A 72,089-nucleotide genomic window follows, 5' to 3' on the forward strand; every position below is an offset into this window, starting at 1 on the left:
AGTAACTATGTTCCGCATTCATTCTCTTCTGGTTTTTCTTTGTTAGGTTATAGGTCAATAAAAATTGCACAATATTCAGCAAATGCTTTATACGTGACACCCTCAATATAAAGATTTTAACTTCCCTATCACTACGTAAGAAAAAGTATGGGCTTAAAAAGTTCTTCCCAAGAAATGTCATTGTTAACCTGGTTTCAGATCAAAGTAAGAACTAAAACAGTTTCTATTCACTGAAGATATAAACACAAATGAATATTAAGAGTGTATGAAGTTTTCCAATTTTTTCATATTTGCTTGGGACAAAAGTTTTGGAAAATGTTTTTCAAATCAACTCATTTTTCTCAAAATTAAGGAAAATGATTTCCCTTCAAAAATTAAGGAAACATTTTCCAAAACTCTCCTCCAATTTCAAATTACATTTTTTTTGGAAAAAACATCAATTTTAAAAAATATTTTCAATTTCAAAATTTTATTTTTTCACCATATCCCTACCTCCCTCATCCACCCACCCACCAACCCCACCCCCTCCCCAAAATATAATTTTACTTTTAAAAAATATTTTTAACTTCAAAATTTTATTTTTAAAACTCCTACCCCCGTCTCCCTCCATCCCCCAACCCCCAAAAAATTAATTTTATTTTTTTAAAATACTATCAACTTCAAATTTTTAGTTTTTCACTCCTCCCCTGCCACCACCCACTACCCCCCAACCCACCCCAAAAGAATAATAATTCTAATTTTAAAAAATATTTTTAATTTCATAAATTATTTTACTCTAGTAAAAATAAAAGTTGTCTCTAAAAAAACATTTTTCATTCATAAATCAAACACTAAAAATTATTTTCGAAAAATATTTTTTAGTCACCAACCAAACATGAGAAAATAAGTCAAAAATCTACTTATTTTTCAGGAAATTTTTTTTCTAGGAAAACACATTTTCCATGAAAAACATTTTTCTCCATACCAGACACACCCTAAAGGATAAAAAAAAAGTTAAAGAATACTATACAAATGATGGATATACCGAAGAATGGTGAGTTCATCCATCTCATATGTAGTACATATACATATACATGCTAAAGATAGAAGCATTTTGTTTGTAGTTGGTTTCTTGTTGGGAAGTAGACTCCTAACCACCTCTTACATTCTTGGTTCAATTAGTTTATCTATCTGACTTTTTTTTTTTTAATGAGTTTTAAGTGAAATCCTCTTTACCTATATAATTTGACTTCATATATAGGATCAGAAATATTTTTTAAAGTTTTATTTTAGTTAAAAAATGCCCCTAAATCTAATGATAAACTAGATGATACTCATATGAAATATCAAGTGACTTCACTTTGTTTGGAGGATGATTGTTACATATTATTTCATAACAGAAATACAATCATTCAATGTAACCTTTATATTGGCCATTCTACACATACACACAAAAGTCCAAAGAGTAGAGTATATTGGGCTGAAAAGTAAACAATCCTCATGAAGAAATAAAGTAGGAAAGTTAGAACTAGTTTTACCCAACTCTGTTTTAAGAAAAAATGTTCATGTTCTGCAAATTAAAGTATTTTATAACTTTCTTATAACTCACAAGTCAATAATTCAAAACTAATAGAGTACATCTTCAAAACAAAAAACCTAAAAGGAGCTATTTTCTCTGGATAAATTATTAGAATCAAGATATTCAATGCACTGGAAACATGCAATCACAATAACATAAAAGGGTATAATATTTCAAAAAGGAAACTTTTAGCATACACAAAGAAAGAAAAAATTAAACACGATTGTGAAGACCGAAAGCCACAAAATACAAAAAAATAAAAGAAGAAGAAATAGGGATAAACAAGAGTTATACCTTCAAAACATCGAAACTTCTAATTGTTGGGAAAAAATTCATAACAAAAATAATATTTGCAGGCAATAAATGCGGAACACAACAATACGGTTAATCAACGAGAATAAGAGAAATAATGACACCAAGATTTTACGTGGAAACCTTCCAAAATAAGGAAAAATTCACGACCCAAAAGGAGCAACGGATATCACTATAGTAAGGATTTTACACTTGTATATCTGAGCAAACCTCCAAAGATCACTACACACTCAAAAGAAATAACTCTCTTTTGATTTTTCCACCTCACTATAATATCGCTCACACTCTCTATTTTTCCTCACAGATTATTTTTCTTCTGCTATGCCTTACTCTTCTTTTCTCTCCTTTTTAATTTTATTTTGGTGCACCTACAATGAAGAATTGTCCTCTCTTTTATTAAAAACAAATGCACTATCCTCCAAATGTGCTACAAAAGAAAAACAATTTTTTCTTCTTCATAGCTTACCTACTATTGAAAATTAAGTAACACTGAAAAATAATTCAGCACCAAATCTGCCAAACTTTGAAATTGGCAGAGAGCTATTCAAAGTTTGGTACATGGGGATGGACCCCACAATCTCCCCCCCCCCACCCCAGACCCATTCACCCTGAAGGAGGTAGCTCTAGGTTTTTAGCTTGAGTACATGCCGACAAGTTCTTTGCATAGCTCGAACTTGTCTTTTGATACCACCTTGGTCAACATATCTGAAGGATTTTCACTAGTAGGGATCTTCATGACCTGCATAGATCCGTTCTCTATCTTTTCACGAATCCAATGTTATCTCACATTGATATGCTTCGTCCTTGCATGATACGTACTATTCTTGCTCAAGTCTATGACACTCTGACTGTCACAATAGACGACATACTCCTTCTGATGCAATCCAAGTTCTTGAAGAAATCATTTCAGCCATACCATCTCTTTGCTAGCTTTAGTAGCTGCAATATATTCCGCCTCAGTTGTAGAGAGTGCGACACACTTCTGCAACTTTGGCTGCCATGATGTAGCTCCCCCTGAAAATGTAAACAAATATCCAGTAGTGGATTTTCTATTATCAAGGTCACCTGCCATATCAGTATCAGTATAACCCTTCAAGATTGGATCAGATCCTTCAAAACACAAGCAATCTTTTGTGGTACCTCTTAGGTACCTGAATATCCACTTAACTGCCCCCCAGTGTTCTTTTCCAGGATTTTCAAGAAATATGTTAACAAAACCAACTGCATGAGCAATATCAGGTCTTGTACACACCATTGCATACATAAAACTCTCCACTAGTGAAGAATAAGGAACTTTAGCCATTCCCTTTTTCTCTTTTTTTTGTTGTAGGACACATCTGTTGGTTCAACTTCGGATGACTCGCAAGAGGCGTGCTAACAGGTTTAGCATTCTTCATGTTGAAGTGTTCTAGTACACGTTCAATGTACTTCTCTTGAGATAGCCACAACTTTCTTTTTGTTCGTTCTCAAACAATATTCATCCCTAGAATTTGTTGTGCTGGCCCAAGTCTTTGTGGACAAATATTTCTTCAACTTTGCAATCAACTCTTTGTCTTGTCCTACAATTAACATGTCATCCACATAACAAAATAATAAAATTGTCGTCAGAAAATCTTTTGAAGTATACACATGGATCAGAATAGGTTTTTGTGTACGTTTGACTTTTCATGAAAGAGTCAAACTTTTTGTACCATTGCCTTGGGGCCTGTTTCAACCCATAAAGACTCTTATTCAATTTGCACACCATGTGTTTCTTTCCAGATACTTCAAATCTCTCTGGTTGCTCCATATAAATCTCTTCTTTCAAATCTCCGTGAAGAAATGTAGTTTTCACGTCCAATTGCTCCACTTCAAGAATTAGACTAGCTGCTATGCTCAAAATAGATCGAATAGAAGTCATTTTGACAACATGTGAAAAAATTTCATCAAAATCAATACCTTTCTTTTGTTCGAAGCTTTTTACAACCAATCGAGCTTTGTACATGACCAACTTGCAATTGCCATCTTTCTTGAGTTTAAATACCCACTTGCACTTAAGAGGTCTTTTGCCTTTTGGAAGTTTAACTAGGTGGTATGTGCCATTTTTCTATAGAGATCCCATCTCTTCGTGCATGGATTTCATCTATTGGCTCTTTTCTGGATGAGACAACACCTCCTTTAGACTTTCTGGATCACCTTCATCATTGATGAGGACATACTCTGAGGAAGGGTATTTGGTTGATTCTACCCTTTGTCTTTTTGATCTCCTTAGAGGTTGAGATTATTCTTCTTCTTCTGGGTACTCCATTTGCTCGGTATTGTCACCAAGTTGATCCCCCTGCTTAACAATCTCATCAGGTTGCTCTTCATGTTCAACAACTTCAACTGATCGTACTTTCTACACTTATAGGATGGTTAAAATAAGAGATAATGGTTACAAGATTAGGGACTATACCATTCTTTTTATTGTCCTTCTCGGATAGATCATCAGCAGTTCCAACTTCACTTTCTTAAAAGATTATATCTCTGCTTCTAATGACCTTCTTCATTACAAGATCCCATAGTCTGTACCCGAACTCTTCATCTCCATATCCGATTAATATGTAGGGAACTGATTTATCATCTAACTTGGTTCCCTGCTCCTTCGGTACATGTGCAAAAGATTTGCAATCGAATACCTTTAGGTGCGAGAAAGACATCTCCTAATTGGTCCAAACTCTCTCCGGAATGTCAAACTCCAAAGGAACTGATGGACTATGATTGATAAGATAACACGCTGTTCGAACTGCTTCCCCCCAGAATGTCTTAGGTAATTTAGCCATTCTGAGCATGCTTCTCACCTTCTCAACAATGGTGCGATTCATTCTTTCAGCCACACCATTGTGTTGTGGGGTTTCACGATGTGTCTTTTCATGTCTAATTCCATGGTTTGAACAATATTTTTCAAATTCTCTTGAAGTGTACTCACCTCTATTATCGGTTCGGAGAAATTTTAGCTTTCGACCTGTCTCTCTTTCTATCAGAGCATGAAACTTTTGAAATACTTGAAATACCTGATCTTTGGTTCTCAAGATATAAACCCACAATTTTCGAGAAGCTTCATCAATAAAGGTAACAAAGTATTTATTACCTCCTATCGATTTTATCTCCATTGGACCACAAACATCAGAATATACCAAATCAAGTATATTCGACTTTCTTTCAGATGATGTCTGAAATGAGACTCTATGTTGTTTACCAAATAAGCCGTAGTTACAAGGTTTTATCGTTGTACCTTTGGCAAAAGAGATGAGTGATTTTTTGGAAAGAATTTGCAGTCCTTTCTCGCTCATATGACCCATTCTTTTATGCTATAAATCTGCAGAATTATCTTCGTGAGCCGCATTTAATTCACCTTGGCATATTTATACATTTGTTAGTACAATGTGCCACGAGCAACTTCTTTTGCAATCACCAATGCCCCTTTGGTGAGTATCCATTTTTGATTTGCAAAGTAGTTCTCTTATCCATCTTGGTCCAAAGCAACTCTCGAGATCAAGTTCATCCGCAAATCAGGTATGTGGCACACATATTTCAACACTAACGTGCATCCAACATTTGTTTTTAAGCAAATATCTCCGATCCCCGCAATCTTTGAATAACTTGTGTTATCCATTTTCACATTTCCAAAATCACCGGCTACATATCTGCAAAAAAGATCTCTTACTGGTGTGGCATGGTAAGATGCTGCTGTGTCGACCACCCATTCTGACTCTACACCTGCTAAGTGCATGCATTTTTCTTACTTATTTATGAGGAGAACAACATTGTCATTATTTTGCACCATGGCAGTTGTATTGTCATCATTCTTCTGGCCGCTGTTTTCCCCTTTGCCCTTTTTTAGATTTGGACAATCTCTTTTGAAATGTCCTGGTTGATCACAATTGTAGTAATTTCTGGCCTTCAATTTTGATCGGACCTTGGACTTTCCACGAGCCCCGAATCTACCATAGTTACTTGAACTCTTTTGGTAACTTCTGCCTCTACTTTTCGTAACGAGAGCCTGTCCGTGATTTTCAGGTCTTTTTCTCATATTCTCGTTAAGCAAAAGGGCTGATGTGACATCATTCAACTCAATAGAGTCCTTACCATGTAAAATGGTTGTTGCTAAAGTATTGTAGGAAGATGGTAACAAGTTTAGGAGCACTACGGATTTATCTTCATCCTCAATCTTTACTTCGAGGTTTGCTAGTTGCGTGATTAGTCCATAAAGTACATCTAAATGAGACAAAAAAATTTGTACCTTCACCCATATGTAGCGCATATAACTGCTTCTTTAGGTACAACTTATTTGTCAGCGTTTTAGACATATGTAGATTTTCTAACTATGTCCAAATCTCACATGCACTCTTTTCATCGATGATGTTATTAACTACATCATCTGTTAAGTGCAATCTAATTGCACTAGCAACCTTTTCATTTATTTCTTCCCAATCCCAAGTTTCATGGATTCAGACTTTTTGGATTTGCCTCCTATTGCCTTGTGCAAACCCTGTTGGATGAGCAAGTCTTTCATCCTTCTCTGCCACGTTGAGAAATTGCTATCACTGTTGAATTTTGCTACCTCGTATTTTACTCCAGACATTTTTTTTCCAACTAAGTATAGTACAATAAGTTGCAAAAAATATTTCTGTAAATGTGCATAACCTGTGCTCTGATATCAATTGTTGGAAATAAATCCGTAACAGAAATAATATTTGCGGTAATAAAGGCAATAAATGCGGAACACAACAATACAGTTAAACAACGAGAATAAAAGAGAAATAATAACACCAAGATTTTACGTGGAAACCCTCTTAAATAAAAGAAAAACTACGACCCGAGAGGAGCAATGAATATCACTAGAGTAAGGATTTTACTCTTGTATGTCTGAGCAAAACTCCAAAGATCACTACACACTCAAAAAAAATAACCCTCTTTTGATTTTTTTTCACCTCACTATAATATCGCTCACACTCTCTATTTTTCCTCACAGATTATTTTCTTCTGTGATGCCTCACTCTTCTTTTCTCCCCTTTTAATTTTTTTTGGTGCACCTAGAATGAAGAATTGTCCTCTCTTTTATATAAAACAAATGCACTACCCTCCAAATGTGCTACAGAAGAAAAAATATTTTTTTCTTCTTCATAGCTTACCTACTATTGAAAATTAAGTAAAGCTGAAAAATAATTCATCACCAATTTTTCAAACATTGAAATTGGCAGAAGCTATTCAAAGTTTGGTACATGGGGATGGACCCCACACTAACCTCTTCAAACCCTCCCAGTGATTTTCAACACTAAACTTGAAATCTGAAAAAAAAAATTATATATTACTGAAAATATTTTAACAACTTCAAAACCTTCAATTTCTATATATTTTTGAGTGGGATAGAGAATGGAAAGTGAAAGCTATATACTTATACCAATTTGAAATGAATTTGAGCTTGAAAAATATATCTGATGGATTCCAATTTTTAATTAGGGCTTCTGGGTCTCTAAAATATGACTCGCGTTTGAAGAAGTTTAAACCCACGCAAGATCTACGGGATTGCTTCAATTCGGAGATTTAAAGTTGACGAAACCTTGAGAGAAGTGATAAAATATTTCTAGAGAGATGGAGAAATTAGAAGAAAAACTATTGATAAGCTTCTATTTTTTTTGTTTTGCTTTGTTTTAAAATTAAATTAATAGACTAATAGGGGACAAAAGAGATTTACTAGCGACCATTTACATATCACCGGTAACACGTTTGAGCCAAATTTTTTAGTTATTGTGGGAATTGGTAATTGAGAATTAGTGACTTTTATTAGAAGCGACCTAACACAAAATGCCACTAAATGATTATATTTTGTAGCGGCTTCATATGTTGCCACTGAACATATAACTTTGGTAGCAACACATAGAGTTGCTGCTAAATGTCGTCACAATACATCTGGATTCTCGTAGTATACCATATAAAAGAAATGTAATTTTTACATAAAATTCGTGAAAAAGATAGAGAGCTTTACGTCATCGTATCAAATGTCACTGTTACAAATACATGTACAATTATCATTCACGTTTAAATCATTTGCGCATCCCTGTTCGATGCATTGCTTTTTATTATACTTTATTATGTCCCTCGATTTGTGTGGTCAATATCTTATTTTCATAGAAAGGAGTTGCAATTGAAATAACTAAGGTTGTTGTTCGTTCTCTATATGGAAAACTTTCAACTACCATTGAGAATGCCCTGATAGCCCCTCCTGAGGTAAGCCATATTATTATGTACTTAGTTTTCTCTTTTAGGTTTCCACCCATACGAAGGAAGTTCACAACAGCAGAACTCACTTTTTTTGTGTGTGTGCGTGAGTGTGTGCGTGTGCGTGTGTGCGCGTGTGTGCGTGCGTGCGCGTGTGCGTGTGCATGCGTGTGCGTGCAAGTGCGTGTGCGTGTGCTTGTGCGTGCGTGCGTGCGTTTGTGTGTGTGTGAGTGATATTTTCATCACACTCATTTTTTTTCTTAGGTAGAATTTGAATTGACAAAAAAAAGAGATTAAAGTTCTCCATTAAGTTTTTGTTTTGTATTTGTTAGCACTTATATAAAATTAGTCTATATATTTTATTGTTGGATTCAATTTTCACAATACATATAACTCTTTTAATTTAATGAAATTTTTTTGAAATCCTAAAAATAGAAAAATAGTTATACATAGAGAAAATTGATATTTGTTTAATTAAATTGATTATGAAAATAAAAAGATGATTTTAGACTCTTCACTAATTAATTTGTTTGATAATTAAATTTTTTATAATATTTATTACATCTAATAAATTACAAAAACATTCCTCTATTCACATTTTCTACTTAAATGACATATCTCTTCAACTCCTTTCTATTATTCTCTACATTACCTCTATATTTAGAGCCTGTTTGGCTCAGCTTAAAAGCTGGTCAAACTGACTTAAGCTGGTTTTTGACTTATTTAACTGTTTGGCAATACCCAAAACAGCTTATTTAAGTTTAAAAAAACTTATTTTAAGCCAAAAGTTAAAAGCTGGGGTAGGGGTGTTTTTTTTTTTTAGCTTATAAGCTGTTTTAAGTTGACCATATTTTTATGTTTTTTCCCTTAATATTTTTATACAATATCCAAATTATCCATATAACCCTAACATCTCTTTCTTCTATTTTTCCCTTTTCACGTTTGGCATAACAACTTCAGCACTTTTATCCAAACGCATAACTGCTTATTTTAAAAATAAGTTTCAGCACTTTCAAAAGTACTTTTTTAAAGCTATTTTTATTAAGCCCATCCAAACGGGCCCTTAGTTTTCTCAAAACATAATGACTTTAAATTTTTGTCTATAATTTGCACATCAGATATTCAAGATTTACATGTAGAACATTTTCACTAATGGATATGTTTTTCTCTATTTGTGGTTGTTAGCTTTTGATAACAAAATATACTTTAATTTTAATTTTTAAAAATAAATAGGGAAATAGTACTATGTTTCGTTGTTCTTTTTATTAGTTGGTTGGTTCATCTCATGACTTACAAAAATCCTTATCTATTTATATTTTTACTTAACTAACATTATTTGTATAATAATTCTTTGATAATTAATAAGAAAATTTTATCTTATAAATTAAAAAATTATGATAAACATGTTAAAGTTTTTACCTAAGTATTAATCATATTTCTTCTTCTTTAGTATGTGCTACTTTATAATAAAAATTTATCACTAAAATAGTTGTTATGATCGCAAGAGGCACAAACATGTTAACTAATTTGTATGTATGGGAGGATATTTTAGTCATTAAAAAGATAAGCTTTTACTTGTACTTTTGTTTGTTTTGAGAAGAAGGAATTTCTTTACTTCTACTTTTGTTTGTTTTGAGAAGCAGAGATTTCTAGTTTCTTTCAAACACCAGAAAAATTGCTTCTGCTTTCATTAAAAAACAATTAAGTATTTGTCAAACACTTCATTTTTTAAGTTCACGAGTTGGAGATAAGCGGACTCGAACTATTGACATTTGCCGTAGAAAAAAACACCACTTCTTAGATCTCCCGACTCCAACAACATCTAGGATTTCTTAAACAATGTGATATCTCACACCGGACAAATTAACCCTTCCCCCTCTTACTAAGATTATTTAATGTTTTTCAAAGTACTGTTTTTTCTATTAATTTTTTTTTGACCTCCTAGCAACAATGTTAAACTTGCTCTTGATATTTTAAAAGGTTACTTAACTATGCGAAATTATCTAATAAAACGAATAAATATTTTTTGTATCACTAAAATCACTCAACTTAATATTTTTATCTTCTAACATCATTAAACTACATTTATCATTTGACATGACAAATAAAATTATTATTTTTTATCATAAAATCATAAACCCCACAAATAAATAACAGTTATTTATATTAATATTATGTAATCATGAATCCTACTAATAAATAAAATTATAAAATTTATTCATTTTTATGCCCTCTCCTCTTTTTTATATCCATTAGCAACATAAATTCTCAAGGGAAATGGTAGGTTATAACTATTTGAGTATATATGATTAATCACGATTTCTTTTCGTTAACTATGTTAAAACTCATATATGAAGAGAGGATATATAAATGATGTGTACGACCTCTTCTTTCCTTTTGTTGTATTTAGGATCAAATTAATCCAATATCATAATATTTATTTCATATAAAAATAAAAAATAATTTATTTTGTATTATTAGATTTTTTTAAGGATCATTTTGTGAAACATTATATTATTAGAATTTATTTATTACCTATCTTACAAGCATAATAATCTCTTCCTTACTAGGAAACTTGAAGAGACCAAAAGCTTTGTTCAGATGGCTCCGTCCCCTTCAATCCCTAATCTGCAAGGTATTGAATCTTTACTATGCAAAGGAACATATATTGAATCTTTTAGATCATCAAGATTCAAGAAGAGTTCGTGTTATGTGATTTTTCTGGGGTTTCTAATATTTTACTGAATTTGATCGTTTTTAAATTGGATTTTCTGAGAATAGAATTTTGGGTTTTTTCCATTGTTGTATTTGCTCCGTTTCATATATATATATATATATATATATATATAAACCACTCGGTTTCAGTTCACACTATCAAGTTTTAGTATTGTATGGTGAAAATCGTAGCACCCAATTTGATTTCTATCGATGATAGTACTATGTTTCAATTCAAATGTTACCATACTGCAAAAGCTAGCTACTAATGTAGGAGAGCCCAACATTATATAAGCTCCCCATTAATCATGGTTTTGATTCTTCAGGAAAAGAATTTATTTTTATTGTATGATTGGCTGAAATTTTGCATTGTATAGTTGTCATACAACCCCAAAAAAGAAAGAGAAATATCTAGGTGGCCCTTTTTACACGGACAACGGTTGAATCAAATATGAAATGCCTAAAGAAATTTCTCTCCGCTTATGTTTAGATGACCTTATGGTAATTGGATAGGCCATTGTGACTTGATAGTTCTTATTAATGTAGGTTCCAATCATTTTTAGTCATAAGGAAGAAAATATCAACACTATATGTGAGACAAGGCAATAAAAAGGAAGTCTGTTGTCTCGAATGACAAAAGGTGGAGGATTTGTGACTTAGGTCGCAGGTTCCAGCCCCACATTAAGCAAAGTGAAGCCCGGTATCTAAATGGAGAAGGATAGAGGGGCGGGCCCATTAGCCACCGAGTTTAGAAGGGGCTGTGGTTGGTCCAAAGGGTGGTGGGTCACAGGCGGATTTCTCGGTTATAAAAAAAAGAAGTCTTTTGCTATTTGATAATGTATTTAAGTTTCACATTAGACTATATTTAGGCATAACACGATAATGATCTAACTGTAGACCTTTTTTTAAAAAAGAAAACGTAATATTTAAGTCTTATACAGTAGTTCAATAGCAGTTAATGGATGTCAATCAATGATACTGTAGTTTTGATGACCTTTCAACTTTCTATGATGCTGTAGTATTGTGATTTGTGCATGAGTTTTTATAACAGTTAATGAATGTGAATCACGGATGCTGTAGTTTAGTTATCCTTGCAATTATCTATGTCCCATTGACTGTGTTGGATGATACCGATCTTTTGTTTTTATCACCCTCCCTTTTTTCTTTTTCTTCCATAGAAATTCGGCGTAAGTGTGTGACAGTACATAACAGTCATGGTGAGAAACTGGTGGGCGTGCTACATGAAACAAATTCCCTGGAGCTTGTAATTATCTGCCACGGTTTCAAATCATCGAAGGTTTGTCACAATAATTTGAACACGTAGGAATTACAGCTCCTAATTATGTGGCTTATTCATATAATCATTTGTTTGATTTTTGCTGCATGTTGTTCTTGGTCGATGTATAATTTTTTTTATGAGAAGTAGATATTCTTATATAAAATATGGTTTATTGCTTTTTCTATGCAGCAACATGCAAGCTTAGCTTGAATTTGGTATTAAATTCTTTTAGCAACTTCTTTTTGCTATAACTGAGTGTAGCGGAATTTGTATTGAGAGATACATTCTCTTGCTTCTATATCCATCCTCCCCTCCTCCCAACCCAACTACCATACCCCAAGAAAAAACATAGGAAGGTTTTTTTACTTTTTTTGCACTACCTGTAAGCATTTTGAATAAGAATTAAATCGCTGTTTTAAATGTCTGAGTACTCTCATCATAACTTCCATCCTTCATTGAAGAACAAATGAATTGCACCCTGAGAAATATGTGGTGCATTAGTGCATCTACTTGTCCTTGTATATGCTACTACTCCTATTGTTTGCTATATTATGTTTTACTATTGTTGAATCTAGTCTGCTGACATGCTTCCTTCCTATCTAGAAAGATATTATTATTGCTTATTTACTAAGATAAAATTCATTTAGGGATTCTTCTAGAGACTGGACATACGGGGCAAAGGCCTAAATGGACTGAATATTTTGCTTTCTACTACATTATGTGATTCAGTCCAGCAACATCCAACTCAGTGGCTGTTCAACTGTTTTTTTGTCGTTTTATTGTGCAATTTATGGACATTGATTGTGATTGACTAATAATCTTCTTTATCAATTTTGATTTAACTTCAGGATCGGATTCCCATGGTGAATCTTGCTGCTGCTTATGAGAAAGAAGGAATCAGTGCCTTCCGCTTTGACTTTGCAGGAAATGGGTATGTTCAAACACAAAAGCCAATATAGAAACCTCTAGATTAGCAAATAAATGGAAAGGGAGTGCTGCTCCCAGTGAACTTTGTTCTTCTCGTATTCTTGATCTGTGAACTTAGATTTACTCAAATGAATGGTTATTGAATTTTCTCCTTTTTGGGAAGGTGAGGAATATCTACTTGGAGTATTATAAACTTGCAAATTCTTTAGGTTATTGGGAGAACTAAATATATATGTATCTGGATTGCTGCTGCATATGCGTATGGACCAAAATTACATTTATTTAACTTCGATACTTTGTTTTGTTCTCTTCTTAACTTTTTCCTTTTCACTTGCAAGTATTAGGAGCTCCTCGCATACTTGTCTAGTGTTGTTTCATATACACTATATTGGCCTTAAAGTAGCTCTAGTTGATTCTTTTGACTTCAATGAACAATTTACTGCTTCCAGCTTGTTGAATTGGAATCTTACAGATAGGGTTCTGTCAGATGGATCTCCTCTTCAAGTTTTCTCAGGATTAAACCTGACTTACATTATGCATAGCATTATATTCTCTATATGGAGATGATAAATTTCTAATTTCTAAATATTATGAACACAGTAAAAATAATTGAAATGAACTACTGAAAACTCACTTTGTTTTTGGTGTCAGTGAAAGCGAAGGTTCCTTTCAGTATGGTAACTACCGCAGAGAAGCTGATGATCTTCGTGCCATAGTCGAGCACTTCCATAAGGAGGAGCGTTTCATAGCAGCAATAGTTGGTCATAGCAAAGGTTTAGCCTTTGAAAGCTAACTTATGTCTGATCTTGGGAAGATACGCCGTGTTTCTCTTTTCCTTTCCCCATTCCTAGTTCTCTTGCTAGGGGTGTGAATGGTGGTGTTTGGAGGATTACAGTACCACTATACTGGAACAGTACATGCAGTCTAACTGATGTTTCGACCAGTAGCAATGCCACTTTTCGCTGCTGTTTGATTCGAGTCATTGATAGATAGAAGCTTTCTTGTCATTACTGCTTATCATACTTGATGCGTTCACGTAGGAATTTTACATTTTGTCCTTGCAATTTATGTTAAATCTGCTGAGTAAGTTATGTTTGAGTGCATAAATGAATACCCTTTCTTTGTTAGTAGGTAAGTTTTTCTCATTAGGTCATCAATATTTTCCTGGATTGGGATTCGTAAATATGTTAATAGATTCTTGATCTGTATCTTCCATTTTTGGGTGTGTGTGTTATGTCTTTGTTGGGGGTTCTTGTTTTGGTTCAGTACTTCAGGGATTATTAACAGTACTTTTTGCAAGAATATGTGTGGGTTGAAAATTGTGTGTTCATACTCGAACTTTTGAGTGTTCTTATTTCATTATGAGCTTTTTAAACATTGAAGAAGGTTTTCCTTTTCAAGTAAATAGTTCTTTGTTAAAATCAAATTATGATTGCTGATTTAGCAATTTTTGGTTTACTGTTATGTTCATTTTAAATTTAACTTTAAAAGGTAGCAGTAAATGTTGACAACCTTCATGTTTTACCCCAGCATTATATGGTCCTGCTAACTGCTGATGTTTATGATGGTATTTTCTCTTGTCCATATTCTACTTAATTTCTTATCAGTAAGAGTTGCACAAGTACTTTGAATTGTCATGATAGTGATGTATTGATCTCACAGGAGTCGGGACACAGTCAAATTTACAAGGAAAGATAGTATCTTCTTGTGCTATAGTTTGCATTGTATCCTCTCTTCACATAATCAACACATACTGCACCTCAAATTAAGTTATAGTAACTATCTCCAGCTTATTTTTCTGCATGCATATCGTATGACCTCTAATGTCCCCGCTGAAGTGTATTTTTTTGTGATAAATTACCTACAGGAGGAAATGTTGTACTCTTGTATGCTTCGAACTACAAGGATGTACAAACTGTCATCAATATTTCTGGGCGCTTCAATCTTGAGAGAGGGATAGAGCATCGCTTGGGCAGAGACTTCAAAGAGAAGATAAAGCATAACGGTTTTATTGATGTTAGAAATAGAAAAGGTATGCTTAATGGACTTCTTTTCCTTTTGTGTTCTTAGTAATCGTCATATTTCTGTCCCATTTTCTGTTGGATGTTCTTTGGTATGGATCATTGGATGTTTCACACTTCTAAAACTTCTAAAAAGCTGCTAAAAAATGACTGACCAAAAAGCGAGGGACAACGTCGCTCCAAAACATGATGCCATTTGCAACGTTATCCGTCATTTTTATTATTTTCTTAGTTTTTTGTACAAATGATGGACAATGACTCTATGTCCGTCGCTTTTTTTTTTGGGCGGATTTTTGCGCCAAATATACATATAATTAATAATTATTTATTTAATATACGTAGAGACGCCATCTATTGCTTTTAATTTAATATAATTATTTTTAAATTAGTAAATAACTACGTCATCCGTCATACGTAAAACGATGGATGACGTGGTTATTTAATTAAAAACGACGGACGATGTCTCTTCGTATATGAAATAAATAATTACTAATTATATATACATATAAATATATATGGCTCAAAAAAGCGATAGACATAGATTCACTGTCCGTCACTTTTTGTAAAAAATAAGAAAAACGACGTACAGCGTTGCAAATGGTGTCGTTTTTTGGAGCAACACCGCCTGTCACTTTTTGGTCTGTAGATTTTTAGCAGGTTTTTAGTAGTGTCAGTGGATGATAGTAAATTAAACCACTTAGGGAGGTAGATGACATTGTTAGATGACTTGGTGTGGCTGGTTTAGCTAATGGAAATCATTTCGTACAGTTGATTAGACAAGATATGGACTGTAAATGTGAGGTACAGCACAAGTTTGGTTGATGAAAATGACATAATATTATGCTTCAATAGATAAGTTCTGATGATTACAAGTCTGGAACTAAAGACTTGGTAAATATGGAATGTGGCATTCTTTTCTAAATAAACTAAAGCAGAATGTGAGACACATAAATTGAAACGGGGGAACACATCAATATAAAAATTTAAAAATGTAACAAATATGAAGGGGCAAAACCTTAGTATAATGAAGAATCACACTCCATTCACTGAGTGAGTTGCTTCGAAATAGTGTTATTATACTTCAAGCCCATGCCCAGCACATATTTCAGACGTTGCTCTGCATCAACTATCGTGAATATGTCGCTTCATTCTTATTCATAATTATTTGATCCTATATTTAAATGATACCCGATGATCTTTCGCTTCCGTTCCCAAGAAATATAAACATTCTTGCAGCAACTCCTTGCTTCTTTTTTTTTTGTATGTTAAATGAAGTTTATGCGTTCTCAATTAACTCGAGTTTTAACTTTGTAATTCACTTCAAATTTTTTGTTGTAATTTATATTTATTACTAGTCTCCACAAAATAACGTAAAAGGGAGTGTGTTTTGGTGGAAAAAAGGAAAAACTTATTTTGAGGCTTTTATTATGAAATAAAAAGAGCAACAGTAAAACCCCTTTGTCATGTCTGGTTTTGTCCAATTCGCCCCTTCCCATGCTAGTGGGTTTGCCTCAGTTCTGCCTTAGAGTCTAGGCGAATCTATGTGCAAAATTCTGGGTACATCATTGCACCAAAAGAGGCATAACAAAGATGAATTCTAGGTAAACCTTGTGCTGTTGATCCTATGCATTCTCTAATTTGTGGTTGTCTCCTCCACCGTTCTTAGGTTGAGAGTGATCAGTTCTATTTTCTATTCTGATATCCTTATCAAATATCCTAGACTTGACTGCATGTAGGACACCTGTGGGAGAAAAACAACGAGAAAGTCTAATTTAACATACCCACGAATGATATGGTAACCCAATTCCTTTTGTCTTGATAGATTTTGAGATTGCCTTTAGTTGTTAGTCCTACATACTGCCATCTCTTGCTATTTGCAGGAAGGTTCAAGTATCGTGTCACTGAGGAAAGTTTGATGGACCGTCTAACAACTGATACTCGTGGATCATGTCAAAGTATCACCAATAACTGCAGGTCAGGAATTGATATTTTGATTATTACTAAGTGATTCTTAAGTTTTCACATCATATCTACTGTATGAATACAACCTTTTCAACAGTAGGGCACTAATTTGTTTTCTGTGCCTATTGTGTGCACGTCTCAGTATGAGTCCACTTTTGCTTGTGAATGGTTATTTGTTCATCAACTGTGTATTAAACCTGCTGGGTTAATATAATAGGGTATTGACGGTCCATGGTTCAATGGATGAAATGGTGCCAGTTGAAGATGCTATGGAATTTGCCAAGAATGTGTCAAATCATAAATTACAAATTATTGAAGGAGCTGATCATGAATTCACTTTGCATCAAGATGAGTTGTCTTCCGTTGTGGTTGCTTTTGTGAAAGCAGGTTTAGGTGGAAGAAACTACATGGCTATGCCATCTGAGTCATGCAAAAGAACAAGTGGATGTATACATTCACGATTTTGATCCAGTATCCTTATGTTGTGTACAAGTTAATTATTTACCAACAACAAGAAACAGACACCAAAACAGCTTGTAACTTTGTAAATGAGCATAGCCACTGTTGTAATCTCACCGCTAATTAAATGAAGTATTTGAAGGACCAAATACCAAAACTCGGGGCATCACATGAAATTTATAGGTACTGCAGAAGATGGGGAAGAAAACAAGAAAAGGATATTAATGTAGTAATGGCGGTTGTTTTCTTTCCTATTTTTGCTGGAAAGAACCATCATTCAACATTCTTTGAACTTCTGTACAATTTTATATCAAACATTGATTTATACAAGTAGTGAAATGTTGAAATTGCTTTTGGTTCATTTTCTGGGATGTTTCTAAAGTCTCATAGCTGCACAGATTGTGCTTGAGGTTCTGCCGTACTACTTTGATATATTGTGCAAAAATCGAATCGATAATGATAAATAATCGATAACCCAATAAGAAGGTTGTGGATCTCCAATATAAGCAAAAATTCATCTGTCCAATGAGGAAGATATCCGGGAACACTTCTGTGTAGCCAAAACTAAATTGACAAGTAAATCACACAAGTTTCAGGCTTGAGACAGGTCACGACTACCTCGAGTATTTTCTCAAACAAAAACTACATCCACAACCTTCACAAGCTTCGGAATACAACAAATACTTCCCAAAGTTACAACATAAAATTGTGCAAGGCATTGTAAAATACTATAGCTCCTATATAAAAATGACATACAAGAACTCCCAGTCTCAAGTCTCTATAGCTTGTCTAAGTGATTTATGCTGCAACAGTCTTTGGCTTCGCGCCAATTTTTTTCCAGGAAACACTAGGCATTATCTGCTTTGTGTCGACACGATCCTTATATTGAACAGCAAAGTTCAATAGAGAGTCGAGAAGAGAATCAGAAAGAAGGTGAGGTTGTAGTCCCAGCTCAATAAGTTTAGTATGTTTGGCATTGTAGTAGTGTTCCTCTGCTTCTACTCTTGGATTGGGCACTGATATGGCCTTCACCTCAAGGCCAAGTTTTTGCCCTGCCTTGGTGACAAGGGCTGCAAGCTCATTTACTGAAAACTGCTCTGTGAATTGGTTGAAAACCCGGAACTCTCCTGGTTTTGCTGGATTGGCAATTGCAATTTCAACACATTGAACTGTATCTCTGATATCCAAATATCCCCTGGTCTGTACAACACAAAAAAAACACGTTAGAAAAGCAAAGAATGCTGTTAAATGAAAAAAGACTTATTGTCAAGGGATTGTTGGTCAGGGTGCTCATAACTTAATATTAACAGTAAGCGGGAGTGAACAAAAATCAAGCCCCACCAAAGGAAGGAAGCCATTCAAATTCACCTTTTATTATTTTCTAAAGACCGTACTGGCCCCCATCTCACCACTTATCTTGCTTTCTGGACAATCGTGTTAGATGCACTATATGAGGTGAAATCATCCAAATCTCAATACCTTCCATGTCCAGAAACAATCTCCAATAGTACTAAAAATTTACTTTCGTGGGTGTTACTAATTCTAGTGCAATGAATTACAAACACATAAAGGGAAGAAATATCAGCTTATATTCAGCAGTTGGGGAGAATGTATGCAGATTACGTCTACAGTCCAGTGATTTTAGCATTTCCTATATAGAAGGTTTCTCAGTCCCTTCCTGATAAAAATATAAGTTTTTTCCGATTTCTGTCTCCGCATTGAATGGTTACAGTCATGGCAATGGAAGAATGAGTTCATTTTAACTCTCTTTTGATGAGCGCAGTTATGGATCATGTCACTGATTATTGAAGTTCACCCTGTTTATGGTCCCAAGAACAATTTTTTTGATATGTTCGTTCGCAAGAACAAATAACAAAAACGTCAGAGATGGACTCAATGTATATCTTATGCACTGTATAAAAGCTAGGAAAGAAGTTTCACTTGAGGACCTATGGATAGAGCTCAAGATTTCTTCAATAGAATTGGTTGTTTATTCATTAAAATGCAGTACCACATGGAACAAGAGGAAATTCGTACCTGCCCTCCTTTACCATACACCGTTAGTGGATGTCCAACAGCAGCCTGAACACAGAAACGATTTAGTGCAGTTCCAAATACACCATCATAATCAAGTCTGTTAACCAGATCCTCATGTATTGCAGTTTCATCAGTCCTCACCCCATATACAACTCCCTGATTCAGGTCGGTAGCTCTGATTCCCCACGCCTTGCAAGTGAAGGCTATGTTGTGGGAATCATGGACTTTACTCAAATGATAGAAGGAGCTTGCTTGTTTGGGATAAGGAAGAGTATCTGTTCTTCCGTTATGAGTAATAGTTATATAACCTTCTTCAATATCTATATTAGGGGTTCCATATTCCCCCATGGTCCCGAGTTTGACCAAATGACACTCTTCCCTAAACTCCTTTATGGCAAATAGTACATTAAGTGTCCCTATCACATTATTATGTTGGGTATAAATAGCTCTTGACCTATCAATCATAGAATAAGGGGCAGACCTCTGCTCTCCAAAATGGACTACAGCATCAGGTTCAAAGGATTTGAAGGCTTCTGCCAAGAACTCAAACTCACATATATCACCAACAAACAGTTGAATATCTTTTCCTGTGAGAGATTTCCAACGCCTTATGCGGTTATGAATAGATGAGATGGGTGTTAGAGAATCTAGACCAAGCTGGTCGTCAAATAATCGACGGATAAGGTTGTCAACAATGGCAACTTCATATCCCTTGTTGGATAGGTGGAGAGCAGTAGCCCAGCCACAATAGCCATCACCACCAATGACCATGACCTTCTTCCTAGTGGATGCTCCATCAGTGGTCTGTTGAGAACCAGAGTCATTCTGTGTTCTGGCTTCTTGGCTCATGGAAACAGCTGAAGCTCTGATCACATATTTTGCAGACCTTTTGCTTTGCAAACTTAGCTTCAAGGGTGAGAAAGAAATTCCCATATTAAAACATGTTGGATTAGGAGTAGAGCATTGGTTAATTGACTTGAAATGCAGCTTTTTGCTGGAAGAGACATCTAAAGAACATGTAGTAGAAAGTAAATGTGCCATGATAGCCGCCTCGATATGAGCCTACCAATTTTCTTAAACCTGCAAAACTAAGAAAGTATGAATCAGAGCAGAATGCAGACTCTTATTCTATCTAGGAAATACAAATAGGAAAGCTAGTTACAAGAAAACTGAAAACCAATACAAAAAAAATAAAAACTAAATTAGCAAGTGTCAGGAAACTGAAAACCAAAAACTAATAAAGATAAACAGCAAGTGTCCTCTTAGAGTAAAAAATTATTCTGTTGCTAGATTTTAAATTTCTCCTTCTGTTAATCAATATAAATTTCAATCACAAAATAGAATCAAGGATATGATGGCTAATACACTTTACCACATTCTTCTAAAAAGAACTGGCCAAAGTTTAAGAATAAAATTATTTTTTGATGATTGATAGATTGCCTGTGAGTTAGCTAGGCCAAACCCTAACTGTGCATTTGAAACTGGAGGGAATATGGACCCACCCTTCTCCCACTTACTTCGAACCAGTGGTATGTGCGCCAAATTCACACACACCGCTGTATCCTTATCACTGAACCAAAATGCTTGGGGCAGTAAAAAAATCACGAGAACACAAACTTTTGGCGAAGCAAATATGCTTGGCAATGAACATATAATCATCCTTGGGGAAGGTGTTTTTTTCACAGAATCAAAGCTGAAACAGGATACACCACAATCAAATTGTAAGTATTGTTGGAAGGAATGATACAGATGGGCAAAGTGTCCAATTGGCATGAGAAGCAGGTGGATCGGAAGATCTGAAAGGGCTTTCCTGCCAGTATGCGCAAAATATGAAGGTTTAAATGGTTCTGGAAATGTGGTCACATAATTGTAAGATTGATAGTAGCAAACAAAAAAGTTGATTTATCCACTACACATTTCAAAGCAACAATAACCATATCTCTTCAGATGGGAGATCATCTCCATCCTAGTCCTTGCCTATTGCAGGCATCGCAAGAGATGCAAACAGCGAATGTCATCTGGAAACTTGGGCTGATGAAATATCAGTCTGGATCACTACTGAATAAGGTAAAAGTTGCTTAATTGAAAGGATAACTAACACAAATATTTGTTCTACACTTCCACTACTAATTGATAATTTTACTAGTAACAACTTTCTCCATCCTCAACATGAATGTGCAATTAGGACGAAGCAACGCATCTTGATGTAATAAACTTCCTAGTGCAAATAGACCGTAAACATGAGTTGTTTTTACAACATTATAGCATAACCAGTGTTCCAAAGAGATGGTTGAACAACATTCTTTCAACAGTTGAAATTAGGATAAGGTCAGTAACAATGGAATAGTTTCACTTAGAACAAAGCCCAAAAAATGGCAGTACAATGGATTTCATGTTACGAAATGCTCAAAAACCTAAGACATTTTCAATACAGACATAAATTTCTCTCCCCCAGTTAGTCTACTCCAGAACAACAAAACACATATTGATAATATTTAGTCAAAACCATAAAGAACAAACTTAGAACAGAAAATAGTCAACTGACTACATAAACCAAACACTTTTTACTAAATATTGCAACAAAAAAAAAGGAACATTAAAAACTGAACCAAGCAGTAGAATTAAGATTGTAAAGAATTAATTTTTTGTAATTAAAATTTTTTAAAAAGCAAATTCTAGAAGCTAAAAGGGTCACCTGGTGATGCTTGTTAGACATAAAATCCTTACAAGAGAGTGAGAAAGGTTTTCATTTATCTGATATTAAAATTTTTGCCCAAGAGATCTCTTTGCCCAAACGGATATTCTCTACATCCCAACCTTGTTGACGACAAAATTACAACTTTCTCCCTCCTTAACCCTTGTCAACTTCAATCTTGTGCCTTCGTGGTGTTACCTTATAACAATTGTCCTTTTATTAAAAATAAAATTATTTATATATTTCAATTTTACTTTTAGAATTAATTCATTTTTGTTATAAAATCAAGTTCACAAGAGATATAATCATAAAGAGAAGAAGACAAGAGATGTAGATAGAAGAAGAGGAATTTTCTTCTTATTCAAGTGTATTCAAGTCTCATATGTATATATTACAATAGTGAATAAACAACTCTATTTATAGAGTGAGAAATCACTCCAAAGGTCATCATATTAAGTCTCATAATAAATAAATATATTCTTATCCAAAAAGGTTCATATAACCTAGTGAATATGAATGGTTGTTCATGTACCAACCTTATGGACTATCCACTCATTATATGAATTTATAACACTCCCCCTTGGATGTCCATAGATAATGTGCCTCGTTAAAACCTTACTACAAAAAACCCTGTGGGAAAAAATTCTAGTGAAGGAAAAAGAGTACACATATCTTTTGATACACACCATTTGTTGCCTCATTAAAAACCTTGCCAGGAAAACCCAGTGGGAAAAAACCTCGATCAAGGGAAAAAGAGTGCAACGCGTATTGTACTCCCCCTGATTAAAACATCACTTAATTTCTTGTGATGATGTCTCCAATCTTCGTACATTGTGGTTGGTATATTCCTTTTTAAAAGAAAAACCACACATTTCTTGAATATGGTGTGTCATTTATTTCAACCAGACGCACTTTTGACTTGCTTCATGGAGGACTTTTATTTCTGCAGAGCAACATTTACTTCATTGATCCCCAAGATATTATTGTGTCTCCACATGCAAACACATAGCGTGATTGAGATAGAACTTTATGCAGATCAGATAAATATTCAGCATCTGCGTAACCAATCAATTTTGTCTTGGATTCTTCGGGATAGAATAAGCCCATAACTACGGTCCTTCGAGGATATTCAATCATGTGTTCAACACCATTTCAATGTCCTTTTATCGGGGAGAAACTGAATCTTGCCAGTAAATTTACTGCAAAACAAATATCTAGTCAAATATTGTTAGTAAGATGCACTAGTGCCCTGATTGCACCAAGATAGAGTTTCATCACCAAGAAACTCATCATCCTTCGTTTGAGATCAAACTGAATCATCATTTATGAAGTGATCTCATAATCATTGGGGTACTCAATGAATGCGATTTATCCATATAAAATTGCATCAAAACTTTTCAGTGTATGTGCACTGTTAGACAAACATTTCATTTGTCAAATTATCAATCTGTAGGTCAAGAGAAAATTCTGTCTTACCAAGACATTTTCATAAAATACAAAGACAATTAGGGTCATTCTTTTGTACCCTTTTCTTTCTTGACTATTGCAATCCATATAAGGATTATTGAGGCTTTATATATTAAAAAAGTTTCTGTCAAACTCTTATATGCTTCAGACACCTCGATTGTTTCAAGGATTTTCATATAACCTTCATTGTCTAGCTAGACATTACAATTATTCATTACATGTATTCAAGTTTTTCATATGTTGCCAGATCAAAACGAACCTCATTGCATCCACCAAAGGAGAAAACATCTCCAATAATGTCAGGATTTTTGCGATAACCTTTATGCCCCAAGGCACAAATCGTATTTGATATCTTACGATTATACTATCGCATAATAATTTATTTGTACCCCACTGACATTATACCTTGATTTATGGACTACCAGTCCAAAATGTCACTTTTCTAAGTGAAACAAAATATACTTGAATTGTGCATTTTACTTGGCCAACCATTTATCTGTCCACACTATATGACAAATTTGAATTCAAGATCCTCGTCACAATTTATATCATTGAGCGCTACCTCATATCAAAGATACCGTCGACGGTTATTTGATATCGATTCCAACAAGACATAACTTATCGAGATCTTTTCATTTTTTATTATTTTAGGTACCTGAACCTTTTTCAAGATTTTATGAAGTGTTATGTCAATGTGCGCTTTTATAGCACTTGCCTCATTATCATGACCATATTGATCATTTGCTCCTTTCTTCTTTAAGAAATTTTATATTTGGAATCAATTGGTCTATTATGCTTTTGGCGTATCATAGACTCTGTCCTTCAAGGACTTCACATTGGAGCATTCGCAGTTGAATTATATCATAGAGTCAGTGCATTCATCAGGCAACTGATTTGCAACATTATGCAACTGAATTATCCCTTGAACTTTAAGTTCACATATTTATTTAACGAGGATCTAGATAATTCATAATTAACCTCACACATAATTTTCAGCTGTCAATCATCTCTCCCCCTAATGTTAGAAAATCTAACATTTATTCCAACCTTATTTGGAAGTTCATCTTTGTGCGTGGTGGAGCAATTAAAATCATGACCGCACATTCAACAATTTAGATGAAAATTATATGGTTCCCGACCCTGAACCAATTTTAATGGGGAAACCTTGTTGGTTTGATGCATACATGTGTTGCTACATGTTAAATAAAATTATCTCATACCAAATCTTATTTGGGAGTTTTGTCTCATAACCATGATTTAGCTATAATTGGAGGCATACAATTTCTGCTAAATCAACCAGCATTATCAATATAATTTCATAGTTTGGAACTGTGCTCTTAATTTTAACAATTCGAGCAAACAACCTTACAAAAACCAATTTGTAAGTTGACAACAAAATACATGTAACCATCACATAGATGCATTAATCATATAGTTGCAAATGATCCATATGACAGGTGAACGAGCCCATATTCACCCTTTTATATGTTCCAAAAATTTAGGGGATTACAGTCCTAACCTTAGCTGGTACAATGATCATTTTATAAAGAGAACAAGCAACACAAGAGAATCATTGAAGAATCTTTATTTCTTCATCATATAAATCACCTGAATTCTCAATCACGTTTGCATCACATTTAATCGAAATGGTCAACCAGTCATGCCAACTGATCTTTATTTTAGTACACTTATAATTTACTTTTACATGTGATTTCATCAGCATGTACATGTTTGTATAGAACAAACAAGAGGAAAAGTGGGGTAATCTTTTACATAAACATTTATAACCATCTTCGGTTGTAGTGATTTATAGTCTCAATATTTATTTTCAATTCATCCGAAACTTAAAAAGTTTCTTTTGAGACTTACTACAACCCCAATATTATTCCTCTGGTAATAGCACAACTCCTTAGAGCTTGCAATTAATTTTATGTACTATTACATATTGCATGACACCATCCCTATGGTGAGCATCTCCTTCAAGGAGGAAATTATATTATTATTGTCATGGTCAAAATCATTACGAGCAAGACGTCTTTCTTGCTTTACTTTTGTTGTACCATAGGTACACAACCAATGACAAATTTGTATTGCCACACAATAATGACCACAATCCTTATAGGCAAGAACTATTTCTTTCTTTTGCCCTTTCGATAGTTCATACCATAGTGACGTATAAAACGTACAATACATTAGCCATTTCTGCCAAATAAAATTTATTTCCTCTCAAATCTCCCGTAGAGATGAGAAGTGACATGTATCATTTTTTCTCAAACCTTCAATAGAGGTGAGTTGTGACATATATCCAACCCATAATGATTTTATCATATCTGGACCCATTCTCTTATAGAATGGTCGAGCATTCACCATACTCATCACAAGTCACATTCTCTTCAAGGAATGGACTAATTATTTCTTTGTATTTCATAAATTTGCATTATAAGCACATTGTCATGGCTTTAAAATTCATCATATTTCTATGACACACCTCAACATCACTTTGAAAGATTAATTGTACCATCAGTTTATCCTCTTGTATCATGATAGAGGATTTATAAACTTGTCAAATTATTGGGTCGACAACATTCACAAGTCCAATGTCCTTTCATACCATTTTGATAATGAAAACTGCCTTCACATTTCGAAGGTTTATTTGGAAAACCCATAGTGTTCTTCCTTTTATAATTACCACAATAATGACTATTATAATTCCGTCCCTTCATGCTCTTTTTCATATTGTTAATCATTTGTCATCTTTCAGACTAACTATTTACTGCTACCACATTTATATGATTGAACGGAGCAAGTGAACATGCGATTTTAAAATTATCATATGTTGCTACCACATTCTTTTCAAGGAATGGAGCAAATTCAATAGGACAAATTTCAAGACTTTTCATCAAAGCCTTAGTCATCATTATATCATCACTATGGTGCATTGACTCAAACTCAATGTCTTATCCATATAAGGCGTGTTATGCCATAATTCTATAGGACTTGAACCCAATCACGGTGCGATAGAACTTCAATCTATCGTCTTATCCTCAAATATTTTATTATGATGCATCCGGACTTTAACCTGATGTCTTACCCTTTTGGTGCGATGAAACTTGAATCCATCGTCTTATCCTTAACCAACGGTATAATAAACCGAAGTACAACATGACTTATCCTTTGAGTCTTTCAAAACATTCAAATTCATGCTATTAAAATTTTATACCTTCTTCTATTTAAGAAATTTTGTATAGCATGTCATATTCAACCAATAGTAGTATATGTCTTCGGTTCCTGATAATTGTTAGTGACTGAATACTATTTTTATTCTAAATCATAAAAATATTCTAGAAAATACATACCTTAATTTATGCATATAATACCTTGATTCTCATAACGAGATCAACCAAAACATGAGTTAAAGAAAAACTAAAACTCAATCTTAATTGGCTAGAGACTCGTGCTGATAACGTGTAATAAAATCAAGTTCATAAGAGAAGACAAGATATGTAGATAGAAGAAGAGGAATTTTCTTCTTATTCAAGTGTATTCAAGTCTCATATGTATATATTACAATAGTGAATAAACAACTCTATTTATAGAGTGAGAAATCACTCCAAAGATCATCATATTAAGTATCATAATAAATAAATACATTCTTATCCAAAAAGGTTCATGTAACCTAGTGAATATGAATGGTTGTTCATGTACCAACCTTATGGACTATCCACTCATTCAATGAATTTATAACAATTTTAAAATTAGTCATAAGTTTTTGAAAAAATTAGTAAAATCACTCCTCCTTATTTATGATTTTTCAAAAGTGTAAAGAGAAAAGTTTGACAACTAATGTAGAATGGGCGAATAACAAATTAACTAAATAAATATTACATATTTGATCATGGAATTAAACGGGGCATGTTGTTGTTTGACTATGTTTTACTTTTGGCAACCAAAACTAACAAATTCATACTCTCTCGTTTCCTATTTACTCGTGGATTTTAACAAATCAAGAAATGATAATAATTTTATTTCTAATATGCTTTTATTTAATTCTAAAAAAATTCTAGTACTATTAGTAATGTATGATTTTTAGAATCAGATAATACATTTATTATACTTGGATAGTTGCATAATCTTTTAAGTTAAGGATAAAATTGTAACTAACCTATGATAATCATTGATGCCTTAATATCTGTGTTACTTTTAAAGTGGACAACTAAATAGGGACGGAGGAAGTACGATATTTGATCATAAGGTAACCTAAGTACCATTATTCATAAGATGATATGTATTATAACATGTGTACTTGTATCGTAAAAAGTAAGAAATGGATCTCAGTACGCTTTATTTGTTTTCATTAAAATTAAAACGTTTGAATCTAGAGACTCATCTAAACGACTAAGATGTTATATCTAGATCTTAACATTGAATGATTAAACTATTTGTTTTTCATGCATAAGTTATTACTTCCTGTGTTTCACAAAGAATGACCTAGTTTGATTTGGCACGGAGTTTAAGAGTATAAAGAAGACTTTTGAATCTTGTTGTTTTAAATTAAAGTTAGGTCAAATGTACAAAATTGTCCTTTGATCTTGTAGCCTTAAACATGTCACGCGGAAAGTTGTTACCAAAAAAAAAGAAGTCATTCTTTTTTAAACAAACTAAAAAGGAAGGAGATCATTCTTTTTTAAACGGAGGGAGTAATATTTAAACATCACACATATATAATTTAAATAATATGAAACGTACTTACTGATGGTAGAATATCTACTTTGAGTGATCTGCTTTCTCTTTATTGTAATAATGATTCTAACTTATGACGCTAGTTTAATTTACATGTAATACCATAAATAATGTTTAATGAAGAATAGATTCCATCCGTACATCGGTTACTTGATTGACGTACCAAATTAGGCTATTACCTCTATAAATTGATCATTCCTCCACCCATTAGGTTAATCACATATTTTCGATATTATTACCTCTATAAATTGATCATTCCTCCACCCATTAGGTTAATCACATATTTTCGATATTATTTTAATCGTGGACAGTTGTGGTAATGCAAAATTAATGCAAGGAGGTAAAAATCAATTGTACGACTAATGTTTTCGCTTCTCTCTAAATTTGAACACGGAATGATTAACACAATTTGTTTTTTAATGTTTAAATATATATAATTTATATGTACATAATAAATATATAATTTAAATAAAAATTAATTAAATACTAGAAAAACTTAATTAAATTAAATCATTATTTAGTTAAAAAATTGAAACATTTATACTTGCTAGTGTGGACAATGGAGAGAGTTTATAGTGGTGGTGATAATGATAATCATTGTTATTAGTGGATAATAATGATGTTGGTGATAGTTGTGATGGTGGAAATGATTGGTGTTGTGATAACTATCATAATGAAGCCCAATCAATAATTTTGATTAGTTACTTATCTTCAAATAATTTCGATTAGTTACTTACCTTTAAATAATTTCTTTAAATATATAGCAGGTAACTTTAGTTAAATTAACGGTTAATTGTGGACATTTCTAAAGTACTTAAAAATATTTTTCGAAATGCCATTAGAAGTCTTACTTGAATATTTGAGTATTAAAGAATTATCCTGTTATTATTTGAATATACAAATTATTATTTTTTTCTTTAAAAAATTAAGTGAGTTTTAAGTATTTTTGCTAACTTGTGAAAATATTTGAGACTTTTAAGAGGATTTTTCTAAAGTCAAAACCCATCATAATAATGTTTACTTTCTAGAAAAATTACTCTTGAAAGATAAAATGGAAAGAATATATTCAATTTATTATGAAATCATATAAATTTAGAAGAAGAATAAAGTAGAAAGAAGAGAAAAGACTTCCTATTCATCTTGAAGTATATATTCAAGATTCATAGATATTCTTTACAACGAAGGAAAACACCTTTATTTATAGGGGAAACCTAACTTTGTCCCTAGGATTCCTAACCATTTCCTAAAAGGACTCCACATAATTAGACATTCACTATAATACAAATATGTTTATAACAGTCCTCTTTGAATATCGGTAGATTATGTGCCTCGTTAAAATCTTACTAGATAAAACCCAGTGAGAAAAAATCTAGTGAAGGAAAAAATACACATTATGGATGCCTCGTTGAAAACCTCACAAGGAAAATCCAATGGGACAAAACCTTGCGAGGAAAAAAGAGTACATCACGTATTAACTCCCCCTAATGACAACATCAATTCAGAAATATGAATCTTCGTTTTCCAAGCTTGTGCATTATCTTCTTGAAAGTTGTAGTTGATAGAGACTTGGTGAATAAATCAACTAATAATATTACTTGAACAAACATGTTGCATGTTGATATCACCATTCTTGGGGAGCTCATGAGTGTAGAAAAGTTTTGACGAAATATGATTCCTTCTATCTCCTTTTATGAATCATACCTTTAAGATCAAAGATTTTTGCAAGTTCCTTCAATTTATTTAAGCAAAGAGTTTCAATTCTAGCCATCAACTTGCACAACAATACTTGTATATGCTTTATGCATTTTGAATATATCTAATTCTTATGGAGATGATAAACAAGTTTTCCAAAAACTTATATATACTTTAGAATTTGAATCCATCGAATATTTTCATATCAATTTTGTCAAGTGACAAGCTTCAATATTAAATGTATGACATCTTCAAGTGTCTAGATTGCAAATCAAATAAGTTTTATGCTTACCAAGATGCATAATTTCACTTTTCACTTGATAATTATTTATATATCAACATGCTTTAATAGACATAGAATTCATATCATCATAATCTTTTACAATATTGCACTATATTGTATCAAAGATATCGTCGACGAACTATCACTTTGTATTGGTTCACAATACTGCATAACTTATTGAGATCTTATCACTTCATTATTTTTAGGTAGATACTCTTCTTTGATCCTCCCTTTTTTTCAAGATTATTTTATTTAGAATTGACTAGTCTATCATGCTTCATGGATGCAGTAGACTATATCCTTAAGAGACATTCAATAGGAGTATTTTACAACTCTCCCCTTATGTTAGACAAACTAACATATATCTCAATCTTTTGGAGAATCTATCTTTGTGCATCATTGTATATTCATTGATTATATACTACATATCAAAATAATCAGATGAAAAATATTTGGTCCCTAACCATAAATCAATTAAAAGAAAACAAGTCATTATTAATTGTTCTAATGCGTACAACTATTTTTGTAGTGGAATATCGTATTTCAGATCAAGACATTCATAAGCAATGATTTTACTATTTGAGACATTTAATGTTACATTATCTTGAAGATTTATCAATATTATCAAGATGAATTATCTTGTTTTTCATATTCTGAAAGTTGTACTCTTAACTTATTATCTTGTACAAACAATTTTGGATTGTCAAACTACTTATTGACAACAAATGTAAATGTGATTATCTTATAGATGCATCTCTTTATCATATCACATTATAGGTGAATGGGGCCATATTCACCTTTAATACTTATCAGTATTTAGGAACTTAGTCTCAACATTAGTTAATCCAATCAACTTATCACGAGAACAAGCGACGTAAAAAATTCTTAAAGAATCTTCTAGTTCTTCAATGTATGTCTATTACTGTGTATGCACATCTTTGGAATGACCAAATTATTAATACTTGTAAACTCCAAGTATGCCATGTGTCTTTTGCTTTAGTAAATTTCCAATTTATTATTATTATATGAGCAAATTTCAACTTTAATACTCCAAGAGTAAATTTCAGATTTTATTTTTTCTCAATTACTCTTATCTCTTCTAAACGTGAGCCGTGATCCCATCACTGAATAGACTAATCTGATTATCAGAAAATTGTGTCTGAAAATCATAGTATTTGCGCCAAAATTTTTTGCAATCTCCACATTGCGAGATGAAAATAGGCACATATGAGACATCTATTAGTATCATGAAGTATATAAACAACCCACTAGGAAAGTGAATATGTCCACAAATATCCTTATGTATGTGTTCCAAGAACACAGGGTATTCAATTTCAACTTTTGATTGGTGATGGTCTCACAATCAACTTTCCTTGATAACAAATAATACAAACAAATTCATAACTTAGAAGAATCTTTAGCTTCTTTAATAGATGTCTATTTTAGTTATCTATAATTCGTCTTATCAATATAGACTCATGATGTCCTACACGATATACTCGCATGATGTCCTAGACGATCATGCCAAAGTATGAAAGTGTTAGAAGTAGGAAACTTTTGATTCACTATAGTATGTGTTACCAATACTTGTCCAATACATATAAAATAATAACACATGTCTGCCCAGAGACATTCTTAGTGATACCACATCTACAACCAAAGATTGCGATCTTTTCCACGCCTAGCATGGTGACTTACACATCATTCACTTTAGAGAATGAATTTGTACATATTTTTAATAAAAAGTTCTTATTCTTCATGAATGGAACACAATCATCTGAGGGTATCATCTTATGATAACTTTATTACCTCATTCTATGTTCATGTGCATTATTTAATAACTTGTCTTCTTTCAAATATATACTACCATATTCACTTTAAGTAATGGAGCAAATTGAATAAATTTCATGATTTCTAATAAAAAACACATCAGTTTTTCTTTAGTAATCATTACATATCAATATAGTGCATTAAGACTCAAATCTAATGTCTTATACATAAAAAAGTGTCTTAGGCCATAAATCGATGAGTCTTGAACCCTGGTGCACAAGGATTTTAACCTTATGTCTTACCCTCTTGATAAGATTGGACATAAATCACCATCTTATTCTTTTGGTGCGATAAAAATTAAATCCACCGTTTTATTCACAATTGAGGCTCAACCTCAAACCTTCAAAATAATTATAATTTATCACTTTTGATGATTATTAATATGATCGTACATTATAATCATACACAAAATTGAGATTATTGATTTATTATAATCAACATTAGTAGTTAATTCATATAGCTTAATAGATCTTATACCTCATATAAAGGTTGGAAACATATATTTCACTAAATTTTGCTCATTTAATTATCAAAATAAACTAAGGAATTCTCTTCTCAATTGGTTAAAATTAAACATATGAAAAGTCGGCAAGTCTTTTTAAATACTTACTCTAGATGGTAACTCTAGATCTGTTATATAAATAATTATAACGTAAAGATAAATCATACCTTACAGATATGAGAATCTTATTACGTAACTTATGCAAGATCTATTTTGCACTTTTTCCATTTTGTATCATAATTCTTTAAGAATAAATCACTCGTGCTGATAACATATTATGAGACTATGTAAATTTAGAAGAAGAATAAAGTAGGGAGAAAGAATGACTTCTTATTCATCTTGAGTATATTCAGGATTCATAGATCTTCTGTATAATGAAGGAAAACCCTTTTATTTATAGGAGAAACCTGACTTTGTCCCAAGTATAATTAGATATTTACTATAATACAAATATATTTATAACACAATTCAATTTTTTGAAAATGGAAAAGAGTCAAAAATAGTTTCAAATTATTCGAAATAGCTTATATTTACTTTAAATTATATTTTGGCTCAATACTATCCTTTCTGTCAAACTATTGGGTCAAAAGTATCTTTTTTTATGAACGAAAGTTGTTAAATATCACGTGGATGTCAAATTGCACACCAATAGATTTTATTGCCACATAGACTAAATCAAATCTTTGACGTTTACCCATGTGCTTATCCTCCTCCTCAATCTTCAGTATGTATCTATATTTTCTCTTCTGTGCAATTTGTAAGTCTTTGGGATTACAAGTGTTGACTTCAATGACGACTACAATGGGAAGCAAAGGGCGGTCGAAATTAGCTGGTTGAGCCATCATGCTCCAAGTGAAAGAATAGATATCTCTTATTACTAGTACAAGGATTGTTGTTCAAGTTGATGGTGTTGGGAATGATAAAATCGTTTGTCCAAAAGTGGAACTCATATTGTCACGACCCAAAATCACAAGTAGTGATGACATCTATGTTCCCAACCAATAGGTAAGTCAACCCAATAAGTTTACCAATTAAACTTATGCGTGAAAAGGTAAGTAACAAACTAATGCCTAACATACCAAGTCTTTGAAATAAATGCGGAAAATAGAAATACCACCCCAAGATTTAGTGTCATAAGTACAAGAGCTTCTAAACTACGATACAAGTTTAGAATTAAATGACAAACCTAGACAAGAGAAATATCTTGTCTAAATACTAAAATAAAATGATAACGGCTAAAGACATAGAAGGAGGCGTGGCCACAGAACAATCAAGTAGCTCATTACAACTCTACAATAATTCAAAACTTAGCTCTGAAAGATCCACGATATGCACTCGAAATTGAAATCCAATCTGCACCACAAAAAAGTGCAACAACTATAGTATGAGTACGAAATCATGTGTACCCAGTATATCTCTAAGACCGACAACGAAGAAATAGTGACAGGAGTTTATGTAAGAAAATTAGTTCTTTACGTATACAAGTCTATATTATATTTACTAGTCAAGTTTCATCAAATAGGCAAAATCAAATATCACGTACTATTCAACCATCAATAAAACCAATAGTCAACAAAAATGAAAGATATAATGAGATGCAATGCAATGTGACACCATGAAATGTCTATGCAGGCGATCTCAACACACTATTATAAAATCAACAACTTCCACACGAACGACTCCCCGTGTCCAAGTTATAATCTCAATGTCTCACCATCCCTAGCATCGACGTTCTCCACATTCCCAGCTCATACTCAATCTCTTACCAATGCATGTGCACAATATGATATCAAAGAAAAAAGGATGATGATGCATCTCAATCAAATATCAATATGATATGTAATCACCTCACTTATCACAATTTATGTGTTAAATAAGGAACACGACGAAACGAAAAGAAATCAAGTCATTAAATACATCAGTTAATGTCCATATGTTTTGGCATTCTCAAATTACAATCTGAAATATTATAGCAATAATTTTTCCCTTTAACAACATCGGTACTCACAGCAATGCCCGTCAAAGCATTGGTACGAGAACCATCTTTCTTCCTTACTCATTATCCATTGAATGCCGAACACGTGTCGTGAATCCTCAAGATTTTGCCTTATTCTTTCATAAAACTTCATAATGTTCTCAGTCTATCAAACATGCATTATTCGTAAGTAAGCAAATTTATTGACACTCATATTGTTATATCTCTAGCCTAGACCCAACACTCATCTCAACCTACAATAAAAATTATAATTATTGGTGCCTACTAATATGTCAAGTTTCATATTCTTAAATTTTTAAGTTTAAATTGAAGTCTTACTTCCTTTAAATATCATAAACTTAATTGTATCCTATAATATGATACAATAAATAATTAATTACATATCTCAATAAAAAACTAAATTTATGATAAAAAACAAATAATAGAGTTTGAAACTAGAGATACTAATTTTGAAACCAAGGCGACAACCATTTAACCCGAAATTGTTGACCACCAAATTTTAAACAATTGTGCATCAACGTAACAATTACACCAAATTTTCTTCTTTAAGGGTTTAACCCAAAATTTCCTATCCTTCTAAATTATTAAGAAATCATTAATTCCCTATTATGTTGCCATTATTGAGTAGCTACTTGATTTTTTTTATTTTTTTTTTGCAGAAAAAGATAACTCCAATTGTTTCTATTCCACTAGTATAATATTAATATTATTTGATAACCTACCTCTAGTAGTTAATGAGTAAAAAAATATGCTCCCTCAAATCTTTCCACCCTTAAAGAAGTGACACCACATAGTGGCTGATTATTAGTGGACAAGGGTAATGGTGTTAATTAATTTTCTTCACCAACAAATATAAAAATACCACATTGACAAAAACATGTATTAAACCATAAATCAATCTGATCATGAAAGACTTAGCCAAAAAAACAATCTTACCTGAAGGCAGAGTGATCACATATTTCTTTTGCATTTTGTGATTTGACGCTGCAGAGGATTGTGATTTACATCGATTAATTTTACATCCCATTTAACTCTAACATTAATTTATACATGGGCCAAGGGCTTCTCCCGAAAGTAGATTTAGGATAACTTATCCACCTACAAGTAATTTTAGTTTATATGAAATATGTACACTTGGTCAATATATCCATTATAACCCATATAACATCAAACTTTCACAAGATACGTGGCAACCCTACCACAAAATCCATAAAAATATATTCCCACTTTAACTTTAGTATAAGCATCATTTAAGTCATATCTTCATGCTTTTGGTGCTCATAATTTACTTGATAACAATTCAAACACGAGATACAAATTCAAGCCCTTCATATGATTCTATCCATACTATTGCTTCAAGTTAAAATACACCTCAATAGGATTTGAATGAATAAAATATCTGAACTATCGACTTCTTTCATAATTAATCAAGTCAACTCACATAATGGAAGAATATAATAAAATCCTTTATCCTTTATACTCCCTCATCATCATGAATTTCCTCCTTGGATTTTATGTATAACATCTTGTCTCAAATCTTATACAATTTTTCTTCACCAAGTTGTTGAACCCGGATCTGATCCAAAAAGAACTACCTCACCTCCCTGTAAGTGAAAATTAAACAAAATTTTAAAATATCAAGTTTCACAAAGTTGTTGTCTAAGGATTTTGACATCTATAGCCACTGGCCACTCTCCTACTGTGCCAAATGTAGACTACCTATACTCACTGTTTTTCAACCTAAGGCATACTATCACATTCACTTTGCGAAAATGATAAACGATAGTCATTCCATCGTCCTTGAGAAATTCTAACCATCTCCATTGTCTTAAATTTAGGTTCTTGTTATTAAAAAATATAATAAAACACCCCGCAATACACAGTATAAATATAATGCCTCTTTAGTTTTAATGCAAGCACCACCACTGCCAAGTTTAACATATACTTAATACTGTTCTTCTCATGAACTTTCAATTATCTTGAAGAATAAGCTATCACTTTCCTTTCTACATTAATACCTAACCACTACTAATTCAAGATGCATTCAGTAAAATCCTTTCCTTACACAGATAAAGTCAAAATAGTAATAGATGAAGTCTGGAGTGTTGTGACGAAAAAGATGAAAACGAAAATCTAAAATAAAAAAACACCAAGCTTAATGTGGAAAAACCCTTCAACACGAAGGTAACCACCATGTGATCGACAAGATTCGAATTGATTTAATATAAAAATAAGAGGGTTTACAAATATTATTCTAATGGCTACCCACAAGTGCCAAAAGAGAACAAACTATAGCTACACCAAAAATATAGAAAGAAACACCACCAAACGCAGTTGTTGTTCAGGACCTAAAACAGAATCTTGTTGACATCGTAATTAGATCTCCACCATTTAAAATCAACCACAAAGATGCCAGGAACACTCAATCTAAATTTTAGCCCGATCCAACGATTAGTTATTTAGGAAACACAGTCTGAAGGTTGTTGATCGGAGAAAAAGACTGCAACAAAAGAAACCTTTTTCTTCTCTCTTATCTCTTGTTGAAATCTCTCTCAAAAATCTCTCTTATGTCTTAATGTCTTTCAAAGACAATACTACTGAGTAATTGGATTATTCTCTCAAGACTATATAAATAGATTTGTGGTTTTCCTTACAAAGCTAAAACCAACTATAAATAGGATTATAATTCCAATCCTTTTCCTAATAGAATTGGAAACTAAATAAAGAGAATAGTTCTAAATCTTTTTTTAAGTAGGATTAAGGCATGAGCCCTTTGGCTGGACATGGATAATAGCCAACATTGAGCTTTAGAAAGCACACCTCACACAGATCAAGCCATTGAAAAGCCACTTACTTTTAGGTTAATCTAGTCAATGCAAGTGGAATGAATGAGAGAACCACTGGTACTAACTAACTAGGCCTAAGAACTCCAAATATCATAACTAAAATAGGTTAGATTCAATTTCAAACTGCCTCAATTCTCTTGGGATCCCCCATAGTACATTTCTTGATCACTACACATTTCAACTGCGCCACCAAATTAATCGAAACTCGCACTTAAAAAAATATAAATAAAGCTTAAGTTTCTTCAGATGTTAAAGAACCATCTTCAAATAATGCTCGTGATCCTTCCTACTATGGGAGTATATCAATATATCCTCGATGAAAATAATAACAAAGGAATCACAATATGATAGAATCACCCAATAAAAGTATACTTGATCCAACAAAATTTCTTACTCAACAAGTCTTGTTATTGTTCTTTTAAATTCATCGGAGTATTCCAATAAGAATTAATAGAAACATGACAAGTGTCGAACTATAAGTCAATACTAAATTTGATATCAAACTCATTAATACCCTTAAAAAACTCGTTCACCAATTGGAATTGGCTTTAAATGAGACATATCATCACTAGTATCCCAAATATAAGACGAATAGGTGAAACAATACTTATTCCCACACATTGAAACTTTAGAGACGAAAATAACTTTCTTTAATGGGTATTGACAGTCCTGCCACTTAAGTTTTGAAATATCAGGCATATTTGAAATTAGTATAAAACTGTATGATGTAGAAAAATTTACTCCCTTTTTTATATGATATTAAAGTATAACACAATTAGAATAGTTAAGTTTCTCCACGTTTCATATACTATCCAGTCAACAACATAAGATCGATATAATTGATCTACCACTAAGAATTATCTACCAGTTAAGAATATATGCAAACATCGAAAAAGAGCTTTAAAACATATTCAAATCCAAATTAAGTATGTACTTACGTAGTAGATCTATATTCGAGATAAAACTATAGTCAACCGAGAGCATATCAAATGATACTTTGAATACCCTTGATTATCCCAATACAATTAGTTATTTATGAAGGTAATATTTCCAATCACTGCTATATTGGTCTCCTTTAACTAAAGATTATTTATCCCCTCTTATTTTCAATTATTATTGCTAATCCTCAATTCAATATCTTGAAAGCCCCTCACATTATGAGTTTATCAATATCTATCATTTTCCCTACATTAAATGTTCTTACTGATTGATATCCAATTTAGCCTTTATAATCTCTTGATGTATTCGACTTGACAAAACTCATGACTTCTATCAAATGAATATCAATATGGTCATTGTGTCATCCAACTTGAACTCTTCAAATTATCTTTAGTATACTTCTAATTAAAAATACAGAATGAAAATTTTTTCGTACGAATCTTATGATAAGTCTTACCATCTCAATTTTCATCACAATTAAACACATTTTATTACATTGTCCTTCCTCAACCTTTCCTCCTAGCCTTACAATGTACCCTCCCATTAATCAATGATCCTCTTAATTTTACACTTTGTCTTTAAGATATTTATATCGTACCATCTCATTATTGAATTATCAATTTATTGTTGATAAACATTAGTCATAAAATCAACATATAAGTTAAAACAAAGTTGGAGTATCCTTATCATAATCACACCTTGAGAATTTATTAGTAATTTATCTTGTTAACCACAAAACATTCAAACAATATCACATGCTATCATCCCCTAGCACTGGGGTCAAATTTGAAAACGTCTATTCACCATCGGTGAGAGAATGGATCAAGAAGTTTAATCCTCAAACTAAACCACATACGCACTATAATTAATGAAAGAAGAAAGTTTCCTAAAGTCCTATAGCCTCTCGAAGATAAGTAACAGATGTCTCTGCATTGATCCACAAGGCTCTACTATACTAAACTCGTGTACGTGTGAAATCGATGAACTTAGGGCTCTAATACCACTTTGTCATGACCCAAAATCACAAGTAGTGATGACATCTATGTTCCCAACCAATAGGTAAGTCAACCCAATAAGTCTACCAATTAAACTTATACGTGAAAAGGTAAGTAACAAACTAAAGCCTAACATACCAAGTCTATAAAACAAATGCGGAAAATAGAAATACCACTTCAAGATTTAGTGTCATACGTACAAGAGCTTCTAAACTACAATACAAGTCTAGAAATAAACAACAAACCTAGACAAGAGAAATATCCTGTCTAAATACTAAAATAAAATGATAACGGCTAAAGCCATAGAAAGAGGCGTGGGCCACATAACAGCCAAGTAGCTCACCACAACTCTATGATAATTCAAAACTCATCTTTGAAAGATCAACGATATGCACTCCAAATTGAAATCCAACCTGCACCACAAAAGAGTGCAGCAAGTATAGTATGAGTATAATACCACGTGTACCCAGTATATCTCATAGACCGACATCAAAGAAGTACTGACTGGAGTTTATGAAAGAAAATTAGTTCTTTATGTATATACATGTATATTATATTTACCAGTCAAGTTCTATCAAATAGAGAAAATCAAATATCATGTACTTTTCAACCACCAATAGAACCCATAATCAACAAAAATGAAGGATGTAATAAGATGCAATGGAATGTGACATCATGAAATGACATGCCTCGGATTTCAAGTACTCTCTCAATTGTGCATACATGAGACTCCTCGAAAATGCATTGAGAATTCATGACCCATGGGGGACTCGCGAGGTCCATATATCAACACGGATGATCTTAATGTGTCTGTGCAGACGATCTCAACGCACTATCATAAAATTAACAATTTCTGCACGGACGATCTCCACGTGACCAAATTATAATCTCAATATCTCACCATTCCCAGCTCGGACGATCTCTGTGTGCCCAAAAATCATACTCAATCTCATACCAATGCATGTGCACAATATGACATCAAAAAAACGGAATGATGATGCATCTCAATCAAATATCAATATGATATGCTATCAGCTCAGTTATCACAATTATATGTGTTCAATAAGGAACACAACCACACCAAAAGAAATCATGTCATTAAATACATCAATTAATGCCTATATGTTTTGCATTCTCGAATTAAAATCTGTCATATTATAGTAATAAATTTTTCCTTTAACAATATTGGTACTCATACCAATGTCCGTCACACCATTGGTACGAGACCCCATCTTTCTCCCTTACCCATTATCCATTCCATTTTTAATCTTTAATTATCAAATGTTCCTCAACGAAGTCTAAAAGTCTTAACATACCTTGAATGTCGAACACCTCTCGTGAATCCTCAGGATTTTGCCTTTTTCTTTCATAAACTTCATAATGTCCTCAATCTATCAAACATGCATTATCCGTAAGTAAACAAATTTTTAGACACTCATATTGTTATATATCTAGCCTAGAACCAACACTCTTCTCAACCTACAATTGAATTCATAACTATTGGTGCCAACTAACATGTCAAGTTTCATATTCTTATAATTTTAAATTTAAAATTAAGTCTTACTTCCTTTAAATATCATAAATTTATTTGTATTCATCTAATATGATACAATTACTAATTAACTACATATCTCAATATCAAAAATTAAATTTATGATATGAAACAAATAATAATGTTTGAAATTAGAGCTTCTAATTTCAAACTAAGGCGACAACCATTAAACCCAAAATTGTTGACCACCAAATTTTAAACAATTGTGCATCAACGTAACAATTACACTAAATTTTCTTCTTTAAGGGTTTAACCTAAAATTTCCCATCCTTCCAAATTATTAAGAAATCATTAATTCCCTATTATGTTGCCATTATTGAGCAGCTACTTGATTTTTTTTTATTTTTGCAGAAAAAGATAACTCCAATTGTTTCTATTCCACTAGTATAATATTAATATTATTTGATAACCTACCTCTAGTAGTTAATAAGTAAAAAAATGTGATCCCTCAAATATTCCCACCCTTAAAGAAGTGACACCACGTAGTGGCTGATTATGAGTGGACAAGGGTAATGATGTTAATTAATTTCCTTCACCAACAAATATAAAAAGACACCATTGACAAAGAGATGTATTAAATCATAAACCAATGTGATCATGAAAGACTTAGCCAAAAATAAAGAAAATCTTGCCTGAAGGCAGAGTGATCACATATTGCCGTTTGTGATTTGATGCTACAGAGGATTGTGATTTCCATCGATTAATTTTACATCCCATTTATCTCTAATATTAATTTACACATATAGCCAGTTAAAAATAATTAATTACTCTTCATAGCTATAGTATTATAATTACAATTTGTGGCTACATGTTATATAGAAGAGAGAGGTGAGCGAGACTGGGAGCGAGAGAAGAGAGGCGAGAGAGAGGGGGCAAAGAGTGGGATAAAAGTGAATTGTATATTTATATTGGTTAGATAATTGTATATTATATATATATATATTTGTATACATGGCAAGAGAGATTTGGAGAGGGAGGAGAGAGGCGAGCGAGAGAGAGCAGAGAGTGGGAGAGAGGTGAATTGTATATGTATATAATTGTATATTATACATGTACGTTTGTATATAGGGAAAGCGAGACTGGGAGATGGAGGAGAAAGGCAAACGAGATTAGGAGAGGGAGGAGAGAGGTGAGCGGGAGAGGGAAAAGAGTGGGAGAGAGGTAAATTTTATATGTATTTAGGTTAAATAATTTGTATATTATACATATGTAGTTGTATATTATGGCTTATTATACATATACAAAACATGACTAATTATACAAAATCGAAGTCAACCCACGTAATTAATGTATAATGTTAGTCGCGAGTGGTAATTATAGCAAAACTATAGCTATGATGATTAATTAAATAGTATACGTTTATGTTATGGCGTAATTTTCCCCAAGTAAATTACATGGGCTATTAACCATCAACTTAAATTGCATATTTAGACTCTATTTGTGAATTAAATAGTCGTAGTTAATGAATAGTTTAAAATTTTCAATTTAAACTTTTGGAAAGAGTTAAAATAATTCTAGTTCTCAAAACGACCTAGCGGATTGTTACACAACGGCCCCGTCCTGGATAGAATAGTCCCGCCCTATTTGCTTGCATGGAAACAGAGAGTCGAATTAAGAGTTTGAAACCCCCATTTCATAAAACACCTTCATCTTATGACACACAAAATCTACATGTTCACGCTAAGATTAGTTTTGAGAGTTCTACTCGTCTTAATTCGATTCCATAATGAGTTCCTTAACATCTTAGCTATCTACTCCTGTAATGAAATTCTTTGTTAGGTTTCTCATTCACTACTACCAGATCTTCCTAAAATTAACTAATTATGATTTCATCCAAGTCTAACTAGGTTAGAAAACTCAAGTTACTACTAAAAAGTTTTTTGACCTAAATTCTCTCTCCGATGGCTTTTCTATAATGCGGGAACATGTTGTTACAATCGATACCACTTAAATCATTACTTGTCTTCGAGTGACAAACTAGGAAAAATGAGCTAAATTTAGCGTGGAGTAGTACCTGAATCGACGAACAACTGGGTATTTGTCTCACATTTCCTTCTCAATTTCCCAAGTTGCTTCCTCAATCAGACAATGCTTTCATTAAACTTTCACAACCTTAATATCTTTGTTCCTAAGCTTCGAACATCCTAATTGAGAATTGCAATTCGTTCCTTCTTATATTGGAGGTCTTTGTCTAACAACACTTAAACCTATTTTTATAATGTAATCCCCGTCACGATGATGTCTCTTTAACATTGAGACATGAAATACCATATGAACTCTCGATAGGTTAGGAGGTAAAGTTAGTCTATATTCTACCCGCCCTGCACAATCAAGAATTTTTATGGTCTAATCTATCGAGGACTAAACTTTCCCTTCCTTCGAAATCTCATCACCCCCTTCATGGGTGATACGTTAATAAGAATTATCTTACCAGTCTCAAATTCCATAACTCTTACCTTATGGTCTACATATTTTTTCTGTCTACTCGGGGTTGCTAAAAGCTTAGCTTGGATGTTTCTCACTTTATCTTAAATATCTTTCACCAAGTCAACCCCAAAAGGTTTCACATCTTTAGCCTCAAACCATCATATAAGTGATCTACATCCCCTCTCATAAAATGCTTCGAATAGTGTCGTATTAACGTTAGAGTGGTAATTGTCATTATAAGAGAACTCACACAAAGATAGAAACTTATCCCAATGTCCTCCAAAGTCAATAACACATGACATCAACATGTCCTCTAATACTTGGATATTCCTCTCCTACAGACTGTCTGTCTGCGAGTGAAAAGTTGTACTAAAAGTGAGTTGTATGCCCAATTCATCATGTAATTTCCTTCAAAACTTGAATTTGAACTACGTACCATATTCTAAGATGATAGAAAATATAGCCTTACTATCTTTTTTACATACACCTCAGCCAATTGTTGCACATTATAATCTATCCTGACTGAAATAAAATGGGTTGACTTTGTCAATATGTCAACCTTTACCCGAATAGAATCAAACTTCCCAAAGTCTTGAGAAGACCAACCATAAAATCTATCATTATTCTTTACCACTTCTATTTCAGAATTGGCATTGTCTAAAGCAAATCTGTCGGCCTTTGATGCTCATATTTTACTTTCTGATAATTTTTACACTTAGCCACAAACTCTGATATATCTTTCTTAATCCCCGCCACCAATATAGTCGCTTCAAGTCTTGGCAGAGGCGGATCCAGGATTTCGAGTCTCTGGGTGCCAAGTAGGTTCATCGGTTAAATTAATTTTAGGCTTTAGTCGAATTATTCATCTTTTTGGTCTATGAAAATATGAACAATAATAAGATGACAATTTTTGTATTATATATACTACAAATTCTTTGTGCATGGATCATGCTAATCTTTTCCGCATTATTTCAATTTTATTAGATGTCTCCAACGAAGCAAAAGTTTATCATTTTTATTTAGATGCTCTTGTTGAAAGTCGAATTCAAGACGGACAACGGAAGATTTTTTTTTCTCACAATGTATTTGGAAAAATCACTTTAGCTCAATTGTTTGACTATTTGAACTCTTACCTTATAATTTTCCCTTCGCTTCCTTACCTCCATATATAAATATAAATTTTCACCCCACATTTGATTGAGATCATAAAGTAAACAAAGTTAAAACTTTCAATTATACTATAAATAACATAAATATTCATCATTCATGTTTAATTGTACTTGACAAGTTTTTACATTTTTAAAACGATCAATGATGATATCACTGCTCATATTTATAATGGATCACGTTTTATGGAACCTGCTAGTCAAATATACTTATAAATTGATACTCCATATTAAGACAACTATGAGAATCAAACAAAAAAAAAATAATGTGTCGCTATCATATAGTAAAGAAGCAAGTTGAAATTGCAAAGGGGTCTCAGCAGCAAGTTAAAAATTGCAAAGGGGTCTCAGCAGCAAGTTAAAAATTGCAAATTAAAAAACTCCCATGGCCTCAGTGAGATTCAAACCCGCGACCTCCATATCAGATTATGACCCTTAGCCAGCCGCGCCAGAAGGCCTTTTGGTTCCCTGGGTGGCACGTTTAATATTTTTAATTATATTGTAGATATATACCTATATATATATTTGAGTTTCTGTTGAAGTATGTGGGTGGCGTGGCACCCCTCCTACCCTTAGTAGATCCGCCCTTAAATCTTGGTACATCTTGGTCACACCTGGATGAATAGAAAACTGTGAACCATGAGATTCCGTCAACATGTTCTGAATCATGTCATCTACTCGAAGGACACAAATATTTCCTTTAAAACTGAGCACATACCCTGTATCAAGAACCATATCTTTTTGTCTTACCATACACCGACTTCTTTCTAAGCTCTTTCAAATTCTCATCCTTAAACTGTTTGGCCTTGATCTCTTTGATGAATGTGGCCCTTACCTCAATGTTAGCTAAAAACCCACCTTTATCTGAGATGCATAATTACATGAACTTAGATTCTATGGTTTTAATTTCCTTAGCCAAAGGTCGCTTGTATACACTAAAGTAAGCTAGACTAAACATACTTGCCATCTTTCGACTTAGCGTGTATGCCACTACATGAGCCTTACGTTGATAATATTGGATGGTCACATCTTAATCCTTGAGTAACTCCATCTACCTTCATTGTCTCAAGTTTAGATCCTTTTGAGTGAGCACTTGTTTTACACTACAATGATCAGTAAACACATCACACTTTACACCATAAAGGTAATGCCACCAGATCTTAAGAGAAACACAATCACTGCCAAATCTAAATCATGTTTTGGAAAATTCATCTCATGCACCTTCAACTGTCGCGATGCATAAGCTGTAATATTTTTATCCTGCATTGACACAATACCCAAATCCGAATGGGATGCATTACAATAAATGATAAAATCCTTACCTTTCACCGGTAGTGCTAGAATAGATGTTGTGGTCAAAGAGTCTTGAGTTGAAAACTCTTATCACATTTTCTGGTCCATTCAAACGACGCCATTTTCTTGTCAACCTTGTTAAATGCGTGGAAATAGAAGTAAAGTTCTTCTCAAATCGACGATAGTGGCTTGCGAGCCCCACAAAACTCCTAACTTCAGCCACAAAGCTAAGCTGAACCCAACTCTTAACCGCTTCAATCTTTGGGGATTTACCATAATCCCTTCCCTTGAAACTACATGCCCCAAAAAGGCAACCGAAGTCAACCATAATTTGCACTTAGAAAATTTCGCATACAACTTTTGTTTCCTAAGAACACCCAGAACAATATGTAGATGGTCAGCATGTTCTTTCCCACTTTTTGAATAGACCAATATCATCAATAAATACTATAAAAGACGAATCAAGAAATGGTTTGAATACACCATTCATAAAACTCATGAAAGTTGCAGGCACATTTGTCAACCCGAACGACATAATTAGAAACTTATAGTACCCATAGCGAGCTCTAAATGTTGTCTTGGGTACATCTTCAGGCCTAATCTTTATTGATGCTAACCAGATCTTAGATCAATCTAAGAGAAAACTGATGCACCTTGCAATTGGTCAAAAAAATTATCTATTTGAGGCAATGAGTACTTATTTTGAATGGGGACTCTATTCAATTGTTGGTAGTCTATACATCGTTATACTACCATCATTTTTCTTAACAAACTAGAAGCACCCCATGTGGAAGCACTAGGACGGATAAAACCTTTATCAAGAAGTTCTTGGATTTGAGCATCAAGCTCTCTCTATTCTATCAGGGTTGTGCGATACAGTGGGATAGAAATGGGGTGGGTACCAAATACCAAATCAATGTAGAAATTTATACCTCTATCCGAAGGCATACCAAGAAAATCAGTTGGGAACATTTCTCTGAATTCTGACACCATAGGAATAGACTCAATAGAGGGAACCTCAATATTCAGAATATGAGCCAAATATGTCAAACAACCCTTCCCCACCAGTTTTCTAGCCCGAATAGAGGATATGACCTTAGATGTCTTAGATTTGTACACCCATTCTCACTATTACTTTTCCCTGCCCGAAATCTCTATAGTTATAAACAGTGTTACAATTAAGCACAACATAATAAGGGGTAATCAATTCATGCCTAAGATTATATCAAAGGTAGTCATATCCAAAATCACCAAATTATCCCAAATTTAATAACCCATAAACAAAATAGAACAAACATGATAGACATGGGTGACTATGACACTCTCTAACTAGGGTAGAAATATGGATGTGGGCATCAAGTATAGCACATATCATATCAAATCCAAAGGTAAACTAAACGGACACATAAAAATAAGTAGAACCTGGATCAAATAGACACATTAGCCATCCGGTCACAAACAAGAATAGTACATGTGATCACTACGTCAGAAGACTCTGCCTCATTGTTGCTTGAAAAGGCATAACACTGAGCCCTGACATCTTGACAGGTGACTTTCCTGCCTGGCTGTGTCAAACCTCTGCCTATGTTTTCCATTTCCTCGACCTTCACGGCCTCGTTAATTTTCTCCTCGCCTATCTAGTGAACATCGTCGACCATTATTACCATTTCTCGGGGGTAACACTGTTCTAGTCTACGGTTGCACAAAATCCAATATGCGCGGTCGGTGATAATCTTTCCTCAAATGCCTTTCATTATTATCAAGTGTGATTAAAAGATGCCTGCTGCTCGTCAAATGTGCAACTATCTGGCTTTCTTGAATCAAATTTTGATGTGGATTTATCGAGTAATTACCTGTAGAAGCGGGCATAACAGGACCCATCAAAGGACGGAAAAAGACATCAGAACCTACAGTTCTACCCACCTTGGGGACAGTAAAAGAAATAGAGAGTTTGGTGGGAGTTTAAGTTGGTTGAACTGTGCAAAGAATTCCAGGACCAACCAGTCCATTCAGGAAGGACATAATCTATTGAGCTAATACTGGTTCTAAGGAAAGAATTCATGTAGTCTCAGCATGTACCTCTTTCTCTTGCCCAACATCCTCAGCATTCTCAACATCAATATTTTCTTCTATCTCTTCATGATGTGCACGAGGATTTTAATTTTTAGGAGTATTCTTAACGGGATCCTTTACCCCTAATGGGTGCTACTCTTCCTCTGCCCTTGCACCTTGATCGCCTCTCCCTCTGCCTATATCCGGACCTCTCACTGTGGATTCCCCAGTTGGCTCATTGACAGGAGTTATGGGCCTGACACCGTTGAACCTAGTATTAACCATCTGCAGATAGAAAATTGAAGGAGGTTAGATACCAATTCGAATCGTCAGATACCAATTGGAATCAAGTTATACCACGAAAGGAAACGAGAGAAAATGGAGAATTTTCTAAATTCCTATAGCCTCTCCAAGAAAAGTACAGACGTCTCCATATCGTTCCCCAAGACTCTACTAGACTCATTTTGATATGCTGAATTAACGAACCTAGGGCTCTGATACCGTGTCACGACCCAGAACGTCTTGATTGACACATACGCTAAACTTTCAGTGGGAGAAGCATTAATACTAATAGCTAACCTAAGAGCTACACATTTAAAGATAAGAAACCAGGTTTAAATGTACAACTAAATTAGAGTTCCCTTAAGCACCAAAAATCTTACGGCTATCAAAACATTGCAGAAATATTCTCTAGAAACTGAAATTCAATGTATCAAAACTCTAAGAATGAACCATAAGTCTAAAGAAAAGGGCACAACCTCAAAAGCTAAAACAACTGATCATTTATTGTACTAATCTATGTTCGAATAAGTGGGATTGAGCAAAAAAAGAACTCATGACAACATGGAAGAATTAGCTCACCTTCTAATTTGATTGATTACTAATCTTCTAAACAAGCTTTGTTAGTATCCGCCAGAAGATGTCAATTTACTTAACAAAGAAAGAGCAAGTGCGGTATGAGGACACAACCATAATGTACTGATAGAATCACATAGATATTCTCATAATATATACAACAGTTACAACATGGTAAACATGCATATATAGAATATAACACATATATCGATTATCAATTATGAACAACTTATAATTTCACATTCTCTTTAACAAGTAATTACGACAATTCAATGGTCCTCGCATAGTACTATACCCAAATTGTTAGTGCATTGAAACATGGTACCCGATCCAAGTCAGCGTGTCAAAATATGACACCCATTTTAATACGTATTTTAGTACGTGACACCTAATCTCAGTTAGTGTGTTGGAACATAACATTCGATCTATTCAATAAGCCACAATCACAATCACAATGTACATTCTCGAAATTATACAATCAAGTGTTAATTCATGACATACAATTATTTATTCATAATCATTTGCTTTAGGTTGGATTAATAGTGCAACATTCACATACATAGATACATACCTTACGATGAAGTAATTACTAGCATACATCACACAAAATAAGAAATCAACCATCACCTACCTCAAAAACAAGCTTGAATCTTCTTAAGAAACTTGATTCTTCCCTTTCCAGATTCTTTTTGCTTGTTCTAGGTCTACAAAAAAATCCATTCAATACGAGGATCAATAATTAAGGTCTCATTTACCCGGATTGCTCAAAACCAAACCCAAGGCCCATATTATGAACCTAAGGTGCAACTAGGGCTTTTTTCCACCATCCAATTAAGTTTAAAACCCTCGCCTAACAATATGTAATCATGATTCTATGTTCTATAATGAAAAAGTGGATTTGGGGAGTGAAAACTTTCCTTTAGCACCGAAAGTCGTGGGAAACTGTCAAGAAATCAACTGGGGTCATCTTTAAGCTCTCAAAAATGAAAGTTACAGAAAATAACATTTTTGGGGTTTATTATGACTTAAGCTGCAATTGTCCTGCTATGACGACCCCTATCCCACCACAACGGCCCTGCCCCTGTCAGGAATAATCCTACCTTTGCGTATTGCACGGAAACAGAGAGTCAAATTAAGAGTAAATTTCGAACTCCCATTTTACAACACACTTTCATCCTATGACACTCAGAAACTACCTGTTCACACTAAGGTTAGTTTCGAGAATTATACTCTCCCGAATTCGACTTCGTAAAGTCGAACGAGTTCCTTAATGTCTTAGCTATCTACTTATGTAACCAAATTCATTGTTAGGTCTATTATTCGCTGCCAGATTTTCCTAGAACTCACTGACTCGGATTTCGTTCAAATCTGGACTAGGCTAGAAATTCTCAAGTTACTATGAAAAAATTTTATGACTCAAATTCTTTCCTCGATGACTTTCTTATAACAACGGAAACAGGTCGTGACACATAAAGGTGGATATCTTAAAGAAAATAAAAGAGAAATAATAAATAAATGAAAGGGTATAAGTTTCATAAAACTTAAAAAAAAACAAATATACGTACAATGGTTTTTTGATAAAATATTCAAATCTGTTAACTAAACAAAACATTTTCAGAAAGAAAATAAAAATATGTATGCAATAACCATCATAAATGTATATGTAACTACCATTAAGTATGCAATAATTAAGAAATATTAATGTGATTTTGTTAAAATTTATAATAAGTATGCAATAATTGAGAAATATTAATGTGGTTTTGGTTAAAATTTATAATAGGTTGTATCTATTAGAACATGTTCTATTAATGAAGCAAAGAAATTAGGGGGTTTAGGTTATTAAAATTTAGGGGTTGTAGTTATTTGACTTATTTCTAAGTAATAATGCAACCAAGAAATGAGGGGTTTTGGTTATGAAAATATAAGGCTTCTGTATATTTCATCGTGTAAAGCTTACCTGAATTTGTAATTCATTTAATGAATTAAGATGAATATATGTTACTTCACGAAAACATTAATGTCTTTCTAGTTCACCATCCTTCGCTGTGATGTGAGAGTTTTTTTTTCACCCACTATTATATGGGAGTTACGAAAATGAAAATGTGTGAATTATAAAGTTAATCTTTTTAATAAAGTAATTAGAAATAAGAAATACTTAGATTATTAAAATGCCTAACATATATATGTTTTGAAGAAAAAAAGTAACTAATTGATTTTTCAAAAGGATAAAAATGTCTAACAATTTTCTATGAATATTTTCTTCTTTGATTTTTTGACTTAACATCTTTCCAATTTTAGAATTTATAATAATAATAATAATAATAATAATAATAATAATAATATATAATTATTATTTAATATTTAATTGATTAGCTATTTTATAATTTTTTTATTTAGTGTAGAGGCGAAATGGTTTTTATAGTTATTTTTTTTGTGTAGGGATAATGATATATCAACTTTTTAACTTTTTTTATTTTCACTTTTAATAATATATGATATGATGAAAAATTTATTTTAAATTTGAGCTTATTTAGAGTAGATTTGAGTTTGAGTCATTTGTTGGGATCTTAGAAATTTGATGAACAAATCACTATTTTTATTCAAATGCACATGTTTGAATTTCACCCTATTTCTATAGAGGAAAAAAATGATAAATATATTCTCAAACTATCGTAAATAGTATGTAGATACACTCCGTCATACTTTTGGGATATTGATGCCCTTGTCGTCTTAAAACTGAGCATACATATGTCATAATTATCCACTGGCATTTATTATATTGTGTTACGTGTTCCTATTGTCACGACCCAAATTCGAGCCGCGACTGGCACCCACACTTACCCTCCTATGTGAGCGAACCAACCAATCTAGCCTTAACATTTCAATGTAATAACAACAAAAAGTAATGCGGAAGACTTTAACTCATTAATAAAAATCAATAATCAACTTCTATAACTCAAGAACTTATCATTATCCCCAAAATCTGGAAGTCATCACCACAAGAACATCTACAATCAAATGACTAAACTAAGAGTATTCTAGAAGCTAAAAATACATAAGAAGCTAGTCCGTGCCGGAGGTTCAAGGCATCAAGACGTGACGGAGGAGATCCAGTCCAAGCTAGAAGTGTTAGCTCACCCTGAAGATCCGGTGTGACGAAGACTGGCTTGAATTACTGTTGAGTCGAAGATGACGGCACGTTTGCTGCATTCCACAATTAAACAAGAAGAAAACAATAAAAGTAGGGGTCAGTACAAACACGGGTACTGAGTAGATATTATCGGCCAACTCAAAATAGGGAACAGTATATATCAAGTATTATCATAAATCAACTATAAAACTCAACATGTAACAACAACAAGTACTATAATCATCAATAAGTACCATCAAATTCACACATGAGGACTCAAGCCCCAATACCATACTCATTTGGGAATCATGTTCGTTAGATTGAGTATATTAACATCTTTCAAGATTCATTATCTTTCCTCCTCTTGTGTCGGTTCGTGACACTCCGATCCCCTAATTCTATGTGTCGGAACGTGACACTCTGATCCCCTACATGTGTCGGAACGTGACACTCTGATCCCCTACATGTGTCGGAACGTGACACTCCGATCCCCTACATGTGTCGGAACGTGACACTCCGATCCACTAAAGCTATGTGTCGGAACGTGACACTCCGATCTACTAATATCATTCTGTAAATCATCAAGCCTTTTCTATACCAAGGCATCCTCAATCCCATTACTTTAATTCATCAAGCCTTCTTCTATACCAAGACATCATCATTAATAATGTATATTAAAGTTTCTTTTCAAGATTTGGGATTCAATATTTTTGATCATGCTTATCTTATCACAATTACATAATCATATTCATGCAAACATACAATTAAGCATATAGTAGGGTTTACAATACTACCAATACATATCATTCTCTATTAAGAGTTTACTATGAAAGCATGAAAACCATAACCTACCTCCACCGAAGATTAGTGATCAAGCAAGCAAATTTTTCTCCAAGCTTTGTTTCTCCCTTCTCATTCGATTCTCCCTCTCTCTCTTGTTCTTTCTATTTTCTTTATTCCAACCCTCTTTCTTTTACCCTAATTAGTATATAATTAAGAATAAAAGATGGCAATAATACCCCACTAATTAACTTAGGGTTACCTCTTTTAACCCCTCAAGAATTTGAGTTATTAATATAAACCCACGAACTTTATAATTAAGGCAAGAATAGTCAAAAACGTCCCTTAAAACTTAACCAGAAATCCGACTCTGCCTGGGATTTGCGCAACCTGCGACGGGCCGTCGTGCCTGCGACGGTCCGTCCTGCAGGTCGTCGCAGAGTTCAGAGACCCAATATTTCCACCAAGGGTCTGTGACGGTCCGTCCTGCCATTCCGTCACAAAGTTCAGAGAGTCGATTTTCAGTACCCAATTTCAGATTCCCTAAGTGTTTTGAAACGAGACCCTGCGACGGTCCGTCGTGCCCATGACGTTCCGTCGTGGGGTCCGTCGCTTCTGTCAGTTTTTCCAGAATTGAAGTCTGTTGCTCAAAACGACTAAACGGGTCGTTACACCTATTTAGTCTTCTATTAGAGTGACGATCATATATGCTCCAGTCTAGATAAGATAAACTAATATTTTATTTTATTTTACAAATTTTAGAAAATAAAAAAGGGTGAAGAACTGAAAATTTAGGAAAGGTAAAGTAAAGCGAAGATTCAAAGGAGTACCAACTTTTTCTTTTTGGCAACTAAATTTTATCGATTTCTTTTTACTTGTTTGTGTACCATATTGAAATTATATTGCCGAAATAAATGCCATCAACTTTAGCGGGGTAAGATTTTCTACTTTACCCAATAAAAAAAGGGAAAAATATATAATAACAAATTATTAATTTAAATTAAATTCTATAAATATAGTTTGATTTAATTGTATCCTATAGTAAATTGTTGCTATTTTGTTTCTCCCTGGTGGAATTTCGTTCGCCATTCTCGTTCTCGCTGACAGTCTCGCTCGCGTTTCTCATATTTATACAAACATAAATGTATAAAATGCGTTTGTGTTCGTGTAAAGCGAGAGAAAATTGTATATATACATATATTTTCGTTCTCCTATCTCCCCTCTCCCAGATCTTGCTCGTCACTCTCCCACATCTCGCTCGCCACTTTCTCACTTTGTACAAACACAAATGTACAGAATGTGTTTGTATTTGTATAAAACAAGAGAAAATTGTATATACAAATACAAATACATATATTTTTTATCCTACACACTTGTGATTATACAAATTGATCATTCCATACTTATCTTTCTCTCTCTCACTTTATACAAACACAAATTATACAATTGATTATTTTGTATATATACCAAAACAAATTATACAATTATTTCTTTTGTATATATATATTGCAAAATACCCATAACTTTATTTTTTATATATGTATTGCGAAATAGCCATAGCAAATATAAAATTTACTATGAAGAGTAATTATGTAAACTATAGTTATAACATATAAATATAATTTTTGTATTTGCTACGGATAAAAATTGTTTAAAGTTTCTTAACTTCATACGCGACTATCTAATTTTTTAGGGAAATGGGTAAACTTTTAAAAATATCATAATGCGAACACTAGTTAAATTTCCACCCAAAAGCGAATAATCGTCCACTCCCAAAGAAGCCCCTAAAATATTTAAATTTGTTGATATTCATAGAATAAAAGCACAAGTTGACCAATTAGGATTGTTTGATATCTGGTTGGAATTATAAAAAAACTAGTAGTGTAAAGGTTAATAAAAATACTAGTAAGGTAAAGGTTAATTATGATTTATTGATGTATTATTTTATATATGTATTACTTATGCAAAAATTAATTATTCAGATGTTAGTTATTCCGCCCTCTATATAGTATAAAACAATATATAGATTTTCTCACAATTTATACATGTATTAGTTATGAGCGTTTCTAAATTATCAATCAAACACTGTATTTAATTTTATATATGCATGTTTTATTTCCTATCTACCTATCATACATCACATAAGTTATACATGAACTAATATTATCTCTGTTCTTATTTATATGTCATCATTTTAGATTTCATGTTCCTTAAGAAATTAAGTAAGCTTACCATTATATACTTATTTAATACTCCCTCCGTTTAAAAAAAGATGATCTAGTTTGACTTGTAACGGAATTTAAGAAAAAAATAGACTTTTTAATCTTGTGGTTCTAAATTAAAGTTCTGTCAAATGTACCAAAATGCGTTTTAACCTTGTTGTCTTAAACATGGCACGTGGAAAGTTAAAGTTAAAGTGTTATCAAAAAAGGAAAGGAGTCATTCTTTTTTAAACAGACTAAAAAGAAAATGGAGACATTCTTTTTTAAAAGGAGGGAGTATCCTTTTAAGAACAAGTTTTCAATCAATGAACATAAATCTATTTATTTTGATTTATTAATTTAACCAATGGACAAATATTATTTACTTAGTTTTTCTGTATTTCTCAAATAAATATTTCCAAGGATAATAACTCTCAAAGGTAAAATGTGAAAAATAATGTTATTTATGCATTAATTTTGTGAATCGACAAATACTCCTTTAGTTCATTTTATTTGTCACTATCTGACTTGGCAAACCACACACTTATTAAGAAAGCAATTATTGATATCGTTATTTACCATAATATCCCTATTAATTGATGTTTAATAGTATTAACTGTTGAAAAATGATACTCAATGCCTTGGTAAAATATGAAAAAATATATTAATTGTCTTTCTTTGATATGTCAAAAGTAACAAGTAAAAATGAAAAATATATTTTGGAAATAAGTGACAGATAAAGTGAATCAAAGGAGTATTAAAAGTCATTTATTTTTAGTAAGAACGATAAGTAAATTAAAAAAAAATGAAGTAGGTGAATAACTTGCTTGGTACAACCTCTGTCCACTTTCTTATTGTCATGATTTATTTATTTTTAGAATCAAATAAGTATTATACGTAACATTTTCTCAATCATATTATTTGAAAATATAAATTTTTTGGTTAAAAAATCAAATAACGTAATCTAAATCAATTTTTAAAATCACTCAACCTGACTTTTGAAAAATTTAGCGTGACAATTAAAATTGAACGAACGAAAAATATCTAGCCAGGTAATGAACCTATAGTATTAAACAAAAAATTCCGTCTGTTGACAGCTGCAAAACGCAAAACATACCCCTCGTACTGAATTTGCAAATACTTAAAAAATCTCATGCCTACCCCACCAAGGCCCGTTCTTATATGTTCCAAACAATCTGCACGTTACGTCCCGCTCTCCCTTCACTTCATCACTCACACTCCATTGATTCACATTCACTCACTGAAATACACTCTCCCATAGAAAATATCTTCAATTTTCATTAAACAAGTTCAAGATTTTTGCCTACGATTCTTTGCTACACAGACAAGGTAAGAGGGTTTTGGTAAGTCTTTTGAACAGCTAACCATATATATATAGCCTTATAACTGAAAAGGGGTATGTATTAATTTTCAAAAAAAAAATATATGTTGTGGCGCCTCCTTGCATATGCCAACAATGTCTAGAGTTGCAGAAAAGTAAAAGGGTTTGTCAGAACAGAATTTCAATTAAAGATTACATCTTTTTACAAGTTGTGATCTTACAATTCTTGTTTTTTTTTTTCTTTTTTGAGAAGAATTTAGGGAAGGGTCTTTTTCAGATCTCTTTTTCTAGCATTTTTCTTATGGCAGATTCAAGAAAGTACATTTCTAGTGAGGAACTGAAGAATCACAACAAACCAGGGGATCTGTGGATATCCATTCAGGGTAAGGTGTATGATGTATCAGATTGGGTGAAGGAACATCCTGGTGGTGATTTCCCACTGTTAAATCTTGCTGGACAGGATGTTACTGATGCATTTGTTGCATTTCATCCTGCTACTGCTTGGAAGTATCTTGACAAGTTCTTTAAGGGGTTTTACCTCAAGGATTATTCTGTTTCTGAGGTATCTACGGATTATAGAAGGCTTGTGTCTGAGTTCACTAAAATGGGGTTGTTTGAAAAGAAAGGCCATGTTTGTTTATTCACCATGTTCTTAATGACAATGTTGTTTTCCTTAAGTGTTTATGGAATCTTGTATTGTCATGGTGTGTTGGCACATTTGATAAGTGGTGCCTTGATGGGGTGTCTTTGGATTCAGAGTGGGTGGATTGGTCATGATTCAGGGCATTATCAGGTGATGAGCACTCGCGGATTCAACAGATTTGCTCAAGTCCTTACTGGGAATTGCCTTGCTGGAATCAGCATTGCTTGGTGGAAGTGGAACCACAATGCTCACCACATTGCCTGCAACAGTCTTGAATATGACCCTGATCTTCAACACATGCCATTCTTTGTGGTATCTTCCAAGTTTTTCGACTCACTCACTTCTTATTTTTACGATAGGAAGATGAATTTTGATTCTTTTACTAGATTCTTGGTTAGTCATCAACATTGGACATTTTATCCTGTTATGTGTTTTGCTAGAATCAATTTGTTTGCTCAGTCATTCATATTGTTGTTATCCAACAAAAATGTGCCCCATCGAGTTCAGGAGCTTTTGGGGGTGGTTTCTTTCTGGATTTGGTATCCGTTGCTTGTTTCTTTCTTGCCAAACTGGGGCGAAAGAATTATATTTGTTCTTGCTAGTTTCACAGTGACTGGAATTCAGCATGTTCAATTCTGTTTAAACCATTTCTCATCTGAAATTTATGTTGCACCACCTAAAGGAAATGATTGGTTTGAGAAGCAAACTAATGGCTCTCTCGACATATCATGCCCTAGTTGGATGGATTGGTTTCATGGTGGATTGCAGTTTCAGATTGAGCATCATTTGTTTCCTAGATTACCAAGATGCCAACTGAGGAAAGTCTCTCCCTTTGTGAAAGACCTCTGTAAAAAGCATGGTTTGCCTTACAGTTGTGTCTCCTTCTGGAAGTCTAATGTTTTGACCATCAGCACCCTCAGAGCTGCAGCTTTGCAGGCTCGGGATTTAACTAAGCCTGTTCCAAAAAATCTAGTTTGGGAAGCCGTCAACACTCACGGTTGAGACTGAGGAGCTCAAGGAAATCCATGGTATATCATTTCCTCATGATCGATGGATTGGAGAAAAGTGCTGCTATATGTATTATTTATTTCTAGTATTGATCAATTGTAACAACAATAATCTGCATCTCCGTTTTACTGGGAATGAATATCTTTGTAATATCTAAAGAGAACAATCGTATTGTGTCATTCTATTAAGGCTTACTTACTTGTATTTGATCTTAGATAACGACAAAAAAGTTCATATTGTCCCTCCCAGGTTCGATTTAATGTATAATATCACCAAACTAGTAGCTTTGCAGGTTACTGCAGAACTTGTTTACTGCTCTAGCACCAGGATGAACGTGTCGTGTTTTTGCTGCCTTTTGGCTCTTTTCCTCAATGTAACTTTGCCTAGGCCCTTGTTAGGGTTTGTTGTCTAGTGAATGTTTTGGATTACAGGTTCAAGTTTGTCAAATGTTTTTGTGATAGAGGAATTCTCTGTTCTCGTGGCCGTTCATGGCATTCATGTGAACCAGTGTCAATTATCGTTTTGTGCATTAAATTTAGTTTAACACTGTTTGATAACAGTGTTTTGTGTTTGTATGCGATGTTGCATCAAATTGCTTGATAACTTCACTTCGGCAAAGTGGTCTTTGCAATAGAAGTACTAGTTTGTTGTTTCTAAGATGCCACAGATAGCCTATCTTTGGAGCTTTCTCTAAACTTGCAGGCCAAAATTTGGTTCCATTTGGCTGTCATGCTGAAATGGTCAAAATATTAAAAACATACATTTTATATGCTCAGAATCTTTTTGTTATATGCTCGTATCTCTCTACCATTTCCATGACTGGGTTGCTCTTTATCTATAAACAAACACTTCATTTCAAGTCCAGCTGGATGCAAAATTTGTACGGTAGATAAGGTATACCGTGTCATTGTTGCGTGAGAGAATTTTTAAGGCTTGAGTCATATGCGGCTCCTTAAAGTTGTCCGTATATTTCACTTAGACACCTCAATTTAGCCTCATACCTATTGAACACTTGAACCTTAACAAATTTATACCAATTTAACACAAAATGATAGTCAAATAAAAGAGAAATATGCGTGCATTTCAAACGCTCAAATGTAACAAATGGACCAAAGAAGCGATGACACATGACAATTGGATTAATTTTTAATTTTTTTTATTTAAATAATCAAAAAGCAATTTAAGAAAACAAAAATTGAATTAATCCACCCCACTCCACCGGCCACCCACCATTCTTCTTCTTCTCGTCGACCTGAACTGCAACCTCCATGGTTCTTCTTCTTCGTCTCCTTTTCACTGGCCCCGGCGTCTCAACGCCAGTCAACAATAGCCTCCAGCCTATTCTTCTTCTCCATTGAATTTTATCCATATTTCACCATTATTGTCAATCTAAGATAATTCATCATTCACCTTTCATTCTTATTGTATTAAAACCTTCTATTCGTTATCTTTCATCTTTTTTTCACTAATAATTATTTATAACAAATTACAAGAAAAATAATTTTTTACAGAAAAGATAATCAATTGCTTCATCGGAATATTATTTTTATCGAAACAATGAAACTTTGCCAAAATATTTGAGACTTTAATTAGATTTACATAGAAAAAGAAAAGAAAAAGAAAAACACAAGAAGAATTTGAGGGGATTGGAGAAAAGATGGACAGGGTGGGTGTGGGTATGTAAAGAGATGAGAGTAGTTACAGGTATGTGAGAAGAAGATCACTTTTTTTATTTTAAATTAATTATTTTTATGCATTATTTATTAGTTAGGCTTATTAATTGAAAAAAAGATCATTTTCAATGGTTTCACGCGCTTGGGGACTGTGAAATACACATTTTTTGCCACGTAAGTCATTTGTGACCAATAGGAACTGGTGTTGAACACATAAGGCGTTCAATAGGTATGAGACTAAATTGAGATATCTAAGTGAAATATACGGACAACTTTAAGGGACAACATATGACTTAAGCCAATTTTTAATGTATAGAAATTCATTTTGCCGGTCTCTAACTTTTCATTTTCTCTTCCTACTCTGTAGTACCTTCAAGTCTCACCTTCCATTTAGTCCTTCCTCTGATATAGAGTACTTTGTTTCTTTTAAATTTATTACTCTCTAACTTTATAGCTTTTAAATTTACTAGTGAAATTGTTCACGTTTCGTGTAATTATAGGAAATATTTATACGATAATAATATGCAATTAGGTTAGTATCAAATATATAAGATAATTTGGATAAAATAGAATTTCGTTTTATATCTCTTTAAGGGCAAACTATTCACATGCATATAGTAGAACAAAATATTCACCATAATGATATAAATGAAATAAGAGATAATACAAACCATGTCAAAGATCAGTGAAATATTCCATATATTGTATTAGACACTAAATGTATTCATAGTTATGCATTGAATTTAGATGGAAAATAAATAAATGAAAATAAGTGGTGAAAATACAAATCATGCCATATTTGTGTGAAAGATTTTTTTAATTGATAAATGTTCATTTTGAGGGTCTCTAAGTCTTTATAACTTTTCATTCGGTCCTTTCTCTAATATAGAATACTTTGTAATATCTTTTAAATTTATTGTTCTCTCGAATATAGGGTACTTTATATCTTTTAAATTTACTAGTGCATGATTATAATATTTATAAGATAAAAATATTTAATATCTATATATAGGTTACTACCAAATATATGAGATAATATTGATATTTTTCTTTCACTAAGACATGATACATTTTTTCCTTTTTTAAACATATAAAATATAATTTCATTTTGTATCATTATAAGGTTAATTATTCATATGTATATAGTAGAACAAAATATTTATTGTGTTGAATTAAATTGAATAAGATGTAATATGTTGAAATAACAATATACTGTATTAGAAATTAAATGTATTAATAATTATGCATTGAATTTAGATGGAAAATACATAAATGAAAATGAATGGTGAAAATACAAATCATGTCATACTTGTGCGAAAGATTTTTTCAATCGATAAAAATTCATTTTCGCGGGTCTCTAAGTCTTTATAACTTTTCATTTTCTTTTTCTATTTTGTACTCCCAAGTCCCACCATCCATTTAGTCTTTCCTCTAACATGGAATGCTTTGTATCTTTTAAATTTATTGTTCCTATGACATAGAGTACTTATATCTTTTAAATTTACTAATAAAATTGTTCGATTATACGTGATTATATGAAATATTATAAAATAATAGTATATAATGTCTATATTTAGATTAGTATCGAATATATAAGATAATATTGATATTTTTCTTCTTCTGCAACATGATACATTTTTTCATTTTTAAACATATAAAATAGAATTTCATTTTGTATTTAACAAAATATTTACCGTGTTGAAGTAAATTGAATAAGAAGTAATATGTTGAAATAATAATATATTGTATTAGACATTAATGTATTAATAATTATGCATTGAATTTATTTTAACTGAAAATAAGAGTGAAAATACAAACCATGTTATAGTTGTGTGAGAGATTTTTTCTATCGATAAAAATTTATTTTGCGAGTCTCTAAGTAATAACTTTTCATTTTCTCTTTTTACTCCTCAACTTCAAAGTCCCACCTTCCATTTAGTCCTTCCTCTGACATAGAGTACTTTGTATCTTTTATATTAATTGTTCCCTTTGCGTAGAACACTTTATATCTTTTATTTTACTAGTGATATTGTCTGCAATTCGTGTGATTATATGAAATATTTATAAGATAATAGTATGTAATACCTATAGAATATATAAGATAATTTTGATATTTCTCTCCATGATACATTTTTTTTATTTTTTAAACATGTAAAAATAAAATTTGATTTTGTATCTTTTTAAAGGTAAACTATTCATATGCATATAGTAGAAGATAATATTTACCGTGGTGAAGAAAATAAAATAAGAGGTAACTGTTGAGCTAACAATATATTGTATTATACATTAAATGTATTAATAATTATGCATTGAATTTATTTTTAAAACAAATAAATGAAATAAGGGGTGAAAATACAAATCATGTCATAATGACGTGAGAGATTATTTTTATCAATAAAAATATATTTTGCGGGTCTAAGTATTTATAACTTTCATTTTCTCTTCCTACTCCTCAACTCCCAAGTCCAACCTTCCATTTAGTCCTTTCTACGACATAGAGTACTTTGTATCTTTTAAATTTATTGTTTTTTTTGACATAGAGTACTTCATATATTTTAAATTTACTAGTGAAATTATTTGTGCTTCATGTGATTACATGAAATATTTATAAGACAATAATATGTACTATCTATATTTAGATTAGTATTGAATAATAAGATAATATTGATATTTCTTTTCACCTGAACATGATACGATTTTTCATTTTTTTAACATATAAAATAGAATTCCATTTTGTCTATTTTCAAAGGTCAACTATTCATGTGTATATAGTAGAACAAAATATTCATTGTGGTGAGGTGAATGAAATAAAAGGTAATATGTAACAATATATTGTATTAGACATTAAATGCATTAATAGTTATGCATTGAATTTATTTGTAAATAAATAAATAAAAATAAGGGGTGAAAATATAAAAAATAAAAAAGATATACAATAATTGGTGATTGCATAAACATTTCAAACAAAAAAGAATGGTGATTAAAACAAATTGTTACATACACAAAAAAAATTGTATCATCAAATTGATATTTTATTTTCAATTACTTTTTTGTAAGTATAATAAAAATGAACTCCTAATCATTATAATTTAATTTTGTTGTTAAAATAGATAGTTATATTAACCGTGCTTCATAAAAAAAGTTATAATTTTATTTTGTTGTTGGAATAGATAGTTATATTAATTGTGCTTCATAAAAACAGTAGAATAGTAAAGGGCCAATGATTAGCATTGACAATACACATAGTTAAATTATTTATTTAAATCAAAATTTATTTTTTTTAATCGAAGGTAACTAAGGTACTAATACAAGTCAAAGTAATAAAAAAATCTAGCAAAAAAAATCTCTAATTATGCTTCATTTTTTTCGCTTCTATCATCTTCGTTTGCAAGTAGATCTACCACCATATTTTGATCCATATGTCAAACACGTCATCATATGCAATCAATTGAATAAAAAAAATTATATGAATAAATAAAATATCATATACCAATTAAAAATGATCATATCAAAAGAAAAAAAATAAATTTTAACTATATATAATATATTTGTTTATTATTTTTTCAATAGTACTGACAATATTGAATAATAATCATTTCTTGAAATCTAACAAATATTATAATCAAACTACATTATATCGAGAAGAATGACTATTAGAAAGTACATTACCACATTGACAACACATTGTTAAGAATTATAAAGGCATTTTTTATCATGCCTGCTTGGTGATGATAAAATAAAATATTAAGAAAGCATGTCCAAGTAGATAACATAAAATAAAAGACTTAGGAATGAAATATATATTAACTTTATGTACTTTTTTGTTAAGTATTAGTTAATTCATAAACAAATATGATAAATAAGAGAAATGATAATTTTGAATGTGAATCTTCATGAAATTAAATATGAATTTATATCGACAAAATAGAGAGGAGATAAAAAAAATAAAGACCCGAGAATGAAATATTTCTGATCTTCGTATACTTATTTTTTGTTACGTGTAAGTTTATTCACAAACCAATATGATGAAGAATAGAAAGAATAATCTTGAGTGTGAATCTTCATGAAACTAAATATGAATTTATAGACAAAATAGATGAATACCATAAGACATCATAAACTTACAATTTAAGTTTGGAGGTTATGAATATAAAATTATGTGAGTTGTGAATATTACTAAAGTAAAAATTAAAGAGGAATGAATTATGGGTAGTAACTCCTTGGGATAAATTAAAAGGTAAAGATAAAAGTGTCACGCCCCGAGTCTACACCCCGAACATGGCTGGCACTCGAAGACCATTGATGGTCTCGAGCGAACTCTTGGCCTGACTTACTTAACTTAGCGGAAGATTCTAACATTATTACAATGATAAATTGGACTTACTCAAATAACTAAATAATATAACTTAGAATGTTAAAAGAAATAACATTCAACTTGGCTAAAAATGGAAACCCAAGTCTTTAACATAAAATAATAATGTAAAGACAAATGAACTACTAACTGTCTATAAATCCTCTAAACAACTGAGATAGATGTTGAAACAACCCCCAACAACATCCTAATGAACTAGACTAGAAAGTAAACAAAAGGGTCCTCCGGAAGGCAAAGAGGTTCATCAACAGACTCAGAGCTCTCAAGCTGGATCAACGAGGCACTGGATGCTGATTCTGGTTACATGTGTCTGCATCATAATATGATGCAAGCCAACTGGCATCAGTACATTGAATGTACGAGTACGCGAGTTGAAATTCTAACAAACATAAGCTTGAAAGAGATTACGAAAGAAACACTTATCTTGGCTCTTCTCAATTCTTGTATACTCAACTCAATATAAAGGTGTAAAACACATGCGATATATATATATATATATATATATATATATATATATATATATATATATATATATATATATATATATATATATATATATAGAGCTTATAAAGCAAATTAAAACAATCTTAGTTCATTAAGATAAAACAATAACAAACTTAATTTTACTCATTAAAATAATATAACTTGTGTGGGAGATTCGACATCCATAAATATGAGACCAAGCGATAGTACAACATTTTACGTCACGCTGTCGAGGACCATCCTATACCTTATCCATCGGTATAAGACCTTACTTAACTTAGTGGATCCACTAGCTTAACTTAAGTGATCATCTAAAAAGTATGATCCTTTAATGCCCATGATGACTACATGGTTTATGGAAACTTGAGTTAATATGAACCTGCATCCCCATATCGGTGCTTAATACTACTGTCAAAATAAACTTAGTACATATGTTTTAAAAAAACTTCTTTCTTTGGGTTGACATAATTACTCAACACTTAGCTTAAAATCTCTCTTGGAATCGATGTTTCCTTTTCTTGTTCAAAACTCTTTTGAAAATCTCCAGTTTCATATTATCTTAAATGTGAAAACATTTATAAATTCCTTGGGAATACTTAGTTTCCTATAGCTTTAAGAAATAAACCTAACTCTTTACTCTTAACTTAACTTGAAACTTTTAGTCTTAAAACAAAGTTAAAACATTTGTAATAGACGTTGAAAATTTTGATAAACTTCACTTGACTTTGATCCTACTCTTACTTGAATTGACTCTTAATTGATCCTTGAATTGAATTATGAACTCAAGGATTATGATTTGTGTTTTGGAAATACCTTATGATGTTTAAGAATGATTTCGGATAGCTAAACTTGAAAAAAGTTATGAAATCACCATCTTGGAACAAGTCCGCGACGCGAAAATGCTCCTAAATAATTATTCATGAAATTAAATTTTGAGACAGTGGAGTCTGCATCCTATCTGCGACACGGAGTGACTTTTTTTTCATTGGGGCGATAAGTCTGAGACGCTAACTTGTTTCATGGACCTTGCTCGACTTTTTCCTTCTTCGTTTTTCAGCCCCAATCCATCTAAATTAGATTATATTTCTTAAATTCATTTTAAATCCCAATGCCCAGCATGTATACTCAAGAAACTAACTCAAAGAAACCCTAAAACTCAATGTAAGGATCTCATACACTTCTCAATTCCTCCTAATGCAATAACAACATGCGAATTCAAGAATATATGTCAAGAACATTAATATTCTAATTCTTTTAGAACGAATTCACTAAATTAAACTTGCTTGGCGTGTGGGTGAACAAACCCAACGCTATGAGAGACTCACATACCTTGTGGGATCAAATCCTCGAAGAAATTCTCAATTGAATCCTTTCGAAATGATGAATCTTTCTTTCCTCTTCTCTTTTCTCTTGCGTTTTTTCTCCAAAAGCTCTAACTCTATTTCTCAAACGCGTAAAATGAGCTAACTCCGTTTTGCCCCCAATTAACTTACTAAAAACAAATTTAATTAATTGGGTAAGGAAAAGACCAAGCCCTTTTAATTTCTGCATTGGACATTTCCTTAATCCACCAACCCAACTTCCAAGGGCATAACTTACTCATTCGAACTCGAAATTGCAAACTCGGCGGTGTTGGAATAATTACTCCAAGGGCTTCCCAACCATATCTATAAGTACATCTAAACTCATCCTGAGCTAGAAGTTATGGTCGTTTGAAGTTGAGCAAAAACTCACTTTTTCTAACTTAACTATTTTTTTCGATTTTTAATTCTTTCCAAAAATGACTATTTCCAAATTTAGGCTTCTTCCTAGTTATTTTAATTTAAGTGACATGTTACAATATTCTCCCTTGGGATCATTCGTTCTCGAATGAGATTATTCTCACTTGGCTAAGGGTGGTACATCTTGTTTAAACACCCAACAAGCAAATGCACAAACAACATGCTCACTCATAATTTAAAGAATACTAAGAAGGGTATTAGTACCTTGGTCAGCATTTTCTCTGGATTCAAAAAAATATGGATATCTTTTCTTCATATCCTCTTCAGTTTCCCAAATAGCTTCTTCAACAAATTGATTCCTCTAAAGGACTTTGACTGATGCAACCTCCATTGTTCTAAACTTGCGAACTTGGCAATCTAGAATCTGGACAGGAATCTCCTAATAAGATAGAATATCCTTGATCTCAATATTTTCAGTTGGAAAAATCAATGAAGGATCGCTCATGAACTTCTTCAACATAGAGATGTGAAACACCAGATGAACTGCTAACTCCTGGGGTAACCTTAACTTATAAGCTACATTGTCAATCCTCTTGGCTATGCGATAAGGTCCAATATACTGGCGACTAAGTTCCCCCTTTCGTACTAAACCTTATAACACCATTCATGGGTGAAACTTTCAGACATACCCAATCATCTACTTCGAACTCTAAAAGCCTTATCCTAACATCATTGTAGGATTTTTGACGACTTTGCACCGTTTTCAACCTCTCTTGAATCACCTTTACCCGTTTGGGATTGCTGTTGAGGTGGAGATCTGTGTGGTTGCTGGTGGTTTTCTAACGACTGGAGGAGGAAGATCGGAGAGGGTGGTGATTTTGTGGTATTTGTTTTACTGGTCACTGGTTAACGGAGCTTATGGTGCACGATAGTTTGGGGTTTTGAGGAGGTCTGGTTTGTCTGAAAATGGGTAGTCTACTAGAGAGCAGTAGATAGAAAGAGAGGGAAAGAAGAGGGGTATTTTAGGTGGTGGACTCGCCGGATTCCGACAGAACTCCGGTGAAACTTGTCATCGGAAAATAATAAACATAAACAATAAAAAAATATGAAAAATAACCCCTAAAAATTTTATCCACCCCCTTTAACCTAATGGAAAAACCTTTCTTTAAATGAGAATTGTAATGAAATGGGCCCAAGTTATGAGTTTGAGATTGTGACCCAAAAAATCGTTGATTGATAAAACATCTGTGTATGAATTTTTGGACTGTGCAAAATATCAAAATAAATTTATCCAGATGTAACAGAGGAAATTAATATGAAAAATATAACAAGCGTAACCAATGACATGTAACAAAATGTAATTTAACATAAATAATATTTTTATAAAAAATGAATAATATTTCAACGTCTGATTGTGATAAAATAATATAAACAAGACAATCGATAAAAATCCTAATACTTTGAGAAAAATAATGATTATAAAAAAATTGCATTAAAATGATAAAAAATTGTAATTTTGAAGTACTTAAAATAATATACTCAAAAATATTAATTTTAAAACTACCAAATTAAAATTTGGTGTCAACAACTTGCCCGTTTATTTGATTAGGATCGATGAAAGAGATCCTAGTCAAATAAAGTTGACGAACCCAAATTTGGTTTGATAAACATTGAATAAAATAATTGGGAAGTTAGTAGAGATTTTTTGAGCAAGACTCCACGTCTGTAGACTGGGCTAAAAATAATAAACAAAAGACAGTGGTTGATTGTAAACTGAGAACATTAACATACCTTTGATGTTACTTACAAAGTTGCGCAATGAAGGTGGTGTACCTTGTTGAAAGGAGGATGACGTGAATAACATGTCACTTTGAACGAGGTGACAATCTAACGTGTCTCTTTGAAAGGCGGACGACACGATTTGAACATAACATGTCACTTTGAACGAGGTATCAACCCAACGTGTCTCTTTGAAACACGGATGATCCAACTTGAACTTAACATGCCACTTTGAATGAGGTGACAATCCAACTTAAATATAACATTTCACTTTGAACGAGGTGACAACCCAACGTTTCACTTTAAAAGACGGACGATCCAACTTGAACTTAACATGTCACTTTGAACAAGGTGACAACCTGACTTAAATATAAAATGTCACTTTGAACGAGGTGACAATCAAATGTGTCTCTTTGAAAGGCAGACGACCTAACTTAAATACAACATATCACTTTGAACGAGGTGACGACCCAACGTGTCTTTTTGAAAGACAGACGATCCAACTTGAACATAACATGTCACTTTGAATGAGATGATAACCCAACATGTCTCCTTGAAAGGCGGACGATTCAACTTGAATTTAACATGTCACTTTGAACAATGTGATGACCCAACGTGTCTCTTTGAAGGCGGACGACTCAACTTGAACATAACATGTCACTTCGAACGAGGTGATAACCCAACTTGTCTCTTCGAAAGGCGGACAACCCAATTTGAACTTAACATGTCATTTGAAGGGAGGTGACAACCCAATCCTATCTCTTTGAAAGGCGGACTAACCAACTTAAACTTAATATGTCACTTAAATGGAGGTGACAACCCAATCTTGAGCTGAACGTGTCATTTGAAGGGAGATGACAACTTAATCTTGAACTTAACGTGTCATTTGAAAGGAGATGACAACCAATGTGTCTCTTTGAAAGGCGAACGACCCAACTTGAATTTAACATGAATGACGTATCACAAAATGTAGAATATCAATATTAGTAGCAAATATAATATAAATTATGCAAACATGACCACATGAACAAGGTATTAACCAATGCTAGGATTCAAACTTAATAATATCATGAATTAAATAAAACGTCAATTTAAAATGGAGTAACAAAATAAAAAGTGTCATATTGAACGACATGACATACCAATTTGAAAATAATTAATTTATTTGAGATAATAAATTAATTTCTGAAATATATCATTTTAAAAGGTTTGACGACCTAAATTTTTTTAAAAAATTGTCATTTTGAAGGGTATGACTACCCAAATTTAAGAAAATGTCATTTTGAAGAGTATGACGATCAAAATTAAAAAAAATGTCATTTTGAAGGGTATGATGACCCAAATAAAAAAAATTATAATTTTGAAGGGTATGATGACCCAAAAATTAAAAAAAAAAAATCATTTTGAAGGATATGACGGCCAAAAATAAAAATGTCATTTTGAAGGATACGACCCAAAAAAAGGTCATTTGAAGGATATGACGACCCAAAAATAAAAAGATACATGACAATCCAAAATATAATTTTAACTCAAAGTCACTTTTGGATAAATATGGGACATAAATTTAAAAATGATTTCAGTTTGAAAGGTATACGACCCAAATTTTAAAGATGTCATTTTGAAGGTATGACTATCGAAAAATGAAAAGATGTCATTTTGAAGGGTATGACTACCAAAAATGCAATTTGAACTTTGAAACGACCACAAAGTTATTTGGACGAATATTGAAAAGTGGTTTCAACTTATTTTTATTTTATGAACAATAACCATATTTTAAGTTGGTTAGCGCCAATAATAGTATTATTCAAAAAAAATTCTCAAGATTTTTCTCTTTCAACTGAAATTGACATCGAGGTAATTCCTATAGATTTAAGTGGTAACTCAAAAGTACTTAAGTAACAACAAGATCTGTCCATCTTGCTACAAACAAAGTCTTTGAACTAGCCCTAACATCATGTTTCAAGTGCCCTCACAAGAAAGAAATTTTCAATTTGTGCACATTTAAAGTATTTTCATTTGGAAACATCTGAAAAAGCACACTCATACTCAGAAAAAATGTTCAATGCATGTAATTGTGATACCATATGCCTGACCTTCATGTAAATCTCCATTAATGTGAGAACATTTGAATTAAGATCATGTAGGGCTTGTTAATAGCTTGTAATATAGGCTTAGGGACGGGTAGGATAGTCATTTGGGGATAAGAGTGACTTATTCCCTTCTTGAGCATTGTACAAAATAGATGCTTTCAACATTTATTACACTTTTTTAGCGTTTAATTTTCTTTGTTGTCCCTTCCTTTTGCACATTTTGACTCATTGAAACTTTGTTTGTATGAATTTTTCTCTTTTTGAATTTTCTCCATTTTGTTTGGAGTGTTTTTCTTCTTTTCTTGAAATTCTGCTTGCTTAAACTTATGGGGAATTTCGAACATTTTTTTTATTTCTTTTGAAGTCATTTTTTATTTTTTGACATTCAGGGACTTTGATAACTTTTGTCTTTGACAAATTTGAACTTTGAATCTTCTCTTATAACTTGCATGTCTTCAGTGTGCTCAAGAAAATTTGGTCAAAAGAGGAATAATGCGTAAAAAAACACTTAGAAAGGATATAGACTAAACTGTAGTTGTTCAAAGAAAATGCTTAAGGCTCAAAGTGGGGACATCTAAGAATTAATGTAATTTGGTAGATTTTGAAAGGCTCAACGAGTCAAAGAAGACCTACAATAATTTTTCAAATCAAATATTACTCAGAATTTTGTCTCAATAACATTTAGGCTAAGTACTAGATCAACAATGCAAAATAATTTGAATTTAATTCAAAACTCACCACACAATGCACATGAAACAATGCATCTAGTTTGTTTTAATCATAAATATATGCAAGAGAATATTTACAAGTGTAACAAAAGTATGAACTAGAGGTACCAAAAGAATCTATGGTTTAACAAGAAGTCAATCTTCTTTGTTGTAAACATTAATTTTCACATGCACATTTGAGCTGTGTTGACACCAACTAAGTCAAAAAATGATTTCAAAAATATAAACATTAAAAGAACAAAAATATTTTGAATAAAGAATAGTGAACTCAATAAGGACTGTCTACATATCTCATTGATGAGAATCAGGTTTGCATAGTTCTTCCAGATATGATATAACATCTATATAAAAAAAATGAATTTTTGAAAGGAAAAATAATAAGAATATAAATCAATGAGTCACACTGAAAGGCGGACCACCCAAATTTAACAAAAAAGTAACAAAAATAAAATAAGAAATTTATGAGTCACATTAAAGGGTGGACTACCCAAACTTAACAAAAAATATTTTTTTTATAAATTAAAGAAAAAATAACAAAATTAAAAATGAATGAGTTACATTGAAGGGTGGACAACCCAACTAAAAAAAGTTAATTAAAACAATATTTTTAGATACGCTAAACAAAGTGAATTAACACATCAATGTAACTGATAAATTTGGTTACCATTTTAAAGAAATTTTAGGTCAATTTCACACCACAATCACACCGGACTACATTCAGCACCTATAAATCAAAAACATTCAATTTTTTTAAAGCATTCCTAGAAAAAATTTGTCCCTGTTTCAGCTTCAACAACCTCCGGTATTTAATCTTGTAACAATTATCTCATTTGTAAAAATTTTGGAGACCTCAAAAAATTTTGCCCCAGTTTTCTTTTTGGAAATTTGAAAAGCTTACAAGGAACATGACCGACCCCTTATGATGCTTACGTATCCCGTTGAAGTAGGAATCAAGTCAAACGTTGTTCCAACAGAGTGTAACTTGAATGGAGAATGATTTAAAGGTATGAATATTCCAAAACTAGATGACCAAGAGTGAATTTTGAAAGACCGGGAATCTAAGCGGACAGCCTATGCTGAAACTCATGACAACCATTGGACGAATGCGAACCAATAAATTATGGATCTTTTCGAAAAAGGGTTGAGTATATAAAAATTTGATTGCGGTTCCGCAAAACCATTCTTTAATATACTGTATTTATGTCAGAATATATCATGGATGCAACAACAATGTACAATAAATAATGAATATAATATGCAAATAGTCAACAAAATATAATGAATAAAACAATGAAAGAA

The 72,089-nt window shown here is 32.6% G+C and overlaps 3 protein-coding genes and 1 non-coding gene across 10 annotated transcripts; 2 read left to right on the forward strand and 2 right to left on the reverse strand.

Annotated features, from left to right (window-relative positions):
- The first annotated feature begins 10,478 nt into the window (after positions 1 to 10,478).
- On the forward strand, positions 10,479 to 17,834 carry LOC101257586 (putative uncharacterized protein YDL057W). Of its 3 annotated transcripts, none has more exons than XR_003247636.2 (8): positions 10,493 to 10,745; positions 12,004 to 12,122; positions 12,953 to 13,035; positions 13,683 to 13,804; positions 14,899 to 15,063; positions 16,773 to 16,847; positions 16,933 to 17,026; positions 17,232 to 17,834. XR_003247636.2 is itself a non-coding variant. In XM_010326731.2 (7 exons), the coding sequence occupies exons 1-7, from the start codon at positions 10,712 to 10,714 to the stop codon at positions 17,479 to 17,481; spliced, it is 867 nt and encodes a 288-aa protein (XP_010325033.1). In that variant the 5' UTR covers positions 10,479 to 10,711; the 3' UTR covers positions 17,482 to 17,834. The 3 variants fall into 3 exon arrangements, 1 of the variants encoding a protein (XP_010325033.1); XR_003247637.2 differs by having other exon boundaries at positions 16,789 to 16,847; XM_010326731.2 differs by lacking the exon at positions 16,773 to 16,847 and having other exon boundaries at positions 10,479 to 10,745.
- A 265-nt stretch (positions 17,835 to 18,099) lies between these two features.
- SQD1 (UDP-sulfoquinovose synthase) lies at positions 18,100 to 22,564 on the reverse strand. 2 transcript variants are annotated; one of them, XM_010326653.4, is made up of 3 exons: positions 22,206 to 22,564; positions 19,511 to 20,590; positions 18,100 to 18,673 (listed from the first exon to the last, which is right to left on the reverse strand). In XM_010326653.4, exons 2-3 carry the CDS (start codon positions 20,549 to 20,551, stop codon positions 18,272 to 18,274), a joined length of 1,443 nt encoding a protein of 480 aa, XP_010324955.1. In that variant the 5' UTR covers positions 20,552 to 20,590; positions 22,206 to 22,564; the 3' UTR covers positions 18,100 to 18,271. The 2 variants fall into 2 exon arrangements, with proteins under 2 accessions (XP_010324955.1, NP_001234269.1); NM_001247340.1 differs by lacking the exon at positions 22,206 to 22,564 and having other exon boundaries at positions 18,272 to 18,673; positions 19,511 to 20,551.
- A 21,812-nt stretch (positions 22,565 to 44,376) lies between these two features.
- Positions 44,377 to 44,474, reverse strand: LOC112940003 (U6 spliceosomal RNA). The gene has a single exon (XR_003247969.1). It is a non-coding gene; the product is annotated as a U6 spliceosomal RNA (small nuclear RNA).
- An 11,641-nt stretch (positions 44,475 to 56,115) lies between these two features.
- On the forward strand, positions 56,116 to 58,132 carry LOC101257882 (acyl-lipid (9-3)-desaturase). 4 transcript variants are annotated; one of them, XM_004245045.5, is made up of 2 exons: positions 56,116 to 56,301; positions 56,547 to 58,132. In XM_004245045.5, the coding sequence occupies exon 2, from the start codon at positions 56,595 to 56,597 to the stop codon at positions 57,936 to 57,938; it is 1,344 nt and encodes a 447-aa protein (XP_004245093.1). In that variant the 5' UTR covers positions 56,116 to 56,301; positions 56,547 to 56,594; the 3' UTR covers positions 57,939 to 58,132. The 4 variants fall into 4 exon arrangements, with proteins under 4 accessions (XP_004245093.1, XP_019070949.1, XP_010325034.1 ...); XM_019215404.3 differs by having other exon boundaries at positions 56,554 to 58,132; XM_010326732.4 differs by having other exon boundaries at positions 56,126 to 56,315.
- Positions 58,133 to 72,089: the final 13,957 nt, after the last annotated feature.

Source organism: Solanum lycopersicum, chromosome 8, assembly GCF_036512215.1.
Source record: "Solanum lycopersicum chromosome 8, SLM_r2.1".
NCBI lineage: Eukaryota > Viridiplantae > Streptophyta > Magnoliopsida > Solanales > Solanaceae > Solanum > Solanum lycopersicum.

Bases quoted from the DNA above. Each gene is read 5' to 3' on its own strand.
- SQD1 (XM_010326653.4), bottom strand. From the start codon at position 20,551: ATGGCACATTTACTTTCTACTACATGTTCTTTAGATGTCTCTTCCAGC. The intron at 18,674-19,510 runs GTACGAATTTCC...TGTGTTGTACAG, and splicing joins TGTATGGTAAAGGAGGGCAG to ACCAGGGGATATTTGGATAT.
- LOC101257586 (XM_010326731.2), top strand. From the start codon at position 10,712: ATGGCTCCGTCCCCTTCAATCCCTAATCTGCAAG. The intron at 15,064-16,932 runs GTATGCTTAATG...TGCTATTTGCAG, and splicing joins TGATGTTAGAAATAGAAAAG to GAAGGTTCAAGTATCGTGTC. The intron at 17,027-17,231 runs GTCAGGAATTGA...TTAATATAATAG, and splicing joins AGTATCACCAATAACTGCAG to GGTATTGACGGTCCATGGTT.
- LOC101257882 (XM_004245045.5), top strand. From the start codon at position 56,595: ATGGCAGATTCAAGAAAGTACATTTCTAGTGAGGAACTGAAGAATCAC.